General features: G+C 49.8%; 2 protein-coding genes across 8 annotated transcripts in view; both read left to right on the plus strand.

Moving 5' to 3' along the window:
* Positions 1-23,008, plus strand: part of chd6 (chromodomain helicase DNA binding protein 6) — a 43,856-nt gene extending 20,848 nt beyond the window's left edge. For 6 of the 7 annotated variants that reach the window (XM_007911794.2, XM_007911790.2, XM_007911793.2 and 3 more), the window contains 27 exons: positions 272-515; positions 2,580-2,756; positions 3,358-3,501; positions 3,862-4,117; positions 4,813-5,023; positions 5,528-5,723; positions 6,046-6,210; positions 7,680-7,859; positions 8,167-8,277; positions 8,969-9,171; positions 10,256-10,455; positions 11,080-11,239; positions 12,018-12,107; positions 12,602-12,705; positions 13,374-13,503; positions 13,927-13,996; positions 14,216-14,276; positions 14,551-14,767; positions 15,611-15,813; positions 16,122-17,441; positions 17,787-17,941; positions 18,220-18,441; positions 18,853-19,275; positions 19,889-20,065; positions 20,473-20,613; positions 20,901-21,005; positions 21,485-23,008. In XM_007911794.2, the coding sequence (XP_007909985.2) occupies positions 272-515; positions 2,580-2,756; positions 3,358-3,501; positions 3,862-4,117; positions 4,813-5,023; positions 5,528-5,723; positions 6,046-6,210; positions 7,680-7,859; positions 8,167-8,277; positions 8,969-9,171; positions 10,256-10,455; positions 11,080-11,239; positions 12,018-12,107; positions 12,602-12,705; positions 13,374-13,503; positions 13,927-13,996; positions 14,216-14,276; positions 14,551-14,767; positions 15,611-15,813; positions 16,122-17,441; positions 17,787-17,941; positions 18,220-18,441; positions 18,853-19,275; positions 19,889-20,065; positions 20,473-20,613; positions 20,901-21,005; positions 21,485-22,321 (6,502 nt within the window). In that variant the 3' untranslated portion in view covers positions 22,322-23,008. The remainder of the gene's footprint in view (positions 1-271; positions 516-2,579; positions 2,757-3,357; positions 3,502-3,861; positions 4,118-4,812; positions 5,024-5,527; positions 5,724-6,045; positions 6,211-7,679; positions 7,860-8,166; positions 8,278-8,968; positions 9,172-10,255; positions 10,456-11,079; positions 11,240-12,017; positions 12,108-12,601; positions 12,706-13,373; positions 13,504-13,926; positions 13,997-14,215; positions 14,277-14,550; positions 14,768-15,610; positions 15,814-16,121; positions 17,442-17,786; positions 17,942-18,219; positions 18,442-18,852; positions 19,276-19,888; positions 20,066-20,472; positions 20,614-20,900; positions 21,006-21,484) is intronic. The other variant, XM_007911792.2, reaches the window with a different exon arrangement.
* An 8,764-nt stretch (positions 23,009-31,772) lies between these two features.
* rbl1 (retinoblastoma-like 1 (p107)) lies at positions 31,773-60,399 on the plus strand. Its single transcript, XM_042341921.1, has 22 exons — positions 31,773-31,913; positions 35,587-35,720; positions 36,081-36,275; positions 37,012-37,076; positions 37,626-37,754; positions 38,491-38,651; positions 39,425-39,489; positions 44,745-44,931; positions 45,769-45,935; positions 46,579-46,691; positions 47,320-47,423; positions 47,856-47,993; positions 50,189-50,353; positions 51,465-51,597; positions 52,617-52,883; positions 54,555-54,754; positions 55,421-55,597; positions 56,458-56,529; positions 58,048-58,123; positions 58,447-58,649; positions 59,079-59,243; positions 59,946-60,399. The coding sequence occupies exons 1-22, from the start codon at positions 31,773-31,775 to the stop codon at positions 60,114-60,116; spliced, it is 3,228 nt and encodes a 1,075-aa protein (XP_042197855.1). The 3' UTR covers positions 60,117-60,399.
* Positions 60,400-70,520: the final 10,121 nt, after the last annotated feature.

A 70,520-nucleotide genomic window follows, 5' to 3' on the forward strand; every position in this document is an offset into this window, starting at 1 on the left:
GTTGCCTTGGTTACGTGATCTTTGACGCTGTCTCACGTAACCAAGGCAAACCCTGCAGTGCCATGTTAAATTCTCTCTGCTCATCTTATTAATGAGTTTTATTACATTGTTTTAACTTTAACTAACTCTTTTTTAATTTCTCTCTGTCTAGCTCTCTGTCTCTCTCTCACCTAGCCTGAGTGAAGAGGATAAATGTGTAAATGATGTGATTATTTTCTCTCCCTCTCCCCACGCTTGTGTTTAATGAGGTTTACAAATTTGTATTTTTCAGAAAAAACTGCATTCTGGCAGATGAAATGGGTCTGGGCAAGACAATCCAATCCATAACCTTTCTGTATGAGATATACCTGAAGGGAATGCGAGGGCCTTTCCTCATTATTGCCCCTCTCTCCACAATAGCCAACTGGGAGCGGGAGTTCCGCACCTGGACGGAGATCAACGTGATTGTGTACCACGGCAGCCAGATCAGCCGCCAGATGATCCATCAATATGAGATGCACTATAAGGACACTGAGGTGAGGCACACTGTGGCTCTGTCTCACACACACACACACACATATATATATATATATATATATATACATACCTGCATGGATCCTTACATATGCATATTCACACATACGCGCACAAACATAGACCTGCACATGCACATCCATATATTCACATACATAGACACACTCACACATGCACGGACACATACATAGACACACATGTACACATACGTACCCACATACATACATAGACCTGCACATACATACATGTACATACATGGACCCATACACATGCTTAGACACACATATACATCCTCTTTTAAATAGTTAAAATTAACCTCCCTCCACAAGCTGCAGGTCATTCAGAACTCTGCAGCTCGTGTACTGTCCCGCACCAGGCTTCGGGACCACATCACTCCCACCCTCGCTCGCCTCCACTGGCTCCCCATCCCCCAGAGAATTGATTCAAGATCCTCACCCTCACCTATAAGGCCATCCACGGCCTTGCTCCCTCCTACCTCTCCAACCTACTATCCCCCTACCTACCTGCCCGTACCCTCCGTTCCTCCGGCTCCGGTCTGCTCCACGTCCCCCGCCCCAATCGCCCTACCATCGGTGGTCGGGCCTTCAGCCTCTCAGCCCCGAGGCTCTGGAACTCCATCCCCAGTGCCTTCGCTGCCTCCTCCCTCTCCTCCTTCAAGGCCGGTCTCAAAACCTGTCTCTTTGACCGAGCCTTCAGCTCCGCTCTCGACTCTCTACCCCCTCCTCGCTCCCTCCCTTCCCTCCCCTCACCCTGACCATTTCCCCCCTCCTCGCTCCCTCCCTTCCCTCCCCTCACCCTGACCATTTCCCCCTGCTCGGGTCCTGACCCAACTGTGCAGCGCCTTGGGACGTCCTCCCGATGTGAAAGGCGCTTTATAAATGGAATCTTGTTGTTGTTGTTGTTGTCTTCTTTTAATATTTGTTCTAATTCCCTTTTAAAATATATTATGAATTCTCGTTCAACCAAGAATTTTAGTCTCGTATTTCATGTGCTAATAACCCTGCGCCTGTATGTGCACATGCAAGTGTTAAAAAATGTCTTAACATCTTTCTGTGATTTTGGTTTTGATCTTAAATCGCTGCAACTCACCATCCAAAGCGCTCTGGGAAGCTACCCTGCATGAGGGGCCCTTTATAAATGCAGCGCCTCTGCCCCTCAGGCTCTGGCAGCATCAACCTCCATGGTTGCACACTACAACTCACCAGCCAGTCAGGAACCTGGGTGACTTGTTCGACCCCCAACTGTCTTCTTCCCCACATCAAAGCCATGACCCACTCTGCCTTCCCTCACCTCCGTAACATCGGCCGACTCCGCCACTACCTCACCCCTCAGGCGCTGAAACTCTTATTCATGCCTTTCTCCACCTCTAGGCTCGACTATGCAAACGCCCCGCTTGTCGGCCTTCCCAACTCCTCCCCCCACACGCTGCAGATAATCCAGAACTCTGCAGCCCGTGTCCTCTCCGCACCAAACTCCGTGACCCCATCTCCCCCACTCTCGCCCGACTCCATTGGCTCCCTATCCTTCGGAGGATCCAGTTCAAGATCCTGGTCCTCACCTACAAAGCCCTCCATGGCCTCGCCCCACCCTATCTCTATGATCTCCTAACTCCCTACCAACCCGCCTGCTCCCTCCGCTCAGCCGGCTCTGGCTGCTCCATGTCCCCTGACCCATCCGCCCCACCATTGGCGGGAGAGCCTTCAGCCACTCTGCCCCCAACCTCTGGAATTCCATCCCCCAATTGCTCCGCCTCGCCCCTCCTTAGCTTCAAGTCCTACCTCAAGACCCTCCTCTTCAACCATGCCATCGGTCACCCCCCTTCCCCTCCCCTCCCTTCTCCCCCCGAACCCAGCTCGGGTCCGAAATGCTGTCGCTGTCCAGCGCATTGGACATCCTCGCGACGTGAAAGGCGCTATACCCATGTAATCTTGTTATTGTTCAGTGGAGCCAGTGTTTCCCTGTTTACTTGCTAAAGCCTTTTGTTTGAAAGGCTGAATGTCTCGTTCAGTGTTGGCTGATTGTGCTGGGATCTTGCTCTCTTGCAGGGGGCTCCTATTCAGGGCATTTTTAAGTTCAGTGCCATCATCACTACCTTTGAGATGATCCTGGCCGACTGCCCAGAGCTGCGTAAGATCCAGTGGCGCTGTGTGATCATCGACGAGGCACACCGGCTGAAGAACAAGAACTGCAAGCTGCTGGAGGGCCTGAAGCTGATGGGATTGGTGAGGAGACACCCTCCCTGCTCCCCCCTCCCTCCCCGCTCCCCCCTCCCTCCCCGCTCCCCCCTCTCAAAGCCTCTCCATGCAAACCTGAAACCTGTAGCCAAAACAGAGTTCGCCTCCTCTTTCAACACTGCTCATGTGTGGCTCAGCCAGCCTGTTGTGGGAATTGGCCTAAAGGCTCTGTGTATCCAGGTGTTGATCTGATCTGGTTTGAATGACTCCTGTGTCCTGTTTGGTTGACAGTAGCTGAAGACTCGAGAGAGAGATAGGGAGAGATGGGCATCAGATAGAGGTTCTTTCCCACCCCACAAAATCAATTTCAAGCAACGTGAGGCACCAAATTTCTCAGCCTTAAAGTTCCTCATCGCCTCCTCATAATTCACAGGCCAATGCCGGGTATTCCTTCAGTTGCACGTTGTTGTACAATGTCAGTTTGCTGTTTGTGCTACCAGGAAGGAACAGTCCTCGCACACTCGTGTTTTGCTCTCATTCTGTATCTCTCCGTCTCTCACTCTGTCTCTCTCTCTTCCTCGCTCAATCACTGACTCTCTCTCGCTTGCTGTCTCTGACTTTCACTCACCCTCTGTGTCTCTGCTCTCAGGAACACAAGGTGCTGCTGACTGGAACACCTCTGCAGAACACAGTGGAAGAGCTCTTTAGTTTGCTAAATTTCCTGGAGCCGACACATTTCCCATCCGAGAACACCTTCCTGGAGGAGTTCGGGGACCTGAAGACCGATGAGCAGGTACCAGAGTCGTTTGTCATTACTAGCCCTGCAATGATGGTTTCTGCTCCCTGCGACCTGCACCCACTGCAGGTTACACAGTGGAGCATCACCTGGTCAACATCAGTCAGGCCACAAAGACCAGTCTATCACTGGCTCCTGAGAGAAACTTGGTGTCCTCTCCCAAGACGTTCAGTCATTGCATTGCTCTGTGTCGGGTAAAAGATGTGCCCTCAGCTGTCATTGGCCCAATGACCCTGCTGGGCAGCTATGATTGGCTCAGTGACTGAAGCTGTGTGGCTGTGATTGGCTGAGTGACCCTAACTGACTTGCTGTGATTGGCTGACCATGTGATGCTGACCCTTGGCGTGTGATTGGCAGGTGAAGAAGCTGCAGGCGGTGCTGAAGCCAATGATGTTGCGGAGACTGAAGGACGACGTGGAGAAGAACCTGGCGCCCAAGGAGGAGACCATCATTGAGGTGGAACTGACCAACATCCAGAAGAAATACTACAGAGCCATTCTGGAGAGGAACTTCTCCTTCTTGGCAAAGGGAGCCAACCAGGCCAACATGCCCAACCTCCTGAACACCATGATGGAGCTGAGGAAGTGTTGTAATCACCCCTATCTGATCAATGGTGAGCTTGGCTCTCAAGACAACATGTGTACCTCATGATCTGTAAACTGGACTTCTGTCTCTGGGGGAAAGCTGGGAAGGTTTATTGGTAGGGGCAGTGGGGAGACAGTCATTGGATTTGTAGCAAAATGTAGTAAGACCTTTTTGTGTCCCGTCCCATTCCCCCACCCCCAAAAAAGAGAACAACTTGACTGGCTCTTCAGCCTTTGAAAGGGTACGGGCCAGGGCACGTCAGCTGCTAAACAGGACAGAGGTAAACAAAATAATAATAATCCTCACATTTGATATTAGCGCCTTATAATGTCTTCGAGAGTCTCAAAGCACTTTACAGGATATACTGTAAAGTGACTGTATATTTTGTGAGAGAAACAAGATACGCCAACACAGCACGACAAGAGGGCGCTGGATTGGTGGGTGAGCGTCAACTTTAGGACAGGTACCAAAAAGTATTCCTTTACATAGAAAAGTAATCAATAGCTGGAACGGGGAGGTTGAGGCCTGGACACTGGGTCTGCATTTTTGAGGGTGGGGGCACGGTTAAGGTGCAAGGGGTGGGGTTGGTAAGGTATGTGGGGGGGAGAATTTGGCTGGGATGGGGGAGGGTGGGGGTTTCTGGAAACATCAAATTAAATGTGCCAGAGGTCGGCCTGCCTCTCTCCAATCCCCTTGACCAGCTTTGTCTCTGGCTCCCGGCAGGTGCCGAGGAGAAGATTCTGGATGAATTCCGGGAAGTGCGCAGTCCCGAGGCTCCGGACTACCAGCTGCAGGCCATGATCCAGGCAGCGGGGAAACTCGTGCTCATCGACAAGCTTTTGCCCAAACTCATCGCCGGAGGCCACAAGGTCCTGATCTTTTCCCAGATGGTTCGTTGCCTGGATATCTTGGAGGATTACCTTATCCACAGACGGTAACATCACGCGCTGGGTGTGCTTTCGACACGTTGACTTGCTTGATGCCCAATCCCCCAGAAGATCGAGTTCAAAGATCCCCGTCCTCACCTCTGAAGCCCACCACGGTCTTGCTCCTCTACCTCTCCCTACTTCTGTGGTCAATAACACCTTACCAACCTGTCCGCTTGATGGGCACTGGCCTGCTCCATGTCCCCTGCCCTACTCACTCCACTAATGGCAGTCAGGCCTTTCTGTCCACATCTTCTGGAAGTCCAGCACAGAGCCCCTCTGCCTCGCCCCCTCTCTTGCCTCCTTCGAGGCCCATCTCAAGACCTTTCTCTTCGACCAACCTTGAATTTGGTCATCTTCCCATCTCCACACCCCTTGATTCCCAACCGCCAGCTCGGGTGCAAACCCTTCACTTTGCAGTACCTTGGATATCCTCCCGACGGGAAAGGCGCTGTATAAATGTAATTTGTTGTTATTGGCTTATGATGCGCTGTGTGCTTACGATATTTTAGGTATACATATGAGCGTATTGATGGCCGAGTGCGGGGGAATCTCAGACAGGCAGCGATTGACCGATTCTCCAAGCCGGACTCTGACCGCTTTGTGTTCCTGCTGTGTACGCGGGCAGGGGGTCTGGGGATCAACCTGACCGCAGCCGACACCTGCATCATCTTCGACTCTGATTGGAACCCACAGAATGACCTGCAGGTGAGACTCCGAGACGCCCACCTCATCCCCCGAGCATTCCATACCATGGTATACCATGTTATGCATTCGTGATCTCCTTCAAAGCACATCTTAAGACCCTCCTCTTAGACCGCGCTTTTGTCACCCTCCTACCCTCATCCTCACTGCCCGTCACCCCTCCTGATCCCAATTCCTGGCTCTGGTCCAAATCCCTGACTGTCCAGCACCTTGGGACGTCCTCCCAACGTTTAAGGCGCCGCGTAAATGCAATCTGTTGTTGTGGCCGAGGGTCTGTCGCTGTCGCCTGTAACCTCTCTCTCCCCCCTCCCGCCCCCCACCCCAGGCCCAGGCTCGGTGTCACCGGATCGGCCAGAGCAAGGCGGTGCAGGTTTACCGGCTGATCACCCGCAACTCGTACGAGCGAGAGATGTTCGACAAGGCCAGCCTGAAGCTGGGGCTGGACCGGGCCGTGCTGCAGGCCATGAACCGCAGAGGGAGCACCAATGGGGTGAGGCACGTCCACCGCACCAGCTCCGGCACTCATACACTCAGGGCACGTATAACACAAGGACATGAGAATTTGCTGGCGAAAGAAGGTCAAGGTCCACCCAGTTCGCCTTCCACCATTCTGGCAGTCACATAACACGTCGTGTCCCAAACTGTACACTGTATCCCCAGATATTATTTTCTGGTACGCACACCTCTGACTGACTGCGTGCCCCTCTCCGATCGGAAGGAAATAATTGAAACGCCAGAGACCACAAAATTCCCCTGAGTCTGTCAGACCATTTTCATGTATAGTTTAAAGATTGAGCAGAATTGTGAAAAAAAATTCTCAAATCCAGTCTTAAGGTGGAAACTATTTCTTTTGCTCTCACCTGATGTGGAAAAAATACCGTCCAAATTACAGGACCATCGAACTGAGGAGCACAGTTCTGGGCCATCTTTACATTTCAGAACAAAACGGTCTTAATTGGGAAAGACCTGGACTCTCTGATGGAAAGACAATAACACAAGAACAGGAGGAGGCTACTCAGCCCATCGAGCTTGCATCTGCTAGCCTACCAGATTCACAGGAGATAAATGATAGTAATAATAACCTTTATGTTTAATACACTGTCTTTCACGTCAGGAGGACATCTTGCTTCTAAGCCACGTATTATAAAGTGTAGTAACTGTATATTTTGTACAATACAATACAAATTTATATTTACATTTGTAGGCGAACAGGGTAGCCCACCTGGATGCAGGCATGAGCTACAAACAGCCAAACCTTTATCCAATTTCTCTGCCCTTTCTCCATATCTTTTAATGCGCTTCCTCACCAAACGTCCCCTATAAACAAAGGCTGGTATTAATAGAATTCTGAAAGTCAGACCAGAAGAAGCTGCCCACTGCCTGGTTTTCTGTTGTTGCTGTTCACACCCACTGGAATGGTGAGATCAAATGGGCCAAAGGTCCTTCTTCAATCAAACTTGATGTATAAACGTGGAGATCTGTAGCTCAGTGGTTAGAGCCTCTCAAGCGAGAGAACATGGGTTTGATTCCCAGTCAGGCGAAACGTTAGACAAGTTTCCTTACTCCACATGCCTCTGCTTGCCTAAATGTGAATAGGAACCTGGTTGTTAGTCGATTGGCGGATTGTTTTTCTGGGGGTAATAATCATTTCAACAAAAAAATCAAAAATAATAATAATTTGATCTTTCGGTCCATGACTGTTTGTGGGACACTGCAGTGCACAATTGGCTGCCGCGTTCTACCCACAAAATACACAGTCAATTTCACTTTACAGTTTCTGTGAAATGCTTTGAGACGTCTTGAAGACATAATAAGGCGCTACATCAAATGCAAGCATTATTATTATTGAAGAGTGACCACACATGTTGGGAAGCTTTCTGCTGGTGGAGGAGAGTTGGGTTGGGCAGCGGTTGTGGTGTGAAGCGTGAGCGTGACTTGTGTGGGGTGTGTCCCGCTCAGGTACAGCCGCTCTCCAAGATCGAGGTGGAAGATCTCCTTCGCAAGGGAGCATATGGGGCGCTGATGGACGAAGAGGACGAAGGGTCCAAGTTTTGCGAAGAGGATATTGACCAGATTCTCCTGAGGAGAACTCGCACCATCACCATCGAGTCGGAAGGGAAAGGCTCCACATTCGCCAAGGTTAACAGAACTGCTCTTGTGTCCTTGTTGCCCATGTCCCCCGTCCACTTTGCTCTAACATAACACGTGCATCTGATTCGCTCCAAAAATCTGGGACAGTTCACCCAATCCCTCCACTTTGCCCCCTCCTTCCCCATCTTCAGGTCGCGCCAGAAGACCTTTCTCTTTGACCGTGCTTACAGTCCCCTTCCCCCTGCTCCGCCACTGTCAAGCTCTCTGGGACACTACCCAGCGTGAGGGATGCTATATAACTGCAAGTTGTTAATGTTGATCATTTCACCGTGAAGCTTGTGTGTTTTATCTCCAGGCGAGCTTCGTGGCATCAGGCAACAGGACGGACATTTCGTTGGATGATCCCAACTTCTGGCAGAAATGGGCCAAAATTGCAGAACTGGAGATTGAATCTAAGAATGGGAAGGCAAGTCTGAACGAGCAGCGAGGGAACGAGCGGGGCAGCTCTGTAGTGTGGGGTCGGGGGGAAGAGTCTAATAATGATTGATCTTAGTGCCTGGTTTTGGAGTGACTGAGGCAGGTGGGTGCTGGCTCACAGTGTCTCTCGGGCCAGGCATGGCTCAGTGATTAGAGCATCTGGGTTTGGTTCCTGGGCAGAGCAAAACGTTAGGCAAGTTTCCTTACTCCACACGCGTCTGTTTACCTAGCAGTAAGTAGGAACCCAGTTGTTAATCGATTATTACCCCTTTCCAGGGGTAATAATCCCTTAAAAAAAATTAATAATTTGATCACTCAGTCCACAACTGGATTGAGTGGAGGTCCTGCAGCTCACTTTGTAAGCGAGAGACCTAGGTTCGATTCCTGGCAGGTCAGGGTGAAACCTTGGGCAAGTTTCCTTACTCCACACACCTGATAATAATCCCTCAAGAAAAGAACAATAATAAATTGGTCACTTCAATCCACAACTGTTTGTGGGAACACTGCTGTGCACAATTGGCTGCCGTGTTTTGACCACAAATATACAGTCAATTCACTTTACACCATTCTGTGAAGCATTTTGAGACGTGATAAGGCGCTATATCAAATGCAAGGATTATTATGGTGATGGTGATGATGATGGTGGTGCTGTGACCTGTGGTGAATGGCTCCTCCTGCAGGACAGCCTGGTGATTGACACGCCGCGGGTCCGGAAACAGACCAAACACTACAACTCATTTGAAGACGACGAGCTGATGGAGTTCTCAGAACTGGACAGCGACACCGAGGACAGGCCCTGCCGCTCGCGCCGGCTCCATGACAAGACTCGCCGCTACCTGCGGGCAGAGTGCTTCCGGGTGGAGAAGAATCTACTGATATTTGGGTGAGTTATAACCAGCGACAATGCGTGTGAGTTCACAGCCCAGGTTGGCACTCCAGCGCAGTGCTGGGGGAGCGAGCGCTGCATTGTCAGGGATGCTGGACTTCTGACAAGACTTTAACATGCAGTCCTGTAGCTTAGTGAGAGGACCTGGATTCAATTTGATTCCCGTGCAGGGGGAAACGTTGGGCAAGTTGGCGGATTGCTTTTCCGAGGGTAATAATCTCTTCAAAAAATAAATGAATAATTTGTTCACTAAATCAAGGATTATTATTGTTATTTTTATCTGTGCCTGGTCAGGTGGACGTTACAGATTCCGTGACACTATTGGGAGACAAAAGAAGGGAGTTCTCTCTCCCAGTGTCTTGGCCAACAATCCCCTTGAAAAATCAGTCATTCTCTTCATGGCAGGAATATGGGAACAGTAGTAGGCCATCAAGCCCCTCGAGCCTGTTACGCCATTTCTATAAAACCATGGCTGATCTATACCTCAAAGATATATCCTTTGATGTCCTTACCTAACAACAATCTATCCACTTCAGTCAGGATGTTGCTTTGTGTGAACAGCTGGACTGGACAGTGAGTTGCTGGGAGTTGTTGGACCTTAAAGACAATGATAATAACAATAATCCTTGCAAAACGCAAAATACTGCAGATGCTGGAAATCTGAAAACAAAAATGGAAGTCGCTGGGAACACTCAGAAGGGCAGGCAGCATCTATGGAGAAAGGAAAGTGAGAAGGGGTTCTGATGAAGGGTCATGGACCCAAACATTGATTCACTTTCCTTTCTCCATAGATGCTGCCTGACCTGCTGAGTGTTCACAGCGACTTCTGTTTTTGTTTTCACAATAATACTTGCATTTGATATAGCGCCTTATCACGTTTTTGAGGCGTCTCAAAGCGCTTCACAGACTATATTGTAAAGTGTATATGTTGCGGGTGAAACACGGTAGCCAATTACGAACAGCAGCGTCCCATAAACAGTCACGGATTGAGTGACCGATTTATTAATACAAATTATTAAAAACAAATTATTTATCTAAGACAAGGGATGAGGGACTGACTGACTGATGGTTTATCTCCCAGCTGGGGCCGGTGGAAAGACATCTTGTCACATGGGCGGTTTAAGTGGCATCTGAGTGAGAAGGACATGGAGACTATCTGCCGCACGCTGCTGGTTTACTGCCTCAAACACTACAAGGGTGATGAGAAGATCAAGAGCTTTATCTGGGACCTCATCACCCCCACCAAGGACGGGCAGAACCAGGCCCTGCACAACCACTCAGGTACTGTCTGTGTACGGGTCTGCGTCTGAGTGCGGGTCTGTGTCTGAATGTATGTGCGTGCATGTGTAGTTACATAGAAATCTACACACAATTTTACAGCACATTACGTTATGGAATTGGGCCTTTGGCCCAACTAGACTGTGGAAATGTTTATAGCCCATACAACCCTCTATTGGCCTCTCCTATTCCCCTCTGTTCTCTTGTCCCTTGAGTACTCACCAAGCTAAATATGTTCATGCTCTCTGCCTTCACCACGACTTTGGACAGTGAGTTCCATATTCTGTGAACGAGTTCCTCCTGGGCTCCCTTCACATTTGCTTCTGTTTGTCTTATATTAATGTCTCTCGTGATGGACTCACCAGCAAGTGGAAACTAGTGTGGGCAGGGTGGGTTCCGGCTCTAACTCCCCTCTACACTCACGCCCCCTCAACACACACAAAACAATTAAACAACAACAAATTACGTTTGTTTAGCGCCTTTCACACTGGGAGGATGCCCAAAGCGCTGATGATGGAGTCCTCGCACACACACACACACACACCCTGTCTGAGCTGTGAATAGCAAGCTCGTGGGGTGAGGTAGTGGAGGCAGCACTGACTGATGGCCTGGCCTCTCTCTCCCCAGGGCTTTCGGCTCCTGTGCCCAGGGGGAGGAAAGGAAAGAAAGTGAAGACTCCGCTCTCTCAGCCTGAGGTGAAGAACGCCGACTGGGTGGCCAGCTGTAACCCTGACGTATTGTTCCACGACGACGGCTACAAGAAACATCTCAAACAGCACTGCAACAAGTATGTGCGCAGGGCAGGGTAACCAGACTGACATTCACTTCATAGTCTAGGCCAAGGGGACCCATCTGGTGGCTCATGAGCAGATTTAACTTGCCCCACCCCACCCACCTCCCCCACTCAAAAAATAATGTGGTCACTCAATCCATGACTGTTTGTGGGACGCTGCTGTGTGCAATTGGCTGCCATGTTTCACCCACAAAATATACTGTCAAGTCACTTTACAGTATATTCTGTGAAGTGCTTTGAGACACATAGAAGACGTGATAAGGCGCTGTATCAAATGCAAGGAGTATTATTATTACAAAATTATTGCTTATGGGGCCGCCTGACGTTTCTCAAATAGACCGTCCGGCCCTCAGCAGCCAAAAGGTTGGACCGCCCTGGTCTAGGCTGACACTCCAGGGCTGAGCTGGTTCTCTGGATGAACAGCAACAAATGACATTTACACCGTGCCCTTCACATCGGGAGGACGTCCCAAGGCACTGGACAGTCAGGGATTTGGACCTGAGCTGGGATCAGGAGTGGTGGAGGGCAGGGAGGGTGGGGGTAGTAGCGTGGCCTAAGACACGATCGAAGAAGTGGGGCTTGAGATGTGCCTTGAAGGAGGCAAGGGAGGGGGCGAGACTGAGGGACAGTGGGATGGAGCTTCAAAGGGTAGTACCAGAGAGGTAGGCCCGATCGCCAATGGTGGTGATTGAGATGTTAAACTGTCTATGTTGGTTCAATGGTTGTCCCATCTCCCTTTCCCTGTAATAATCTGTGTGTGGTTTGCTCTCAGGGTGCTACTCAGAGTGCGGATGCTGTACTACCTCAAACAGGAAGTGTTGGGAGAAGCCGCGGACAAGGCTTTGGAGGGAACCGACGCCGGGTAAGAGTCCTGTAGATCAGTGGTTAGAGCACTCGCCTCACAAGCCAGAGGACCTGGGTTTGATTCCCTGCAGGGCAAAATGTTGGGCAAGTTTCCTTACTCCACACGTCTCTGTTTACCAGCAGTAAGTAGGAACCCGGTTGTTAGTCAATTGGCGGATCGCTTTCCAGGGTAATAATTCCTTCAAAAAAATAATTTGGTCACTCAATTCATGGCTGTTTGTGGGACGCTGCTCGGAAAATGTGATAAGACACTGTATCAAACACAAGGATTATTATAAGAGAACGGGAGCAAAATCCTCCCTCTCTGCCATTGGTGCTGACCCACAGAGGCCACGCTGAGATTCGGGGGCCGGATTGCTGGACACAGCCAACCAGATTCAGATCAAAATTTTAATTTTTAATTTGCCTAATTAACCGATTTTTCACAAGTTTGTAGTGTTTTTCTCACTCTCTCTTTGTCACTGATTGAGTCTGTCTGTCTGTCTCTCACAGGAAGCTGGATGTGTGGATTCCTGAAGCCGATTACACAGACATCCCAGTTGAGTGGTGGGATGGAGACGCTGACAAATCCTTGTTGATGGGAGTCTATAAACATGGTGAGCTCGGGACAGGGGGCTTTTATATTGACATTGCGTTTGGGGGTGAGAGAGAAGTTACAGCCAACTCAAGGTCAGTCTCCACGCTGCCCAGCCTTCAGATAGCAACTCACTCGCTCGCTGGTGGCGGTGTTAATTGATAAACCAACCCTGGTGATAGGCTGCTCAGGGGTTTGTGATTTCAGCAGAAGGGTAATGTCAATGCTGCTCCTGCCTGCAGTGTGCTCAGTGCAGGATGAGACAGAGATGATGTGGACAAGGGTTGAGGCTGGGGATGGCTGGCGGCTGGGCTGTAGATGGGGTGGGGGGAGAAACATTTTTTTTATTCAAGGAATGGGAGTGACAGGGTTCCATTACATATATTTTTCTATATTTTTATTTTTATTCTATTTTTCAAAAATGTGGTCATTTGAGGCACTGCTGTGCGCAGCACAATTAAGTACTCCTAAATAGGATTATCATCATTCTTCCACATGTTTCAGTCGTTGGTCCATGCACTGTAGAAAAAAATTGTCTGCCCTGTTTTACCCACAAAATACACAGTCAATCCACTTTATAACGTATGCTGTGAAGCGCTTTGAGATGTCTCAACGATGTGTTAAGGCGCTATATCAAATGCAGGGATTATTATTATTGAGGCTGACGCATTGCTATAATCTCCTCTCCAGGTTATGAGAGGTACAACGCCATGAGAGCAGACCCATCCCTGTGCTTCCTGGACCGGGTGGGCATGCCTGACGAGACGTCGCTGGCCGCAGAGCAAGGGGGCATCGACCTGACGGCAGACATGGCTGAGGGGTAAAAGGGGAACGGCTCTACCACGCGGATGGGTGGGGGGTTGGGGAGGGCTTAGTCAATGGGCTGTGAAATTACCCCCCGATGAGTCAGACAGTTGTGAGATTTAGACACAGACATTTCCGGCTCAGAAAGAGACCATCATGTCTGTGCCATCCCCATGTTCACATCACTCACTTCTCAACACCTAGTCAATGATTTGGGCTTCGGGAGCCAATTGTAAAGAATTCTAGCTCCTGAGGCAAGAAACTAGCCCCCTTCCCCCCCACCCTCCCTCCCATCACCCATTCCCTGACTCACTCTCTTCCACTCTCTCACTCACTCGCTCTTGCACTCTCACACATTCAACTCATTCTCTCTCTCACTCACACTGTTGATTTGGCTGCTGTGTGTGTGGTTAGCTGCTGACTTTGTCATGTGTTCCAGAGCTGATCTGTGCAAAGCCGACGAGTTGGAATTGAAGTCCGAGAGCAGAGTGTTCAAAGACCAGCCCGATGTGAGTTTGCTGAGTTTGCTTGCTGGGCTAATACAAATAGTTTGCTTTGTTTGTGCCCAGCGTGGGTGGGGGGCACTGCCACTCGATGCCAGGCGTTGCTAGGTGCTTTGGGGGACCGCTGTCCCTGGAGAAGGAGGAGATAATGGATAAGGAATAAATCTTGTCTTAATCCCCAAACTCTCTTCTCTGAAATTGCTGAGATTTACTGTTTCCCCACAGGAGGACACCAGCTCCTGCACAGAGTCTGGGACCATGGAGAAAGGAGACGACTCTGTTACAGGTGAGTACTGCTGGGGAGCAAAGTGGGGGGGAGGGTTGTGGGCATTGGGTGGGGGAGGGGTGGTGGGGGAGGTTGTTTGGGCAGTAGAATGGGAGGGGTGTGGGCAACGGTGGGAGTCGTGTGGGCAGTGGGTGGGAGGGGTGCGGACAGTAGGGTGGGGGAGGGAAATGGGCAGTGGGTGGGGGTGGAAGGGTGTGGGCAGTGGGGCGGGGGAGGATGTGGGCAGGGTCTTGTGCTAACCTGAGCTCCCAATCCTCTCGCTCTCTCCCTCCAGCCCAGGACGGGGCAGACACAGATAGACCACAGTGGCCAGTGGCCTCGGTGCTCACAGCCCGGCTCCGGCGGCTCATCACCACCTACCAACGCTGCAACCGCAAGGAGCTGGTGAGGATGGAGTCATTGGCTCGGAATAACCGGCGGCGCTGGTTCCCGCAGGAGGAGATCTGGGGCAGGATCCCCGAGATGGAAGCTGTTACCATGGACCCACAGCGGTAAGACATCTTCCCCCCACCCCCAGCTCTTTGGTGTTTCCTTTTGGGTGAAACTCAGTAAATTCTGAAGGAAGTTTGAGTGTGGACTTCAGCTCTTTGTCGGGACTCTGGTTTGCAGGTGATGGTTAATGTTTCTTGTGACCTTCTTTCCTCTGGCACACGGTCCTGTCCCGTTATTCAGTTAACCTCATCCCAAATTTCCCCACAGTTAGTTCTGGATGTTGCGAGTTGACATCTGGTCAGTTTGTAGCACTTCAGGCACTAGGAACCTGCAAGGTTAGTGATGAGTTCGGGACTTTGAGCTCACAGTCCCTGCAGCGCGGTGCTTGGGGAAGAGAGCGCTGCATTGTCGCAGACATCGTCCTTGGGATGAGACGTTAAATTAAACCGAGGTCTTGTCCGAGCCCTGTTATAAAGTTCCTGCGGCACTGTTGGAAAAGAGAAGGGAGTTTCTCTCTCCCCGAGCCCTGGCCAACATAAAATTGGTCATTCGCTTCATGGATGTTTGTGAGACATTGCTGTGTGTAACCTGGCTGTCACATCATCCACCTGCAAAATCCAGTAACTTTATAAACTTTGTGAAGGGCTTTGAGACATTGAGACATTGTGCCTCAATAAGGCACTGTATCAAATCATATTCCTATGATTTAAAAACAGAAGTGGCTGGGAACACTCAGCAGGTCATCTATGGAGAGAAGAAAGTGAGTTAAAGTTTTAGGTAGATGGCCTTTCATTAGAACTGTTAGTATCAGACTATACAGAGTTTCCAGCATCTGCATTATTTTGCCTTTTGATATTGCTATGACTGTGGTGTATGAGGACCAAGTTTCTCTCCCGCTGTAGGTGGACGAGGCGGGAGCAGACTGATTTCTATCGTGTTGTCTCCACCTTTGGCATCGTGTATGATCCCGACAAGAAGCTGTTTGACTGGAACCAATTCCGCAGCTTTGCCCGGCTGGAGCGCAAGACTGACCAGAGCCTGGAGCGTTACTTTCACGGTTTTGTGGCCATGTGCCGGGGTGTGTGCCGGCTGCCAGTCAGGAAAGGTTAGAATTCCGTTCTGTTGGCATTCCGTCTGAACTCCGACCTGTACCCGGCCTGTGCTCTGGAGTCCTGTAGCTCAGTGGTTAGAGCACTCGCCTTGCAAGTGAGGCGAGTGTTTGTGGGACACTGCTGTGCGCAATTAATTGGCTGCCGCGTTTCTTCCGCAAAAATATACAGTCAAGATCCTGTGAAGCGCTTTGAGACGTCTCAACGATGTGATAAGGGGCTATATCAAATGCCAGGGTTATTATTATTCTAATTATTATTGTATTCCTGGTGTGAGTTTTATATATTTCAATGTTATTTGCAGAGCCCTCAGATGCCGGCATCTTTGTTGAGCCTATCACCGAGGAGCGTGCCTCACGGACACTGTATCGTATCGAGCTGCTGCGTAAGTTGCGTGAGCAGGTCTTGCGTCATCCACACATGGAGGAAAGACTGAAGCTGTGTCGGCCCAGTCTGTACCTGCCGGTGTGGTGGGAGTGCAGCAAGCACGACCGGGACCTCCTGCTGGGGGCAGCCAAACACGGCCTGAGCCGAACTGACTACTACATCCTTAACGACAACCAGCTCTCTTTCCGCGAAGCTCACCGCAATTATGTGCAGAACGGCAACACCTACTACCATAGCGTGCCCGCCCCGTACAGCCAGTCCTCGCTCAACCCCAGCCAGTCAGCCTCGCCCGCCTCCACCGTGCCCACGCTGGGCGATAAGGACACCCAGGAGCAGACAGACGCCGAGCAGGAGAAGGCGGACGAGACGCTGGAAGACGGGTGTCCTGAGCCCGGCCTGGAAATCAAGAGCGAGGGGGAAGGGGCAGCTCAGATCTGTGAGAAGCCTCCGGAGTACGGTGTGGCCGGCTGTGACCTGGACTTCCACGGTCAGTGTGAGCCAGTCAGCGATGTGGCCAGCGACTCTGCCCCAAGCCCGCTAGCTGTGTCCTGTCCCGAATCACCGGGAAGCATGTCAGAGATACCAGCCGAGGGCGTGAGGCACTCGCAGATGGACCTGAACAACGGGGAGACGGCAATGGAGGCGGTGACCAGTGGCACGAGGGAGGTGCTGGACAGCGTGGAGCAGCTGGGGGCCAAGGTGGAAGCCGAGAACGGGCACAGAGAGAGTGACTGCTCTCGAGCGTCACCGCCACCGGCTACCAACACGGCACAGCCGGGTGAGGAAACCACTGCCGGCGGGGAGGAGGAAGGGAGCAAATCCCCAAACCTGGGGTGGCCTGCTGCTGGGAATTCCAATCCAGGAATTGTGCCGGGAGCAGCCAAGCCGGAGCTCGATTCCGATTCCTCACCGGCTGTTCTTGACGACACAGACCGTGAGCCATGCGGTGAGCCAGGCCAGCATAGCAGCCTGGAGGAGGAGGAGCAGAGTGTGGCTGGGCCAGGGTCGGAGTCCGGCAGTGATCGGCTGGAGCTGGACAATCCTGACCCGGCGTTGCCAGCCTTCCCGAGTAGCCACTCCCTGGGCAGTGAGGACCCAGTCTCCCCCGCTTCCACCCTCGCCATCACACACATCAAACAGGAACTGAAGCTCGGCCGCGGTCTGGGGGGCAACGTGAAGGAGGTCAGCAGCCCCCGCGACTCGGAGGAGAAGTCAGAGGACGGGTCACAGCCAGAAGGTCAGTCCCTCACCTCCCCCCCCACCCCCTCCACTCCCCACACCAACTAGCGTACAAACACCCAGGGTCATCCCCCCCACATGCAGGGTAGTGTCCCAGATTCAAGTTGTGTATTGCGTGCAGCGCTTTGAGACGTCTCAATGATGTGATAAGGCGCTAGATCAAGTACAAGGATTGTTGTTATTGTGTATTTACACTTTTATGTGAATTGCTCTAGGAAATGGGGTGGGGGGTCACTGTGTGAGAGTGAATGTCGGGTGGGAGGTGGGGGTGAGAGTGATGGGGATGGTGTGTGTTAGTGTTTTGTCTTTCACTCACATGACCACTCGCTGCTCCTTCCCACAGTGCTGCCGCTGAAGAGCTTTGACGAAGAGAGCAACACATCAGCCAGCCTTGCACAGGATGAGCTGCAGGACTGCCTGGTACAGGAGGCCCGAGAGCCCACCATTGCTCAGCTCCTACAGGAGAAGACACTGTACTCGTCCGCAGAGTGGCCGAAGGTCAGTGCTCACACCAGTGGGCTGTCTCTGTGGGGAGTGGGAATAGGTCCACATGGCAGTGGATTTGCTCCTTTGAACATGTTATGAGAGCACTCCTGTGCACAATTGGCTGCCGCATTTCGCCACAAAATGCAGTCAATTCACTTTACTGTATATTTTGTGAAGCGCTTTGAGATGTCTCAAATGACGTGATCAGAGAGTGTATCAAATGCCAGGATTATTATTATGATGTTATTCTGTGTGTGGAGGTGTGTAAATGCAAGTTGTTGTTGTTACAGGATCGGGTTATCATTAACCGCATCGACAATATTTGCCACGTGGTGCTGAAAGGCAAGTGGCCCTCGGCACAGCAGCAGAACCTGGAGCCTCAGGGAGTGGTGTACTCCGTGAGCTCCCCACCCGACAGCCTGAACCTCAGCAACTATCTGAGCATCCCAGTACAGGCCGCCTCGGGGCTGAGCTTCCCTGACACACACTCCAACCCTCACCCGCTCACCAAGGCAAGTAACACTGGCTCAGTGCCTCCTGCACGTCACCGTTTCGCACCAGTTCTTTCAAGACCATTAATCTCAGCGATCGCCAGCTTGATACTCCCCCCCCCCACCCTCAACATGCAAACATGCAAGCTTTCAGATATTCTGCCCGACTTTTGAAACTTCCTCCGACTGTGAAAGGTACTGCATAAACCTAAATATTAACATAATCATAAAAAATAATGATAATTTGGTCACTTCAATCCACGACTGTTTGTGGGACGCTGCTGTGGACAATTGGCTGCCGCGTTTCACCCACAAAATATACAGTCAATTCACTTTACAGTATATCCTGTGAAGCGCTTTGAGAAGACGTGATGAGGAGCTGTGTCAAATGCAGGATTATTATTATAAACTGTGATTGTGTTTGGGAAACAGGAGAGTTTGCTGAACATGGCATTCCCGAGGGACCAGCGGAGGCGGAGGAGGAAGTACGAGTTTGAGACGGAGCGAGGAGCGAAGAGGAAGAGCCTGGAGGAGGTGGGGCTGCTCGCTGGCCGCTCTCACCTGTCTCTGAACGGCTGGCAGGACACCGCCATGGACCTGTCCAAGGCCTCCGAGGAGGTACTGGGCTCCGTACCTGTCATCATCAGTGGCCCCAAACTGGCCCCGCTTGACCCGGCCGGCACCATCCGCACAGACATGGCCGGCATCTTGCAGGCCGGCCTCATCCACCCCGTCACCGGGCAGGTCATCAACGGGGCTCTGAGGGGCGAAGACGCTCGTAGGAGGAGGGGGCGAAGGAAGAACGTGGAGGGGCTGGACATCCTGTTCATGAAGGAGAAAAAACCTGAGGCTCTGGTACGTTGCTGAGGTGGGGAGGATGGGAGGAGTGTTGTGAATTTCTACAACTAATTCTCTCTCTTTCTCCTCTCTCTCCTTGTCCCTTTCTCTCTCTCCTCTCTCTGTCTGTTTGTTTCTTTCTCTTCACTCTTTCTATCCCCTCTCTGTCTCTCTCTTTCTCCTCTCTTTTTTCTCGCTGCTCTATTCGACCTGCCAGTCTGATAGTAAATTTCAGCTCAATTTATTGATTGCGACCGGAGCATTTATTAATTTGGCATCTAATCAGAATCTGAGTGTTTATTGATCCTATTACTGATCAGGACAGTTTATAAATTTTGCCACAAAATACAGTCAATACACTTTGCAGAATACAAAAGGGAAAATACTGCAGATGCTGGAAATCTGAAATAACAACAGAAGTTGCTGGGAACACACAGCAGGTCAAGCAGGAGTTAACTCACTTTTGTCTCTCTCCATAGATGCTGCCTGACCTGCTATGTGTTCCCAGCAACTACTGTTTTTATTTCACTTTATAGTATGTTCTGTGAAGCACTTTTGAGACATCTCAAAGACGTCATGAGGCACTGTATCAAATGCCAGGATTATTATTATTGTTGTGGTTTGTGTTAAGGAGGTGGAGGTTATGCGGCAGCCGTTCTCCACTGTGGGTCACGCCTCGGGGATGATGATCAAGCTGCCGGTGGAGAAGCAGCGAGCGCAGAGCGAGGAGGAGCAGAAAAACAAGAGTATGATCGAATGGCTCCGGCAGCATCCCACATACACTATGGACGTGTCCAGCTTCACCCCGGTAAGCCCCCGCACCCCCAATACTGAGGGGCTGAGAATGTTGAGGGCGGGGGGTGGGTGGTGAGGAGCGAGAAAGCTGGGTTTTCTTGTGCAGATTCTGGACCTTCATCTGGTCAATCAATTGCTGAGACACTGGAATAAAGTGATGAGGACTATGTGCAGGGGAGGGGGGGTGAAATGGTGCTGTGTATGTGTGTATCTGGGGGAATGGTACTGTGTGGGGTGGGGGGAGAGAGAATGGGGCTGTGTATGGGGTGGGGGGAGAGAATGGGGCTGTGTGTGGGGTTAGGGGGGGGAGAGAAAGATGGGGCTGTGTTGGAAGGGGAAGAGAGAATGGGACTATGTGTGTGTGAAGAGTTGTGTGGTGGGAGCTATAACGTTGTACTATGTTTGTTTGTTCCTGTTCAGAACTGTGCAGCCATTATCCACGGCATTTCAGACCGGCCCAAACAGCGAAGACATCGGTGCAAGGACCCCAGCAAATTGGACATCAACACACTGACCGGGGAGGAAAGGGTCCCAGTCATCCACAGGGGAAGCGGCAGGAAGGTGAGGCGGGGAGGAGGGGATGGTTTGGGGGTCTGGTGAGGGTCCAAAACAATGGTGTGCTCGCAAAGACTAATAAGTGATTGAAGAGTGAGGCTCCCGTGGATCTGTTTGGTGGGGGGGTTGCAGGTTGATTTCCATTGCCCACACACTCCCTTGCTGAATAATCTCACTTCAAGTGCTGGGTTTCTGCTCGGAGTCGGGGCTGTAAATCAGTGGAACATAAATACAGACTTGTGTTTTGAATGAGAGCAGGCTGTGTTCTAATGAGATGTGTGTGTGTGTTTCAGTTGGGTGGGGCCATGGCTCCGCTGATGAAGGAACTGGCCCGGTGGCTGGACGGCAACCCAGACTACGCGGTGGCACCGGAGTGGGCGGAGATCGTCAAGCACTCGGTGAGTGTGGCAGTGACGGGGGGGATGGGGGTGCCTGTGTGGTAATAATAATAATAATAATCCTTGTATTACGCCTGGAAAAACAATCTGCCAATCGGCAAACAACAACAACACACAGTGCCTTTCTGGTGGGGTAGCGTCCCGGAGAGCTTCACAGTGGTGGGAGTCTTGACAACAAACCAAGAGGGAGGGACTGTAATCGCGATCAAAAAGGAAGGTCTTCAGGCAGGATTTGAAGGCAGGGAGGGAGGGGCCAAGGCGGAGGGATTGAGGCAGAGAAGTAACAACTGGGTTCCTACTCACTGCTAGTAAACAGGCGTGTGAGTGGAGAAAGGAAATTTGCCTAAGGTTTCGCCCCGCCTGGGAATCGAACCCGGGTCCTCTCGCTTGCGAGGCGAGTGCTCTAACCCTGAGCTACAGGACTGTGGTGCGTGAACATTGTGGAATTTTTTTTGAACATGCATACATTTTGCTTCCAGGGATTTCTGCCAGAAACCAAGTTTAATCGTATCCTGACGGAGCCGGTGGTGAAAGAGGCTGGGAGCAGGAAGAGGGGTCGGCGTCCGCGGAGCGAGGTGGCCAGGGGTGGAGTGGGCCTGACAGAGACAGCCTCCGCCATGGGGCCAGTCTTCATGAACGGGCTGATCGCCGGAATGGACCTGGTGAACCTGCAGAGCCTGAGGAACGTTCACAACCTGCAGCTGGCCGGCCTCATGGGCTTCCCGGCCGGCTTTGCCGCCATCCCTGCTGGCGAGGAGACCAAGAACAGCCTGAGCATGCTGCCCATGATGGGGGTGGCCGGCATGTCCCACATGTTCGGGGTAGGGGGGCTGCTGAGCACCCACCCACCTGCTTCCAGCTCCTCCACCCTCAGCACCTTGCGGTCCGTCGCGGCGTCGAAGGAGCATTTGGGGGGTGAGGAACCAGCCAAGCATAAAGAGGGGTCTTCGGGGGACAAGCCTGGCCCCAGCTCGCACTTCCCTGACCCTAGCGAAGCCCGTGTGACCACCAGCAACCCCTTGTCCTTCAATCCCTTCCTGCTCCATGGCATGCCGGCCGGATTGATCTACCCCTCCATGTTCCTGCCTCACGGCATCGGCATGGCCATGACCAGCTTTCCGCAGCCCGCTGGCCGAGCCGAGGGCGACAGCGCAGAGAGCCCCAAGAAGAAGCGGAAAAAGGCCAGGGAGGAGCCGGTGGGGACTGAGGTGCAGGAGGCGAGCGCCCAGGACAGCACAGAGAAAGCCGTCACCTCTCCTGCGGTGCAGGGGACTGAGAGAGACTCGGCCCAGGGACTGGCCGACAACACTGAATAGAGTTTCAATTCTGTTTTCGGTCGATTTTAGGGTATTTCCTTTTTTTTCTTGATTTTTTTTGAAGTTGACCCCACATTTCTGACTCTTCTCTCCTCCGAACCCCTTTCTTCCCCCAGCTCACACACCCCCACCCACACCTCACTCACACCCCACCCACACTCACACCCCCCACCCACGCTGTGGCAATGCTGTGTGGGCTGGTCACTGGCTACCTTATGCAAAACTAAAGCCACTTCTGTTGTTTGCCTGGAAATTGAAGCGTGCTGATCGGCTTGAGAGAGGGGGTGAGTGACAGAGAGAGAGGATTATGCACATTTTACCCCAAAGCATCAGAAGTAAGGTCATTAGCGTTGTGTTCGAGGGCTGAGCTCTGAATGTAGATTGATGCCTTTTTGCTCTAGTTTTCCATCAGTATTTCCTACCCACAACCGGGTTCCCCCACCCTTGTTCAGCCTCTAACCATACGTGGGGTATCGAGGGCCTGTGCGCTCTTACCCCGTTGGTGGAATGTGACACACAGGTGCCCGGTGACCGAGCGAGGGTCCCAGCAAACACATGCTTGGTTTTATAAGTTTTATTTGAATTTTATGAGTATGGGCAGTCTGGGCGGTTGTGGTGAGCCGTGTGTTAATGGCACCGTTGCTCTCCTCAGGTCACAGCCTTTTCTAAACGGTCACAGGTGTGAACAGGAGTAGTTGAGGGTGGGTGGGTGGGTGGGGGATCAGATCAGGTCAGGAGTTCTGTCAGTCAGCGCGTTGTGTATCCACAAGCAAGGGCAGAGCCCTGGGTTTGCTTAATCAGTGATGTGGAAAAGCAAAACGTGTTTGTGGTGACAAATGGATCTCGGTGTCGATGCGAAAGAGAAGGAGAGGTTTAACATTCCAGCTGCGAGTTTCTAGAGGCAAAATTTTCAGCTTTTTAAAAAATAAATTATTAACAAAAACAATAAACCCAGTTGTGAGGCTGTTGGTGCCAGGTCTGACATGGGAAATAACAGTTGATGAGCCAACACTCTCTCCTCCTCTCTTAGTGGCTCAGTCCTGCACCATAGTGGCTGTGCCCTCACCCAGCAGACCGTCAGGGAGAGAGGGAGAGTTCAGCCTGGCTTTGACCAGCTCATGCCCCAAAGCCTAACCTGCCATTCTGCTCCCTGGTCTGATCCTCAGTGGGTCAGTCACTGGGTGAGCCTGAGAGCCAACTCCCACCTTTTCCAAACAAAATCCCAGCAGATTCCATTCAGAGCCTCAGTTCCAGCTCTGTCTATTCCCGTATTCCCAACAACATGTCATCCCAAACATAGTGCCACCCAGCAGTCTGTACTGGTCATTGGGCACCCTCCTCCCCAGTGTACCAGTCCTCAACCCCACTCCATTACATACCCCAACACATTACTAAGCCATCACATTCCCTCCAAAATCTATAATGGAAACTTCCAAAATTCTTGTCTGAGCTTCCTGCAATTTCCCTCTTCAAATAGTGAGGCAGAGACGGGCGAGAAACGTGTGTGTGTGTGTGTGTGAGGGGGAGAGGGAAGGGTGATGAAGGTGGGGGGGGGATTCTGAATTGTATGTGAGTAATCTGTGAGTGCAAAAGTGGATAGCAGGTATCTGAATGGAATGTCAGCTACTTCCAACTGTAAGCTTGGTATTTTTGGAGGGGTGTGGGGGGGGGGTAATTCTGACCATTTTATGGGCACTGGGGAAAAGAGAACACGCACAAAACTAGAATTCCCAGAAACCCATTTCTGCCACTTGTTTTTTTTTAGAATTTCCTCTAATTGCGTTGTGTAGATAAATCGTTTTATATATAAACGAGATTGCCAAGGATGACTTTATTAAGTGAGTCTGAAATGAGTGAAGTTGAGGTGTGCTCCTGCCTTGGTGGAGATTCCCCCTTTTCCAGAGTTGGAGGGGTGGGTTTGTGGGGGGGGGGGGTGCGGGGGTTGTTGCTGTAACTGTAAGCACATCACCCACGCTCTTGTGATTACCTGACGACTGAGATAATGTGATATATAAGCTATCAAAATTCCCTTCCCTCTCCCAGCCTTTTATAAGCTGTTGAAATCCTCCCTCCTCTGCTTTCCTCCTCTCCAAACCCAGACTGCGTTAACTCCCATCCGTTAGCATTTCAGCCCCCAAAAGGAGGGGGAAGGGGGGGGCAAGAGGGGGGCTAACGGGCCTGTTACCCAGGGGCTTACTTATTACTCTAATTCCAGAGCAAGCTTGACCAGCGCTCCCTGGTTCCCGTTAGTCTCATGTCCATAGGGGACCTACACTGAATTCACAATGAAATGAATTTAATTCACCTTCACTGTTACACAACAGACTTAAGTTCTGAGTATTGTACTCGGGTCCAAATGTCAGTCCTGTTTCGTTCTGCATTATTTATTCATGTTGATGTGTGTTTTTTTTATTATTATATATTATTCCGAATCACTAACTATAAAGATCTGACAGTCCCTTGTCCTGCTATTTTTATTTGAAATAATGCTGTTGAAGGCAGGGGGTTTGGGGGGCAGGGAGGGTGGGGCCACAGCACTCTGTAGAGAAGTACATGGAGAGTTGTGCTTTTTTTTGTAAAAAAAACAAATCCCCCAAAAATTATTATTGTATTAAACGTTATGTCAAAGAGGCTACTTATTTTTCAAAGATTAATCAAGTAATCGATTGGTGCTCTAACCGCTGAGCTATAGGATTGGAGTCCTGTAGTGTAGTGGTTAGAGCACTCGCCTCGCAAGTGAGAGGACCTGGGTTCGATTCCCGGGCCGGGTGAAACGTTGGACAAGTTTCTTTACTCCACAGGCACAGTAAGACTTGGTAAGGCGCTATATCAAATGCAAGAATTATTTTTATTATTTAAAGAGGGCTGTACCCTTCTGCCTCCAGTACGGAATTGTGTTCAGTGAACTCACAGATCATGGAATATCCCCCTAGACTGACTGAGCCAGCGAGATAGGTTATCACTAAACAACAGTACTCCTAGTATTTGATTACAGTGCCTTTCATGTTGGGAGGGCGTCTTCACAGGATTCCCTGTAAAGTATAGTGGAGGGATTGTCGGCCAGTTTCCAGTTTGAAGTCAGGGCAGAATTATAGAAAATATTTTAAGTAAATTCTGTCTTCATTTGGAAGCTTTTTTTTAAAAAAACAAAGAGATGTGGATTCCAAACTGAGATAATTTCCCACAGTTTTGTGTGACGTTATAAGTCGTAAATGGTCTCGTAGGTTAAGAGTAGGTGGAATTTGGAGCCCTTGATCTCTAGGTGACCATGTTGTCCTCGCTGACATTAACCCTTGAACAGTGTGTGAGGCACTGATTGTTGCTGACACCAAGCCCTGCTCTGGTGGCCTTTACCTGCCAGTGAGATGCTGTGTGTGAGTGCTGGGCATGGGGAGGGAGAGGGGGGTTGGATCATATTTAATGCCTTCCACAGATTGGAGTAAAGCTGTTACACAATGTACTTTGAGGGGTAGAGGGAGGAGTTGAAGGGTTTGGCTGGTGTGCATGAAACGCTGGAAGTTTACCATCTCTCTAGTCCCTTAGGGGCTGGTGTCCCTTCCCGCTGTTTGTTGCTGTGTTTTTAGACACTATCGTATGGAAAATGTGAACATAAAATTACCTGAAGCTCCTCATTTTAACAGCGATGTAATAGAGGAGCGGGGTCCATAGCTGGTGACTCTCAGAGGAGGGGGATGAGGGGAGATTCATCTTATGTTTCTTTTTTTAAAAAAATTGAGAGTGGGGAAGGGGGCAGAGAAATCTGGGAACATATCAGGAGAGTAGTGCTGTTTGGGCCTCAAAGGGGAAACACAAAGTGTACACCTGGTGTCCACCTCAATTGAGCTGGCTCATGGCTCAAGCTGCGGGTCTGCATGTTCACTGTGTGTGTTGGTGGCTGAGCAACGGGGAAAAACATTCTGCACAAGGACGTCAGTGGAGAACGTCTCCTCAGCATCAGCAGTGAGAGGGGAAGTGAGGGGCGTCATTGGTGACAGAACCACCTCGAGTTCCCGGCAAATCTCAAAAATAAAATACTGTGAATGAATTATCCTGTTGCCGTGGTACTGGCCTGGTCACTGCTGGCAGATATTTCCGATTACCCTCCTCCCCAACTCCCCACCCTGTGGCCAGATCTGTCTGTTCTCCGTCTGTGTGTGCCGATAGCCTCCAATTGACCAGGATCAGCAGTATAGCTCCCTGTTCACAGAGAGCCGAGCGGCCGGGAGCCTATGTAACTATTCTATGTTGCAGTCTGAGCATCGTCCTGTGGGAGCTCCTGTTTGTGTGTGTGTCTCGGGGGTGAGGTGGGGTACGGGAGGGGGAGATGCGTATGACGGCTGTGACTGACCTGATGGCTGGGCAGAGTTTTGTGATTTTAAATGTGTAAATGAAGGTGAGTATCAGTTTTATATTTGTTACTGTTATTGTGAAGAGCCACAAAGACTTGTAGCTTCCACAGAAACCCTCTGGGCTCCACTTCCACGGGCCAGCTATTGATCAGCAGAGGCCTCGGGTGCTTACCCCTGGCAGGGAAATGGGGTAAGCAAGGGCGGAGAAAATATTTGGAGCACTGGCCCCTGTTGGCTGGGTGAGGGTGGCTTGGAGACTGAGTGGGGGAGTGGGGATTTGTTTAGAGGCTGGGTGGAATCTGGGATTGCTGGGGTGGGCTTGGGGCTGAGTGGATCGACTGAGGGTAGCTCGATAGACCATCAAATGGCATTGATGTGGATCATGTCTGTGCACTCTTGAATCTCCTGCTCCTCGCTTGAGGCAAAGAAGCTTCACAGGCCATTCTGCCTGCAGATCAGTACAGTCAGCTGGACACTGTGACATCCCTTGTTGTGTTTAATTCCTGGTCTGGTCAGAATTGTGGGAGTTGGGGCATGGATGCGGATACTGTGTGTGGAGGTGGGGCTCTTTGATGAGTTGTCAATATTGCAGGGCAGGAAAAGTCTTTCCACTTGAACCCAACAAAGTTCCCTTCACTTCATTTGTACAACAACAGACTTACTAAAGTTTTCACAACTCTTGTTTATAAAACATTTTCTTTCCATCTTTAATTAAATTCCATGGTGGGACTCTTTCCACCCCCCCCCCACATTCTTCTCTTTAGCTGCAAACCAATATTTCTTTCCAGCTTTTGGAACCCAAAGCATATGGTTTGAAGTAACAAAAGGCAAAATACTCCAAATGCAGGAAATCTGAAATAAACACAGATGTCGCTGGGAATCCTCAGCAGGTCAGGCAGCATCTATGGAGAGAGGAAAGTGAGTTTACATTTCAGGTCGATGACCTTTCATCGTGGTTTGATTTAACTATTAGCTTCCCACCCCACACACAGTCCTCTCCCCCGCGGTCCCCCACCCCCTCCCCACCCAGCCCATCCGTGGTAACAGAGCCTGGAGAAAGATGCACTCAGTAAATTACATGAAAATGAGCACAAATGGAGAAAGCGTTTGGGCAAAGTGTTGCAACAAGGTCAAACCTTTTTTTGTAAATATTAAAAATAAAAATGTACTTGACACTATTTAAAAACCGAGGGACTCTTTAGAGAAATATAGCAATAAATTAGAGCGCTGTTTCCGTGTTGTACAAAGAACGTGTGAAGTACGTCCCCGTTCATTTCAGTGAAGCTTAGTTTTATATTGAGGTCACTGTAGAATAACATTTTAAAGATGAATAGATATCGCAACACCATGGCAGTGGAGAGTGAAATTAGTGTGTTTCCTCTATTTATCTTTTAATTTTTTTTAGTTTGCCTTTTTTATATATATATATATAGATAAACTTTTTGTGTAATTTATATATAGGTGTACAGACTATACAGGTCACTGGTTCACACAGAGCAGTTTTTCCAAGTAAGAAGCCATTTATTCCCGATTCTAACCAGTTTTATTTGGGATCAATTAGGAACCATTTTAAAATGAAACGGTAAAATTCTCATGTTGAAAGGGATCGATTTCAATCAAGACATTTGTTTTCTATGCGTGCGTGTGTGCTGTTTGTGTTACAAAATGACCTGGAAACATCTGGGGAGCTGGGAGCTGCTTTTTACCTGCAGATGTTGAGCACATTTCAGCTGTGTTGACACGTTCCATTTATTAAGTGTTGTTGGGGGTGGGGGGGTTGGAGATTTTCCGGACAGATGTGAGGCAATAAGCGGTGTTTACACACTTGGCTTATTCAACGTGTGGTCAAGTACAGGACAGTTTTAATAACTTTTTCTTGGGCGGGGGGGGGGGAGAATATATTGTCTAATGTTGAGGGCGGACATGGGGGCGGAGGGGAGAATCTATGATGGTTTTACCTTTTCTCGTCTCACTGTGTGGGTCTGAGGTGTTTACGCTTTACAGCCAGACCAACTTTCTCACACTCCATGTCTGTTATTCCCATCACTGCCGATGGAATCTCCCCTCCCGCCAACCTGATACAATAGTTTGGTTTCCATCAACCAAGTTCTCTCTGATAAAGGTGCCCTCTTTCTCCCCCCTCCCCCTGGCACCCACCACACAACCAAACCAAACTGAGCCTGACATTCAAGCCTCAGCAATTCCTGTGTTAGTTGGTGTCTTGTTGGCTCATGAGCCCCACAATGGCCAGGGAGGAGCTGTGGAGGCCGAGTGGAAGGATGGTGTGGACGAGACCCAATTGGCAGGAGATCCACAACTCTTAATTTTCCTGAGCTTCTCGTGCCAGCTCTATGGTTTACACGTGACTTATTCAGCGGGTGGGTGCTCGAGAAGTAGGAGAGTTTTAAGTACTCGCTTGCACTGGCGGGTGTGTGTAGGGGTTCCAGGTACTGAGTGTTCAGCAAAGACTTGTGCACTGTGTTTTACTACATTTGTTTTCACTGTACTCCATTGTGTCGGGAACAGAAATAAAAAATGTAATTATCAATAAAGTGCTAAATGGAAGTTGGTAACTTTTTTTTTAGATGTATTTTAGATGTCTTAATTCCTGACGGAGCTCTTGGGAGGTTTAAATGTTCCCAGCTGCAAGAGCGATAAGCAAACATACCCGAGTGATGTGGATGCCATGTTCTTTTCCAATCAAATGATCCCAGAGTCAAGTTCCGGCTGACATTTACTAGCACTGCCAGCCCTGTCCTGGTCACTTCTTTATTACTGACCGGGTCAATTGGCGAGAGCAGCAGTTGTGTCCTGGAAGAGGACACAGACAATGCCCACTGCGCTGCCTTGGGACTCGGCTGGGCAGGGTAACCCCCTTACCCTTGCGGGCTGCACTACCCAGCCCTGTCTTCATAGCTGTGTGTCTCAAGACTCCTACTCTTCCTCCCAGGATGAATTCAGCACCCCCCCCCCCCCCCCAAATTATGTTACGAAGAGAACTAACTGCTTATTAACTGAATGTTCAGACGCTTGCTATCCACCTGCTAGGCAGCTAATCCTGTCACTGGATGAATTCAGGTATGTGCGTGTGTGTATTTCCCCACTTTCAATCAGGGGTCTCCTCTCGTCTTTGGAGCTTGTGACACAGCCCCTTCCTTTGCCCTATGGCTTGCATCATGTGTGTCTCTGCCTGAGTGACGCTGAGCCAGTGGTGTCCTGGCATGACTTCTCTGCTCTTTGGTTACCTCCATTCCATTGTCTTTCCTTATCTCAAAACTAAGCCTTAGAAAACATTGTCCTTTTCGACTTTAGTTGCAATACTATGCTGTGTACTAAATACCTCATCTATTTTGTATCAATATCCCCAAATCTACTGATACGATTGCTCTTGTATCTAAATATTGTACCTGACTTGTGGAAAGCCTCAATAAAATGTTATTAACAACTGAGCGTAGAGCGGCATTGATGTGTATAATGGATGGGAGTGGAGGGATAGCATAAGGTACATTTCCTGGTTCTCGCTTGAAAAGGCATCCCTGGAACCGAGAGCCATTGAGTTGAGAAATAGATTTTCTCTTATTTTCTGGTCTCCAAACCACTTTATTCTTAGTGAATTGCTGGCTTGTGTCTCACCCTCACAGCAGTGTTGGTAAGCAGCGACGATTGCTGTGGACCATCACCAGAAATGGTAAATATGTGGATTCTGTGTTTGGTGTGATTTAATCCTAATTTTGATTCTGTGAACTGTATTTTTATGTTTCTGTAAGGTGCTGAACATATGTGGTGTTCCCTGACTGCGCGATTATCCCAGCTCAGCCTTACTTGTTATTTTTTAAGTTTAAGTAAGAAAAAGGAATTTCCCGTTAAATGTAGTTGTAGTAAAAAAAATCCTTGCATTTGATACATTTGCCTATAAATCAGTCTTGTTCAGGTGGACGTTAAAGGTGCTGTGACATTTGGAAAAAGAAGAGAATTCTGGTGGTGTAGTGGCCAATAGTCATCTGCATAAATGGCCACTAACTTCATGGCTGTTTGTGGGATTTTATCTACAAATAGTTAGTACACTTAATGTGGTCACTCAATCCATGACTGTCTGTGGGACAAGGCTGTGCGCAATTGTTTGCTGCATTGCCCCTACAAAACATTAGTCAATTCACTTTACAATATATTCCATGAAGCGCTTTGAGATGTCTCAACAAATGGGAATAAGGCGCTATATGAAATGCCAGGATTCTTATTATTATTACTGGTTACAGCAATGACATTGAAATGCACTGAGAAGGATTTAAGGTTATAAATGCTATAACAGCTGCAAGGAATAGTATGCATTTACCCCCTCACCCCACAAGGTGCATGGATTTGCCCTCAGTGTGAATGACTGTCATGAGAAGGCACAGTGTTGAAGCGGCTGCGCTGAGCGAGGCCACACCTGTGGGGATAGGTGGGGCCGCGGGGCGTTGTGGGAATTGTAGTTCCCCCTCGTGTCTGAGCGCGAGACAACTACAGCTCCCGACGTGCAACGCAACGGCGCCGCCCTTTCACCCGCCGCCACCCTCTGTATCCATCCGATCAACAACCCATCCACAACGAGAGCTCCTGGGATCCGAGCCCGGCGGGTTTACAGGAGGGGGAGGGGGAGGGGCATCCCACTCAAAAGCATAGGGAAGGGGCGAGGAGCGAGTGAGGGTGTTATTTGTCGGGCGCGGAGGGACGCGGGCCGGGGGGACGGTGCTGCGGCCCAGGTTTTGGCGCCAGTGGCAGGGCGCGCGGTGCATTGTGGGGCCGCCGCTGAGGGGGTTTAAACCAGTGCGAGAGTCCCGGAGAGACGAACCCCCTCACACACTCCCCCCACCCCCTCGGGCACTGCCCCCACCCCCTCGGGCACTGCCCCCACCCCCTCGGGCACTGCCCCCACCCCCTCGGGCACTGCCCCCCACCCCCTCGGGCACTGCCCCCCACCCCCTCACACCCCTCCCTCCACGCAACTACAACTTGCATTTATATAGTACCCTTCATGCGGGGCAGAGTCTGGGAGTGCAGCCCCGACACACACCGTCCCCACCCTCCCCCGCGCCACCCCCCCAGTGCCCCCCGCCCCCGCCATGCCGAGCAGCCAGCGGGATGGTGTGGAGCGCCGGCGGGAGAGCTTTGACAAGCTGTGCCAGGACCTGAACATGGACGAGGAGGCAAGTGCGGAGGCTTGGGGCAACCTGTGCCGCATCGGGGCTACCTACACCTTGGAGGTGAGCAGCAGCTGCCGCCGGCAATACTCTAGTAACTGGTAACTCGCCGGCCTGGCAACGGTAAACTAGGCAGATGATAGCTAAACCAGCGGGCTAGTACTGGTAACTGACAACATTTCACCCATGAAATATCCAGTTACTCCATTTTATAGTGTATCCTGTGAAGCGCTTTGTGACGTCTCGAAGACGTGAAAGGCGCTGTGTCAAATGCAAGGATTTATTATAACTATTACTATAACTAGGCGGCCAGTTAAATAACCAGTAACAAGCTGGCCTGCTAGTAACTATTAACTAACATATTAATAGTCCTTGCATTTGATACAGCGCCTTATCAAATCGTTGAGATGTCTCAAAGCGCTTCACAGGATACAATGTAAAGTGGATCAGCTGTGTAATTTGTGGTCGAAACGTGTAGACAAGTTAATGTAACGGGTCATCGTAACTGCTAACTAGGCAGCTGGCAATAGTAACTGGTGACTTGACAGCATAGGCATGGTTACTATGCAGTTGGTAATAGTAACTGGTAACGAGGCAACTGGCAATAATAATCGGTAGCTGACCAACCAGGTAATAACATACAATAACTACATAGCCTGGTAACAATAATAATAATCCTAGCATTTGATATAGTGCCTTATCGTGCTCCACCACTGTCGAGCACTCTGGGATGCTACCCTGCGTGAGCGGCACTAAATAAATGCAAGTGGTTGTTGGTATCATGTCTTCTAGGCGTCTCAAAGATGCTTCACAGAATATACTGTAAAATGAATTGACTATATTTGTGGGCAAAAAATGGCAGCCAATTGCACCCAGCAGTGTCCCACAAACAGTAGTGGATTGAGTGACCAAATCTTTTTTTGAGGGATTATTATTCCCGGAAAAGCGATCCTCCAATCAACTAACAACCGGGTTCCTACTTACTGCTCGGTAAACAGAGACGTGTGGAGTACGGAAACCTGCCCAACGTTTCGCCCTGCCAGGAATCAAACCCAGGTGCTCTCGCTTGCGAGGTGAGTGCTTTCCACCGCTTGTCCTCCCACCTAAACCTTCAAGGCCCTGTCCTTGAGTGGTTTAGGTCGTACCTCTCCCACCGTCTTCACTTTGTCTCCACAGATGTTTTTTCCTCCACCCCCCGCACTGTCTCGTGTGGAGTCCCTCAGGGCTCTGTCCTCGGTCCCCTCCTCTTCACCCTCTATATGCTCCCCCTGTGGTGACATCATCCGCAGACATGGGGTTAACTTCCACATGTATGCGGATGACACCCAACTCTACCTTTCCTCCTCTACCCTCAACTCCACGACCACCGATGTCCTGACAGCTGCCTGTCCGACATCGAGTCCTGGACGAGAGATAACTTTCTTCAGCTCAACGTGCGAAAAACCGAGGCCCTCCTGATTGGCTCACGTCAGCGCCTCCGCACCTCAGGCACTGACACCATCAGCATCCAAGGCCGCACTCTCCACCTCTCAAAGCCATCAGGAACCTCGGTGTTCTGTTCGACCCTGAGCTGTCCTTTCTCCCTCATATCCGCACCACAACTGGCACCGCCTTCCATCACCTCCGGAACATCGCCAGACTACGGCACTACCTCAGCCCTCACGCGGCTGAAACTCTGGTCCACGTCATTATCACCTCAAGGCTGGACTATGGGAACTCTCTCCTCGCCGGCCTTCCCGGCCCTCCCTCCACACTGCAGGTCATTCAGAACTCTGCAGCTCGTGTACTGTCCCGCACCAGGCTTCGGGACCACATCACTCCCACCCTCACCCTCGCCCTCGCCCTCGCTCGCCTCCACTGGCTCCCCATCCCCCAGAGGATCGAATTCAAGATCCTCATCCTCACCTACAAGGCCATTCACGGCCTCGCTCCCTCCTACCTCTCTGACCTACTATCCCCCTACCTACCTGCCCGTACCCTCCGTTCCTCTGGCTCCGGTCTGCTCCACATCCCCCGCCCCAATCGCCCTACCATCGGTGGCCTTCAGCCTCTCAGCCCCGAGGCTCTGGAACTCTATCCCCAGTGCCTTCGCCGCTTCCTCCCTTTCCTCCTTCAAGGCCGGTCTCAAGACCTTTCTCTTTGACCATACCTTCAGCTCCCCTCTCAACTCTCTACCCCCTCCTCGCTCCCTCCCTTCCCTCCCCTCATCCTGACCATTTCCCCCAATGCTCGGGTCCTGACCCAACTGTACAGCGCCTTGGGACGTCCTCCCGACGTGAAAGGCGCTCAATAAATGGAATCTTGTTGTTGTTGTTGTTTCGCTTGTTGTCCCAGTTGTTAGGAACTAACAACTGAACAACCTAAACTCAATGATTTACTCTATAACTTGGAGAATGTAAACAAGCTGACTAATTCCAACCATTTGTAGAGTGTCCTTCACGTGGAGTAACGTCTCAGAGTGCTTAAACAATTGAATAATTGTGAACAAAATAGCTTATCAGAAAGAATACCTGATCTATTGTATTACAAATTGATTTTACTGTAGGTGGAAGTGAGAGTGTTTTTCTCAATCTCTAAATGTGAAGTGTCGTTTACAAACTATTAGAGAAAGTAGCTGTTGTGTGAAATGAGAACAAATGATTGATGCATCGTGGAGTTGCTCTTGTGAGAAAGGATCTATTTAGAAATATAAAAATCTGTGGTGCGCGAGTGATGATTGTTGAATAATTCTCTGTAACGTGACTTCCCTTTGACAGAACGTGGAAGGGAGCAGTATTTGTTTCTGTCAAATGTGATGCAGTGAAGCCCATCCATTGTGTCACTAAACTCCCTCCTCTGTTTCCCTCTTTTTTGTTTGTTGGTTCCTCTGGTCTCTTATTATGATAATCCTTGCATCTGATACAGCGCCTTATCAAGTTGTTGAGATGTCTCAAAATGCTTCACAGGATTTTAATGGAATGTGTGGTGACTGCATTTGTTGGCAAACATAGCACACAGTGGTGTCCCACGAACAGCCATGAAGTGAGTGATCAATTTTATTTGTGGGATTGTCGTCCAGGCCAGCAGGATAAACTCCATTCTCTTTTCCCATAGTCATGGGATTTTTAACGTGCATCTGAACAGGGACAGACAGGACCTCAGAAGGGACCTCAGTCTCATCTGAAGGACAGCATCTCCAACAATGCAGTACTCCTCCAGGGCTGCATTACAGCCCAGACTGGGAGTTAAAAGTTCTGATGTGGACCGTAACCCGCAATATTTTGATTCAGAGGCGAGAGTGCCATCACCTGAGTCAGGATGATTTGTTTTCAAGACATCAGAGGTATCAATCACTACTATCCACGCTGCCACTCAAAACTTAATCTTTGGAAGTCAGAGCAAATATTTCAGTTTTCTATAACTCAATTGTCAACATGCACATCAGGTGTCCAAGGCTGATTTGACTAGAAATTAAGGTTGCATTGATCTAATACCGTTAGCATTTATATTATGGCATTTGTGTTATTGGTTGCCACATTTCACCCACAAAATATACAGTCAATTCACTTTATAGTATATTCTATGAAGCTCTTTGAGACTCTCAAAGATGTGATAAAGCGCAATATCAAATGCCAGGATTATTATTATAATTAAGGTGCTATATTGAAGGCAAGAATTATTATTATTGAGGTGCTATAGTTGAGTTTTACATTAAAGAATTTGGTTATTGTTAAAGTGTGTGTTTGTATGGTTTCAGGGAGAGAGCCTGCACTGGCTGGCCTGTGCCTTGTATGTGGCCTGTCGCAAAAGTGTCACACCGACAGTCGGGAGGGGAATGATGGAAGGAAACGGCGTCTCGCTGACCAGGATTTTGCGGTCATCCAAATTAAGGTAACTCGCTCATGTTGAGGCAGAATATATTTTGAGGCAGAATGGTACTGCAGGCTATAAACAACAACAAATGACATTTGTACAGCGCCTTTCACGTGAGGAGGATGTCCCAAGGCGCTGGACAGTCAGGGATCCACACCTGAGCTGCTGTTTGAGATCAGGAGGTGGGAGGGTAGGGATAGGAGGGTGACCAAAGGCACGGTCAAAGAGGAGGGTCTTGAAACGGGTCTTGAAGGAGGCAAGGGAGGGCGAGGTGGAGGGACTGTAGAATAGAGTTCGAGAGGGTGGTGACAGACAGGTGAATTTTGGGGTTTCTAGGGATCTAAATCTCTCTTTTCCCCATGATTCCTCCACCTATAGCCTCATTCAGTTCTTCAGCAAGATGAAGAAATGGGCGGACATGGTCAATCTGTCCCTAGAATTCCGTGAGCGCGTGGAGCAACTGGAGAGGAACTTCGAGGTTTCCACAGTCATCTTCAAAAAATTTGAACCTATATTTCTGGACATGTTTCAAAACCTTCACGAGGACCAGCCACGGAGAGGCAGGAAACAGAGGTACACTTTCTCTCTCTCTCTCTTCCTGAACCAGTTAACCTTGAGATCCATCATAACATTCAAACTGTGCTCGGTGTGCATTGATTGGTTGGTGCTGATGTGGTCTACATTGAGGGTGTGGTGTGGGGAAGGGTCTCTAGAAGTTAAATTGCTTGTCGGCCTTCCCAACTCTGCCCTCCACAAGCTGCAGATCATTCAGAACTCTGCAGCTTGTGTCCTCTCCTGCACCAGACCATATCACCCCCATCAATGCCCGGCTCCACTGGCTCCCCATCCTCCAGAGGATAGAGTTCAAAATCCTCATCCTCGCCTTCAAAACCCTCCATGGCCTTTCTCCTTCCTACCTCTGTGACCTGCTAATGACATATCAACCTGTCCGCTCCCTCCACTCAGCAGGCTCCAGCCTGCTCTGTCCCCCACCCGGTCCATCTCACCATCAGCGGTAGGGCCTTCAGCCTCTCTGCCCCTACCCTCTGCAACTCCATCTCACAGACCCTTCACCAAGGCACATCTCCAGTCCCTCCGCTTCAACTGCACCTTCAGTCACCCTTCTATCCCTACCCTCCCTGCCCTCTACTGCTCCTGATTCCACCCTCCAGCTCGGGTCCAAATCCTTGACTGTCCAGCGCTTTGGGACGTCCTCCCAATGTGAAAAGCTGTGTGTAAATGTTGTTGTTTGTATTATTTTGTATAATGTAAAAGGATTGTTCGTTAATTGTCACTGCTTCTGACGCAGGCGCCTCCCGTGCAGTGTAACTGATGCCTTCAGCTTCTGCTGGACTCTCTTTGTTTACACTAAAGGTAAGAAAGACTTTTTACATTGGCTGTCTTATAGTTATGTGTCAGGATACCCTCAAGCAGGAGTCCAGGTTTATACTGTGTGAACGAATGAGCGATTCTTCTCTGACTGTCCATTAACAGTGCAGGTAGGCAGGGCTTTCACTCATCCCAGATTGAGATTGGCGCCAAATGGTTCTGGAGGGTCATCCATGACAAATTCCAGATTCACTGTTTACAAATCTCGCAGTTTAAGGCTCATTCACCCTTTCATCATCTGCTTAGCTTCAGGTGTCTCTTACGTACGTAGGAGAGGACAAGATGGTTTAATTCCACGTTAATGTTTCCTGAAAGAATCTTTATCACATTTGCATCAACTGGTGCTGTTGACATAATTTTGTGGTGTCCTTTGACATTGAATGTCTCTATTGAGCCTGTTAGTGTGAAGCTCTGGCTGACTCAGAAAAGCGGGAATTTTCAACGTAGGAAATGCTTAATTAAATAACGTTTGAGTTGTGTCTCTAAATGGAAAGTGAGTCCGTACATACTGTAAAGCAGTGTTGCATGTTGCAGGCAATTTCCGCATGATCGGCGATGACCTTGTGAATTCTTACCACCTCTTGCTGTGCTGCCTTGACCTCGTGTTTGGGAATGCATTTCTGTGCCCTCACAGAAAAGATCTACTTAACCCAGCCTTCGAAGGTAAGAGCTGGTGCTATGGCCCAAGGAAAGGCTACCTGGACAGAACACAAGGCAGTAATCTAATCAACAACAACAACTTGAATCATATATTGCCCCTCACACAAGGTAGTGTCCCAGGGCGCTTGACAATGGCAGAGCACAACGCCAAGCCGGGGAGAGGTGAACAAAGAGCTTCAGGCACTTGCTGAAGACGGGGAAGGAAGAGGCAAAGCAGAGGGATAGAGGAAGAGTTTTCTAGAATGGAGGGGTTGAGTTAACATGAACTACAGATGTGATATTGAGACAAGACTTTGGTTAGACCACAGCTGGAGTACTGTCTGTGTTTCCAGGCTCCTTGGTGTAGAAAGGGAGCTATGGAAGAAGGTACCGTGAAGATTTGCAAGGATTCTATCAGGAATCAGGGGTTAGAGATAGGAGGGTTGATTGATTGGCCGGCTTCTTTCGTGTAACTCCTGATTTGTGATGAATGAGGAGTTGATACCCCATAAACCTATTCCATGTTAGACAGCCCCAGCCTGCAGAGAGCGGAGACTGCACCCAGCAGTCAGAGGTGGATTCAGAGCTGAAGGCAGAGTTCCAGACCACTGTATCATCCAATTCATCCCAATTGGCTCTATTCATTATTCTGATGGCATCTCAGTTTTAATGTCTAATTTAACTTGCTGTGTGAAGCACAGAGGATGACGGAATAATTACCCTTGGGCAGATAAACCTCTCACATTCATGTGTTACACAGGTCTGCCAGATGGTTTCAGCAGCACAAACTTTAAACCCCCAGAGCAGCCGCCCTGTATCATCAAAAAGCTGTGTGATCTGCACGATGGGCTGGTGGTGGAGGCAAAAGGCATCAAGGAGCACTACTGGAAACCCTACATTAAGAGGTTGTTTGAGAGAAAGGTAAGTAAAGACAGGAATAAGCAAATTAAGATCATCACTGAAAGAGTTGAGAGTGACAGGAAATGTCTCAAATAGAGGGTTATTGGAACTTGGAATATTCCTCCATATCTCCTCAAGTGACCATTGAAGCTTAGACCATGAGATTCAAAAGGCTGTTGGATGAATATTTGAAGAGGAGGAATGTAAAAATGTCTGACATTCTCCATTACTGATGTTCATTTCTATTGGCAACCAAAATGATTGAGGGGAAGGAGGGACTGGACTAGAGGAGCGATTAGGTAAACTAGGCATGTTCACACGGGAGAAGAGAAGGTTGAGGGGCGATATGATTGTGGTCTTTAAGATTGTGAAGGACTAGATAATATAGACCATGATAAGCTGTTCTATCTTGTAGAACCAGAGGGCACAGCCTGTAATTGAAGGGGCCAATCTGCAGAGACAATCTTCAGTGAGCAAGTAGTAAACTTATGGGAGACGTAGAAGCAGAAAGTTGTTTGTTTCAAGAACAAATTAGAAGATTTCTGCTAGAAAATAATATCTCTGGAGACAATCTATAGTTTGAGACCGACATGTCAAGCAACTGCGAGGATGGTGGAGGTGAACAAGATGGACCTTGGTCTTCTTTCACCAGCAAATTCTTGTGATTTTAAATTCAAGTCCCGTATCACAGTTGAACTCGATCACAATTTTTCCTCTCCGTGTCTGACAGTGAATTATCGCATTTTATAGTCTTGTGTTGAATCCCCTTGCTGACCTTCACATTATGATTGCAGATTTTAAAAGGAAATAGTGAGTACCTCGTAGGCCTTCTGGATGTTGCCAACTTTACAGACAACAAGTGAGTTCTGGATCTTATTGTGAGAATATTAGTGTCTTTCAATGTTAAAAATATTAGATTATTAGAAATATTGCCTGTACTTCATATAGCAACATATCATAGAATCATAGAATGTTACGGCACAGAAGGAGGCCATTCGGCCCATCGAGTCTGTGCGGCTCTTTGACAGAGCAACTGACTTTTATTAACCCCACTCACCAGCTTTCTCCCCATAACCCTGCAAACCTGTGAAGACAGATACCTATCCAGTTCTCTCTTAAAAGCTGTTATCGAATCGGACTTCACTGCCCTTTCGGGCAGATCATTCCAAATTCTAACAACTCGCTGAGTGAAAACATTTCTTCTAACCTCCTCTCTGCTTCTTTTGGTAGATATCTTAAGACTGTGACCACGAGTCACAGACACACCTACCAGCGGAAACAGCTTTTCCCTATCTCGCCTGTCGAAACCTTTCATGATCTTGAAGACCTCTATCAGGTCCCCGCGTAACCTTCTCTGCTCTAATGGGAAAAGTCCTAACTTTTCCAGCCTGTCCTCATAGCTAAGGTTCCCCATTCCTGGTATCATTCTCGTGAATCTCCTCTGCACTCTTTCCAGTGCCTTAATGTCCTTCCTGACGTAAGGTGCCCAGAACTGGACGCAGTACTCCAGCTGAGGCCTAACCAGTGTTTTGTACAGATTAAGCATAACTTCCCTACTCTTATACTCTATGCCCTACTAATGAAGCTCAGTACACCAAATGCCCTTTTTACTGCCCTATCTACCTGCTCTGCCACCTTCAATGACTCGCTTACTTGAACGCCCAGATCTCTCTGTACGTTCACCCCCTTAAGATTGAGCTCCCAAGTCTATATTGCCTCCTATCATTTTTCCTACCTAAGTGTATCACCTCACACTTATCTACATTGAAATCCATCTGCCACATGTCAGCCCATTCCCCCATTCTGTGTATGTCTGCCTGCAGTCGTCACAATCTTCTTCACTATTTACTACCCAACCTAACTTGGTATCATCTGCAAACTTGGAAATAGTGCTCTCAATGCCCAAGTCCAGATCATTAATATATATTAGAAAGAGCAGTGGTCCCAATACCGATCCCTGGGGGACCTCGCTGCACACCTCCTTCCATTGCGAGGAACACCCATTAACCACTCTCTGCATTCTGTCACTCAGTCAGTTCCTAATCCAAACGGCTACTGTCCCCTTAATATCGTGGGCCTCCAGTTTTTTTATTAACCTCTTATGCGGTACTGTGTCAAAAGCCTTTTTAAAATCCATGTAAATAATGTCCACCGCATTTCCCTCATCAACCCTCGCAGTCACCTCTTCAAAAAATTCTATTAGATTTGTTAGGCAAGATTTGCCTTTAACAAATCCATGTTGGCTGTCTCTAATTACCTCGTGTTCCTCTAAGTAGAGATTTATTTTGTCCCGGATTACGGTCTCCAGTAGCTTTCCTATTACCAAAGTTAGGCTGACTGGCCTGTAATTTCCGGGCTTGTCTTTCTGCCCCTTTTTGTAGAGTGGGGTAACATTAGCCACTCTCCAGTCTCTTGGCACCACTCCTGTGTCCAATGACGATTGAAATATAATGGCCAAAGCCTCCGCTATTTGAACCCGTATCTCCCACAGCAACCTTGGGTGAAACCCATCTGGTCCTGGTGACTTATCAATTTTGAGCCCAGTCAATCTTTTCAGAACTTCCTCTCTGTCTATAGTAATCTGATCTGTGTCCTCTGCCCTGTCATCCAATACTGTGGCATTTGGGGCATCCGTTTCCGTTGTGAAGACAGATGCAAAGTACTCGTTCAGTACATCAGCCACGGCCTCTGCCTCCACAACAAGATTGCCGTCATTGTCTTTGGTTGGCCCCACCCTACCTTTAACTAACCTTTTTTCCTTTATGTGCTTATAAAATATTTTAGGATTCCCCTTTATGTTACCCGCTAACCTCTTCTCATGCGATCTTTTAGTCTGTCTTATCGCTCTTTTAAGATCACTCCTGCATTCTCTATAATGCGCTTTGCTATCCTCAGTGTCTTGCATCTGCCAATTGTCGTACGCCATCTTCTTCTTTTCATCCTAGACAGAATATCCCTGGTCATCCAAGCTGGTCTGGTTCTCGCACATTTCCCTTTTGTGGGAATATATCTATTTAGACCCTGAGCTATCGTATCTTTGAAGATTTCCCATTGCTCATGAGTCATTTTACCTGCCATTCTTACTTGCCAGTCCACCAACTCTGGGTCCCTCTTTAGCCCATCAAAATTAGCTCTTTTCCAGTCAAGCATGTTCACCCTTGACTGTACTTTGTCCTTGTTCATGAGTAATCTAATAATATTATGGTCACTGTTACCTAGATGCTCCCCTACCGAAACTTGTTCAACCTGACCTACTTCATTCCCTAGGACAAGGTCCAGCAATGCTTCCTTCCTTGTAGGACTGGAGACATACTGCTCAAGAAAATTTTCCTGTACACAGTTGATGGATCTTTCTCCGGCCTTGCCCTTAACACTGCTATTTTGCCAATCTGTATTGGGATAATTGAAATCCCCCATTATGACAACTCTGTTCGCCCTACATCTGTCCATGATCTGGTTGCAGATCTGCTCTTCTATCTCCTTTCCGCTCTCTGGTGGTCTATAGTAAACCCCTATCAGTGTAACCACTCCTTTCCTATTTCTGACCTCTAACCAGATCGATTCTGTTGTCGGGCCCTCTAGAGTCTCGTCCCTTTCTACAGCTACAATTGTATCCTTAACTAATATTGCCACCATTCCACCCTTTCTTCCTTCTCTATCCTTCCTGAACACATTATACCCTGGAATATTTATCTCCCATTCCTGTCCTGGCTTGAGCCATGTCTCAGTTACTGCTACCACATCGTAACCCCCTATGGCCAGTTGAACCTGCAGCTCATCAACCTTATTCCCTAAGCGACGTGCATTTAGGTACATGCATTTGAGGAAATTGTCCACATGTGGAGTCCTGTAGCTCAATGGTTAGAGCACTCGCTTTGCAAGCGAGAGACCTGAGTTCAATTCCAGGCAGAGGGCGAAACCTTGGGCAAGTTTCCTTACTCCACACAGAGCCTAATAATAATCCCTCCAAAACAAAAATCAATAATAAATTGGTCATTTTCAATCTACGACTGTTTGTGGGACATTGCTGTGCGCAATTGGCTGCCGCGTTCGCCCACAAATATACAGTCAATTCACTTTACAGTGTGTTCTGTGAAGCGCTTTGGGACGTCCTCCCAACGTGAAAAGCGCTATATCAAATGCAAGGATTATTATTATTATTATTATTATTATTATGTACCTGCTCTATATTTCGCACTTGTCTTTTTCCTCTATTCCCTAATCTATTGTTTATCCTGGGATACCCATCCCCCCTCGCCACTAGTTTAAATTAGCCCCCCCAGCATTCGATAATCTCTTGGCCAGGAAGCTAACCCCTGCCTTGCTTAAGTGCCGCCCATCCGCAAGTTAATGATCCCACCTCCCCCTGTAGTGGTCCCAATTGTCCACAAAACGGAAACCTTTTCTGGACCATTTTTCCAGCCAGTGGTTCATACGCCTGATCCTTTCATTATGGTGCCCCGTTGCCTGAGGCACCGGGAGTAACCCAGAGATCACCACCTTGGATGTTCTGGCCTTGAGTTTGTTCCCCAAAACTTTTGATACTCGCCCTGGAGTATCTCAGCCCTCTTCTTCCCAATATCGTGGGTCCCCACATGGACCACGACTTCTGGACATTCTCCTTCCCCCTGAAAAATCTTGTCCACACATCCACTACCCTCGCACCAGGAAGGAGCAGCAAACCATCCTAGCCTCACAATTCTTATGACAGAAGATCCTGTCAGTGCCTCGCACTGTTGAATCCCCTATGAGAACAGTGTTGCCCATGTGATCCATGCCTCTGTCCTGTTGGACAGAATGTTCACTGCTGTCCTCACGGGAGGTTTCCACGCTCTCAATTGCTAATGCTGAGTACTGATTTGAGACCGGTACTCTGTTGGGGGTGCTCTGCCTTGCACAAGCCCTCTTCTTTCCCCGTCACACTGTCACCCAATCACTTTTAGCATGTGGCTGTGTGTTGGGCTCCTCTGGGAGTGGTCCTGTTCCTGAACTCTGACCTCCCGATGGTTCCAGTACCCCTCTCTCATGGTTCCTATACAGTGATGGGTTGCTATCACTGAGTCCTAGGGGAGTGAGGGTCTCCTCCACCATACTGTCCAGGAACCTCTCACTGTCCCTGATGGAGCACAGTGTTTGCACCTGGGCTTCCAGCTCAGCTACTCTCAGCTGAAGCTCCCTGATTTCCAGAAACTTGCAGCAGATGAAGTCGCCTGGGCTTGAGGCGCCCTCCATCGACTCCCACATGTGATAGACCTCGCAGTTTACCTGCCACACCATCTTCACAGTCTTTATATAGATACAAAGATATATAGCCTGCCCCCTCTGCACCTAATTCCCACTCTCACCAAATTCCCTCACACTCTCGCCTCACTCCGGACATAGCTCACTCTCAGCTCGAGTGAGGCTCTCGCAGCTATCTCCTATTTCTACTTTCTGGCTGCAACCCGTTTCTGATTTGCTCAGCAGTAATTTGAAATTAACACCTTATCAAGTGATTAATCAATAAGTTAAGTTAATCAATAAGTTACTTGTTATTGGCTAGGCCTAATTGGCTACAGCTGCTCCCTGTAAAGTTACTCCACAAGACCAATGTACCAATGGTATCAGTAATTTTAACTAACACAAGACTTAAAACAACTACAACAGCTACTACAAGACTTGAATAATAACAACAACAACAAATTGGGTTATGTACTCACGATAGCAGTTCTCACAAAACTCACAGCAGCAATTCCCACTCTCACCAAATTCCCTCACACTCTGGCCTCGCCTCACTCCGGACGTAGCTCACTCTGGGCTCTCGGCTCAGAGTATCCGAAAGTTCCTGATGTAACATGTTACTTGTGAAGCGTAGTGACTATTGGGCAGGAAACTGAAAGCTGTTGTAAATCGACACCGTCCTAAAGTAATTATTATTAATAATAATCCTTGCATTTGATATAGCGCCTTATAACTAAGACATCTCAAAGCGCTTCAGAGGATATACTATAAAGTGGATTGACTGTTTAGTGGGTAAATTAAACCTGAACCTTGTGCACCTCTCTTCAACTGAGCTTATATTCACCCACACACTTGTCGTTCACTCCTTTCTTTACGTCCTTGTCCTTTGTGCAGCAAAGCGATAAACAGGGAGTACGAGGAGTATGTGTTGACGGTCGGAGATTTTGATGAACGGATATTTCTTGGAGAAGATGCAGATGAGGAAATCGGGATGCCTCGTAAGTCTGTGTCAGAAATTCCAGCCGGAAAACTGTCAGCAAGGATGCAGGTTGAATGTAACCTGCAGCAGCACTTTGAGAAGGTAACTCAGAGCTCAGCCATCGTCGGGTGATTGTTCTTCAGGTGCTGTCTGTGTGCTTTGCCGTGCTTCTGAATATTTAATAATAATAATCCTTGCATTTGATGTGGTGCCCTATCACGTCTTCGAGATGTCTCAAAAGCTTCACAGAATATACTGTAAAGTGTAGTGACTGTATATTTTGTGGGTGAAATGCAGCAGCCAGTTGCGCACAGCAGTGTCCCACAAACAGTCGTGGATTGTGGCCAAATTATTTTTTGAAGGGATTATTTCCCCCAGAAAAGCGATCCGCCAATTGAATAACAATTGGGTCCTTACTTATTGTAAAGTAAACAGAGGAGTGTGGAGTAAGGAAACTTACCCAAGGTTTTGCCCTTCCCAGGAATCAAAGCCAGGTCCTTTCTCTTGTGAGGCAAGTGCTCTAACCATTGAGCTACAGGACTCCATTTTGATTCTATTTGGCTAAAACCATATTGCTTTAAGCATGCTTTTCGTTACCGCTCTTAAACTCTCCTTCCTCTCCTCCCTTCTTGTTGCTCTCTTGTCAACTCTGAGATGTTTATCCAGTGCCCAGGTAGCCATGGGTATCGATATTGGTCTTTATCTCTTTAAGTTAAAGTTGGCAGCAGCTCTGAGAGGAGGTTAACCTCAGACAATCGGGTTAAGATGGATTGAAGCCAGATTCCAATTCACATTTGGATGTTGTCAAGCTGGCGCCAGAGTTCAAATCCAAACAATCATTTGAGAGTTTCTGACTTGACTCTTGACAATTGGATGTAGATTTGGATATTTTCAGTGAGTATGATTGTAGTGAATCATGTTGTTTGCAATCTGTAACAGACAAAGTCTTTGGCGCCCTCAACCCCGCTGACAGGCAGACGGTACCTGAAGGATAAGGAGCCGATGGTGACCCCCGTGTCCTCGGCTACGCAGAGTGTCAGCCGCCTGCAGACCATGCTCATGGGGCTCAAGAATGCTCCCAGCGAACACCTGCTGCAAATATTTGGGTAAGCAGAGCCGAGCGATTCATTGGTGCTATGGGAAAAGAACATGGCACCAATGCGGCGTTGAGTGTTAGTGTCAGGGTCAGATTTCTCTACACAGAGCTGAGATGCCGGGCTTGGTTCCAGTGCTACACAAATGTCAGAGGCAGAGAGGTGGCGTCTGGGTTAGTGAGTCACTGAACTGAATATAACATTTAGCATGGTTTAAAATTCATTGTGGTTTTATATTGTCGGCCTTTATAATAATAATCCTTGCATTTGATATCGCACCTTATCATGTCTTCAAGACATCTCAAAGCGCTTCACAGAAAATACTACAAAGTGTATTTTGTGGGCGAAATGCGGCAGCCAATTGCACACAGTAGCGTCCCACAAACAGTCGTGGATTGAATGACCAAATTATTATTTTTATTTATTATTGACGGGTTTATTACCCCCGGAAAAGTGATCCGCGAATTGACTAACAACCGGGTTCCTACTTGCTATTGATAAACAGCAGCGTGTGGAGTAAGAAAACTTGTTCAACTTTTGCCCTGTCCGGGAATCGAACCTAGGTCCTCTTGCTTGCAGGGCAAGTGCTCTAACCATTGAGCTACAGAAATCAGCTCCATGTGTTGATTGTGCTGCTTTCTCCCCCTGGTGTCAGCTCATGTTTGAGGAACCCCACACAAGGCATTGCTGCTCGGGTGAAGGAGATGGGCGAGACCTTCTGCCAGAACTATACCCAGCCCATGGAACGTCAGGCCGGCTCTCATATAGGTGAGGAGATGAGCCAAGTGCAACCCGTTGCCTGAGCACAATGCCAGTGCCAATATATCGTAAAACATTTCAATAGCTTCTCAGCCAACTAATCAATGTGTGTTGGCGCCTTGGGAAGTCCTCCCAACATGAAAGGCGCTGTACAAATACAAGTTGTTGTTGTTGTTGTATGAACCATGCAGAATGGATAGACCCCAGGTTTGATCCCCAGATTCTGTTGAGGAATAATCTGTTTAGTATAGCGGCTTGAAGCGGCCTTCATGGCAACACCTCTTTTTCTCTCCTCTTCCCCACATTCCCTTGCTGGAAGTGAACAAGTGAGGACAATATTGGGGTCGCTAAATTTTTTCATTGCCTTCCTTTCTTTAGTTTTGGGATTTTCATTGATATCATCCTTGCTTTTTTTAATATATTCCTTGCATTTGATACAGGGCCGTATCACGTCTTCGAGACATCTCAAAGAGCTTCACAGGATACACTGTAAAGTGAATTGACTTTAATCATGAATAGTGCCCCTACCCAGCAAGTGGTGCTGAACATGTTCAGTAACCAGTTTGTGGCTATGTTTTGACCAACATTGAAATAGTTTTATGGACAGTATATTTTGTGGTTGATTTGTTGGCGACAGATTTTGCCATTAAAAGGCTGCGACTGGCTGAAATCCTGTATTACAAGATCCTGGAGACTGTGATGACACAAGAAAGCTGGAGAAACCCGGGGAAAGACGTGACTGTAAGTAGCTGGCGTGAGTGGAGTTTACATATTGCAATCTTGTGAATATTCTGTTCTGTAATGTGCTACATGAACTGAATGTGGAGTCCTGTAGCTCAGTGGTTAGAGCACTCGCAAGCAATGACTTGATTCCCGGGCAGGGCGAAACGTTGGGCAAATTTCCTTACACCACATGTCTCTGTTTACCTAGCAGTAAGTAGAAACCTGGTTGTTAGTCGATTGGCAGATTGCTTTTCCGGGGGTAATAATCCTTTCAAAAAATAACCAATAATACTTTGGTCACTCAATCTACGACTGTTTGTGGGACACAAATTGGCTGCCGCGTTTCACCAACAAAATCTAATTAATTCACTTTGAGACATCTCGAAAGCATAATAAGGTGCTGTATCAAATGCAAAGATTATTATTATAACAAGCGCGTTAATGCTCCAGGTGTTGCTGGAACAGGATATTTTCCACCGCTCCCTGATGGCTTGTTGCCTGGAGATTATCCTCTCCTCCTACAGCTCCCAGCGCACCTTCCCTTGGATTATTGAAGTTCTGAACATCCGACCCTTTCACTTCTACAAGGTGAGTCAACAACTTATTACGTTGGATACAACAACAACAACAACCAGATTCCATTTATAGAGAGCTTTTCACGTAGGGAGGACGTCCCAAGGCGCTGGGAGTTGGGTCACGACCCGAGCATTGGGGGGAAATGGTCAGGGTGAGGGGAAGGGAGGGAGCGAGGAGGGGGGAAATGATCAGGGTGAGGGGAAGGGAAGGAGCGAGGAGGGGGTAGAGAGTCGAGAGGGGAGCTGAAGGCACGGTCAAAGAGAAAGGTCTTGAGACCGGCCTTGAAGGAGGAAAGGGAGGAAGCGGCGAAGGCACTGGGGGATGGAGTTCCAGAGCCTCGGGGCTGAGAGGCTGAAGGCCCGGCCACCGATGGTAGGGCGGTTGGGGCGGGGGATGAGGAGCAGACCGGAGCCAGAGGAACGGAGGGTACGGGCAGGTAGGTAGGGGGATAGTAGGTCAGAGAGGTAGGAGGGAGCGAGGCCGTGAATGGCCTTGTAGGTGAGGATGAGGATCTTGAATTCGATCCTCTGGGGGATGGGGAGCCAGTGGAGGCGAGCGAGGGTGAGGGTGAGTGTGGGAGTGATGTGGTCCCGGAGCCTAGTGCGGGACAGTACACGAGCTGCAGAGTTCTGAATGACCTGCAGCTTGTGGAGGGAGGGCCGGGAAGGCCGGCGAGGAGAGAGTTCCCATAGTCCAGCCTTGAGGTAATAAAGGCGTGGACCAGAGTTTCAGCCGCGTGAGGGGTGAGGTAGTGCCGTAGTCTGGCGATGTTCCGGAGGTGATGGAAGGCGGTGCCAGTTGTGGTGCGGATATGAGGGAGAAAGGACAGCTCAGGGTCGAACAGAACGCCGAGGTTCCTGATGGCTTTGAGAGGTGGAGAGTGCGGCCTTGGATGCTGATGGTGTCAGTGCCTGAGGTGCGGAGGCGCTGACGTGAGCCAATCAGGAGGGCCTCGGTTTTGCGCACGTTGAGCTGAAGAAAGTTGTCTCTCGTCCAGGACTCGATGTCGGACAGTCAGCTGTCAGGACATCGGGGGTCGTGGAGTTGAGGGTAGAGGAGGAAAGGTAGAGTTGGGTGTCATCCGCATACATGTGGAAGTGAACCCCATGTCTGCGGATGATGTCACCACAGGGGGAGCATATAGAGGTTGAAGGGGAGGGGATCGAGGACAGACCCCTGAGGGACACCGCACGAGACAGTGCGGGGGCCGGAGGAAAAGCCGTTAGTGGAAATAAAATGAAGACGGTGGGCAGCACGGAAACCCGACTGAAGCGGTTCGAATAATGCACCGGTGGAGAGGAAAGAGCGCAGTTGGGAGACGACAACTCGTTCCAGGACCTTGGACAGGAAGGGGAGGTTGGAGGTGGGCCGGTAGCTTGATAACTGCGACGCATCAAGGGAGGGTTTTTTCAAAGTGGGAGTGATGATGGCAGTTTTTAGGGGAATGGGAACAGAGCCAGAGGAGAGGGACAGGTTGATGGTGTCTGTGATAAGTGGGGCAAGGAGGTGGAGCTGAGAGATAAGGAGTGGAGTGGGGATGGGGTCAAGGGAGCAGGTGGTGGGTTTCAGGGACAGGATGAGTTTGGTGACAGAGGGTGGGGAAACGGGTTCGAAGGTGTGTAGGGGAGGATGGGTAGGAGTCAGAGTGTGGGAGGGAAGGGGTGGGGGGGGTGGGTGGAAATTGGAGGGGGAGTGACCGCAGAGCGGATTCCCTTGATTTTGGATTCAAGGATAGCTACTTAAAAAGGAAATTTGCAGAGCTATGGGTAAGAGCGGGGGAATGGGACTAGTTGGTAGCTCTTTCAAAGAGCTGGCACAGGCACGATGGGCTGAATGGCCTCCTTCTGTGCTGTAAAGTTCTATGATTTTCTTTTCCCACCCCTGTACACAACACAAACTCATCTCATTCCTCAATACCGAGTGTTGTTCCTGTCACTGAGGATAACCAATGCTCCTAATGTTTTTAGATTGAAGTTTGTGTAAATACCAATGTGACATTGCTGCCCCAACAAATACTGTCTTAACGATCACCGTCTTAAGTCGATTGGAGTCTATTGGAAATAAATTGTGTACAGTTATGATGTTTTGACTGAGAATTGGGTTTAATTGTGTTCATCTTTTTCACCTTGCTTTGGGCTGTTATATTGGGTGTTTTACCAGAACCGCCATTGAAAATATTTCAGAAGCCATTTCTGTTGGTAAATCAGGTGATCGAGGTGCTGATTCGGGCTGAGGACGGGCTGTCTCGGGACCTGGTGAAACACCTCAACAATATTGAGGAGCAGATTTTGGAGAGTCGCGCCTGGAGCCATGGCTCGGCACTTTGGGATAGTTTGCAGGGAGTGGACAACCAGGTGCCGACATGTGAAGAGGTGACCATTCACCGTATAATATAATAATTCTTGCATTTGATATAGTGTCCCTTTGCCTTGCTCCCTTGTGTTGACGGAGGCAATGGCGGGAATAAGCCGAAGGGACTGTAGGATGGAGTTCCAAAGGGTGGGGGCAGAGAGGTTGAAGGCCCGACCTCCGATGGTGGGGTGGACCAGGCAGGAGACATGGAGCAGGCCAGAGCTTGCTGAGCAGAGGGAGTGGACAGGTTAATATGGTGTTAATAGGTTACAGAGGTAGGAAGGAGCAACTCCGTAGAGGGCTTGCGTCTTATCACATTGTTGAAACGTCTCAAAGTGCTTCACAGAATATACTGTAAACTGGATTGGTTGTATTTTGTGGATGTAACGCAGCAGCCAATTGTGCACAACAGTCGTGCATTGAGTGACCCACTGATTTTACCCACGGAAAGCAATCCGCCAATCAATTGATAACCGGGTTCCTACTTAGTGCTAGGTAAACAGTGGTGTGTGGAGTAAGGAAACTTGCCCAATATTTTGCCCTGCCCGGGAATTGAACCCTGGTCCTCTTGCTTGTGAGGCGAGTGCTCTAACCACTGAGCTACAGGACTTCACAATACTGTTGGGTTGCCGCGCTTTCCCCACACGAGCCTAAACCTCAGTTTGCCTGGCCATTCTGCTGTCTTATGTTTTCACATTGTTTTTGTTTTCATAAGAACCTCTGAGGCCACACACATCTTTCACACATTGATTCTCACCACAAAGATGTTGTGCCAGAGGCTTTATATTAAGTTCTATATTAAATATAAGTTTATTTCCTGGTCAGCCTTTTTATGATCAATATATGTGTATGTCTTGGCCGAAAAATTTCCCTATATAAATTGATCGCTCACTTCATGGCTGTTTGTGGGACATTTGCGTGAGCAATGTGGCTGCTATGTGCCCTCAAAACACACAGTCACTAAACTTTACAATAAATCCTTTGAAGCACTTTGGGATGTCCTCCCGATGTGAAAGTTCCTGTATCAAATGTAAGGATTATTTATTATTAAATGGGGGGAGGGGAGAGCGAGAAAAAGGCAGTTTATATTTGTTTAGTAGCAGGACATCAAACTGCCAATGTGTTCCTCAGGTAACCTTTCCGTCTAACTTCGAGACCGGGAATGGAGCTCCCAGCCAACATCCTTCAATGCCGATGTCTCCCATCATGCACCCTCGAGTCAAGGAAGTTCGGACTGACATTGCCGGAAGCTTCAGCAAGCGCGGTGAGACCCCTCATGTGAACGTAACTTTGTGTGAAAGGCTGTTAACAGGAGCTAAATGTCTTGGTCTTGACAGCAAGGATGTGTAAGGTTTGAACCTGGCTGGTAACTGGTGTGTGTCCTGCTGACCCGTGGGAACTCTGCTCTGAGAGGTGTGAATGTGAGGTTCCTTACCTCCTACGCGATTCAGTGAGTGAACATCACACAACGTGACAATCAATTCAGCTGTGAGCAGGAAGGAGAATAAATGGGACTGTAATTGGGACACTCTGTACCTGTGCTGGGTTTTACTCTGGAGGAGGGTGACTGGACCGAGATTCAGAGTTCAACCTTAAATACGTTACGCAGAGCGATTAACACGTGGAATATTTTGTGTTGGGTCAACGGAGAGATTGGGGACAGGGGTGTATGTGAGATTGGGACAGGTGGGAATTAATACTGAACTGGCTGGAGTGTGGTGCAGTGGGGGGTTCCACAGTTCTGCACATTCCTTTGTTTCCAGGACTCGTGTCTGAGGAAGATGTTAATAGATTTTTCTCACAAAAAGCTTAAGTTCTGAATGTTAAATACCACGTACATGTGCTAGGAAGGTGGCAGCTGGAGAGACATGAGTGGGGGCTGTGTGTAACCTGAGACTGGCCTTACACTTGTGGGAAATGCAATGGAAAACTATAATCAGTAACTATTTGACCTGCAGAATGGTTACTCGGTGGATCTTTGTAAAGAACAGTATGTGGTGAGCAGGAAGGTAGGGGGAAGAAAGAGAGTTGTTATTGCAAAGTTCATTCCTTGTAATAATAATAAAAATGCTTGCATTTGATATAGCGCTTTATCACACGCTATAAGCGCTCTGGGACGCTACCCTGCGTGAGGGGCGCTATATAAATGCATATACAAGTTGTTATTGTCATTGAGACATCTCAAAGTGCTTTACAGAATATTATTGTAAAGTGGATTCACTGTGTATTTTGTGGGCGAATTAAGATGGGGAATGATTGCTGTATTGATCCCTTTCCCCACAGATGTTCCCCCTCCAGCGTCACCGCTCTCTGTACACGATCGCTTCACCTCCCCGACCGCCGGCAGTGCCAAGAGACGTCTCTTCGGTGAAGACAGTTCAGTGGAGACTCTGGACAAGATCAGCTCAGCTCCCACCACGCTGCGTATCATCCAGACACAGACACTGGTCAGCGACACTGTCTCCCTCTCCCCAGGCCGCATGGTTATACCCATGGCCACGGCCACTGTCACCGCCACTAATGGCCAGACGCTGGCCATACCAGTTCAGGGTGAGTTCATGCCTCTCAATTTGTCCTGAAATGGTGTTTGTTTGGATCTCAGCCTGCTGTGGTGTTTGGGTGACTTGTTGGCCATATGTCGCCTCTCCGCTTTACTCAATCTTCACGGACCTGCCCTTGCCTGGTTCGATTCCTATCCCTCTCACCGTCTCCACTTCGTTGCCTTTAACGGTTTCTCCTCCAACCCCCGCACTGTCACGTCTGGCGTCCCCCAGGGCTCTGTCCTTGTCTCCTCTTTAATATCTACCTGCTCCCCCTTGGTGACATCATCCGCAGACATGGGGTCAACTTCCACATGTATACGGATGACACCCAACTCTATCTTTCTGCCCCCACCCTCAACTCCAGGGCCACTGCTGTCCTGACAGACTGCCTGTCGGACATCAAGTCCTGGATGAGGGCAAATTTCCTACAGTTGAAGTGAACAAGACTGAGGCCCTCCTGATTGACTCGCGCCAGTGCCTCAGCACCTCAGGCTCTGGCAACATCAACCTCCATGGTTGCACACTACAACTCACCAGCCAGTCAGGAACCTGGGTGTCTTGTTCGACCCTCAACTGTCTTTTCTCCCCCACATTCAAGCCATGACCCGCTCTGCCTTCCCTCACCTCCGTAACATCGCCCGACTCCGCCACTACCTCACCCCTCAGGCCGCTGAAACTCCTGTTCATGCCTTCATCACCTCCAGGTTCGACTATGCAAACTCCGTGCTTGTCAGCCTTCCCAACTCCTCCCTCCACACACTGCAGATAATCCAGAACTCTGCAGCCCGTGTCCTCTCCCGCACCAAACTCCGTGACCCCATCTCCCCCACTCTCGCCCGACTCCATTGGCTCCCTATCCTTCAGAGGATCCAGTTCAAGATCCTGGTCCTCACCTACAAAGCCCTCTATGGCTTCGCCCCACCCTACCTCTGCCACCTCCTAACCCCCTACCAACCCAATGTTCCCTCCGCTCAGCCGCTCTGGCTGCTCCACGTCCCCCGACCCACCCGCCCCACCATTGGCGGGAGAGCCTTCAGCCACTCTGCCCCCAACCTCTGGAATTCCATCCCCAATCGCTCCGTCTCGGCCCCTCCTCAGCCTCCTTCAAGTACCGCCTCAAGACTTGCCTCTTCGACCATGCCATCAGCCGTCCCCCCTTCCCCTCCCCTCCCTTAACCCCCGACCCCAGCTCGGGTCTGAAATACTGTACTCTGTCCAGCGCCTTGGTTCGTCCTCCCGACGTGAAAGGCTCTATTCAAATGTAATCTTGTTGTTGTTGAAGTAGGCTTATTGCTTTGTGGTTTGCAGTGGATGTTTAACAGGCACAGATATTAGCAACATAGGAAAAGGAGTAGGCCACTCAGCCCCTCGAACCTGTTCCACCATTCTATAAGATCACGGCTGATCTGTACCTCAACTCCAATTACCCACCCTTGCCAAGTATCCCTTATTACCCTGACCTAACAAGCCTATACCTACCTCAGTCTCGAAAATGTGAATGGATCCAGCCATAATCCACGGCCTTTTGGGGGAGAGAGTTCCAGATAATGGGAATATTAGAGACTGTAGCCGTTGTCGATGTTTAGGTTGAAGTCCTCCACTTTACTAGTGAGCGGTGAGGGATCTTGGCTCTGCGGGTGCTGTGCTCACTGAGAGGGATTTCCGGTTGTGTTTTCAGGGATTACCAACGAGAACGGAGGGATCACCTTCATCCCGGTGCAGGTGAATGTGACCCAACCAGCTGTGGGCACGGAGGAAGCAGCCCCCCTCTCAGCACAGGCTCTGATCGGGGCCTCGCCTAGTCGCATGGCACCAGAGCCCCAGGCCTCGGCTGGCAAGCCAAAGAAGACCGGCTCCCTGGCACTGTTTTTCCGCAAGGCAAGTGTTGAGGCTGCTATATTTGTGTTTTATACAACAACCGGACTGTAGAGTCCTGTAGCTCAGTGGTTACAGCACTCGCCTCGCAAGTGAGAGGACCTGGGTTTGATTCCCGGGCAGGGAAAAACTTTGGGCAAGTTTCCTCACTCCACACACCTCTGTCTACCGGTTGTTAGTCGATTGGCGGATCGCTTTTCCGGGGGTAATAATTCCTTCAAAAGATACATAAATAACAAATTGGTCACTCAATTCCACGATTGTTTGTGGGACACTGCTGTGTGCAATTGGCTGCCACGTTTCGCCCACAAAATGACCAGTCAATTCACTTACAGTACATTCTGTGAAAAGCTTTGATAAAGTGCTATATCAAATGCAAGGATTATTATAACAACAACAACAACAAATTACATTTACACAGCAACTTTCACGTCAGGAGGATCCCAAGGTGCTGAACAATCCCAAGGGTTTGTACCCGAGCTGGCGATTTGGGATCAGGAGGGTTGGCGGAAGGCGCAGTTGAAGAGGATGGTCTTTAGACAGGATTTGAATGAGACAATGGGACTGTGGGTTGGTTCCAAAGTTTGCGGTAGAGAGGCCGAAGGCCCGAGCTTGTGTTCTTCTGTCTACTGTCCTTGCTAACACCCAGAATGTTACTGATCACTATAGGTGTATCATTTAGCCAGTGTGCGATTGCGGGACTTGTGCCTGAAGCTGGAGGTGTCCCCGGAGCTTCGCAGGAAGATCTGGACATGCTTTGAGCACTCTCTGGTGCACTGCACTGATCTGATGGTGGGAAGACACCTGGACCAACTGCTGCTGTGTGCTGTTTACATCATGGCAAAGGTACACATGCACTTCACCTCCAGCCATACCTACTCGGACATTCCCAGCCACAATCTGTCGAAACAGAGTCCATCATTGTTTATGGGGGGAATTTGACATACGCTTAAAAAGATAGGAATATGAAAGGTGTCCTGTAGTGTATTGATTAGAGCGCTCGTCTTGCAAGTAAGAGGACCCGCAATTGATTCCCAGGCAGGGTGAAATGTTTGGCAAGTTTCCTTACTCCACACGCAGCTGTTTACCTAGCAGTAAGGAGGAACCCGTTTGTTTGCCGATTGGCGGATCGCTTTTCCCGGTGTAATAATCCCTTCAAAAATAAATAAAAAATAATAATTTGGTCACTCAATCTACGACTGTATGTGGGACACTACTGTGTGCAATTGGTTGAAACATTTCACCCACAAAATACACAGTCAAGCTATTTTACAGTATATTCTGTGCGGAGCTTTGAGATGTCTGAACGACGTGATAAGATGCTGTAACAAATGCAAGTGTTAATTATTATTGAGGCTAATTGACAGGGAAGGTGCAATGAGGTAGGGCAGAGAGAGAGAACGTAAGGTGGATTTGCCTTTGACAGTGAGCTGTGATATTTAAAATAAAAACGGAAGTCGCTGAGAACACGCAGCAGCAACAACAACAAGATTACATTTGTATAGAGCCTTTCACGTCGGGAGGACGTCCCAAGGCGCTGGACAGAGTACAGTAGTCAGGTATCATGAGGTTTCCTCTCTTCATAAATGCTGCCTGACCTGCCAGTTCCCAGCTACTTCTGTTCTTATTTCAGATTTCCAGCTTCTGCAGTATTTTGCCTTTTTGTGATATTTATGTTTGACGAGTCTGGGATTTTGCCTTCACAGATCACGAAGGAGGACAAGTCTTTCACAGATATCATGAAGTGCTACAGAAGCCAACCACAAGCCAGTAGCCACGTAAGTCTGGGACTCACCCTCCTCACCCCCGTACTTCCTTCATGACTTGACTTGCTTCGCTCTTTCCTCTTCTCTCACTCCCTCTATGAACCCCTCCAATCGGGATTCCGTGCTGCCCACAGCACGGAAACTGCTCTGGTCAAGGTCACAAACGACATCCTGACCATGTGTGACCAGGGCTCCCTCTGCCTCCTTCTCCTTCTGGACCCCTCCGCTGCCTTTGACACCATGGACTACTCAATCCTCCGCCACCACCTCTCCTCCCACCTCAACCTTCAAGGTTCTGTCCTTGACTGGCTCAGGTCCTACCTTTCACACCACCTCCACTTAGTCGCGGTAAATGGCTTCTCCTCCAGCCCCCGCACCGTCTTGTGCGGTGTTCCTCAGGGCTCTGTCCTCAGTCCCCTCCTCTTCACCCTCTACATGCTCCCCCTTGGTGACATCATCTGCAGACATGGGGTAAATTTCCACATGGATGCGGATGACACTCAACTCTACCTCTCTGCCTCCACCCTGAACTCCAGGACTGCTGGTGTCCTGACCGACTGCCTGTCCGACATCAAGTCCTGGACGAGGGCCAACTTTCTCCAACTCAACGTCAGCAAGACCGAGGCCCTCCTGATTGGCTCACGCCAGCGCCTCCCCACCTCAGGCGTTGGCAGCATCAGCCTCCATGGCTGCACACTCAACCTCACTGAGCCAGTCAGGAACCTGGGGGTCTTGTTGACCCTGAACTGTCCTTTCTCCCCCACATTCGCACCATAACCGGCACTGCCTACCACCACCTCTGCAACATTGCCAGACTCCGCCTCTGCCTCACCCCTCAGGCCCCCAAACCCTCACCCACGCAATCGTCACCTCAAGGCTCGATTACGGGAACTCCCTCCTCATCGGCCTTCCCAACTCTTCCCTTCACAACCTGCAGATCATCCAAAACTCTGCAGCTCGTGTACTCTCACGCACCAGAATCCGTGACCCCATCACTCCCACCCTCACCCGATCCCATCACTCCCACCCTCACCCGACTCCACTGGCTCCCCATCCCCCAGAGGATCGAGTTCAAGATCCTCATCCTCACCTTTAAGGCCACCCATGGCCTCGCCCCCTCCTACCTCTCTGACCTGCTGACTCCCAACCAACCTGCCCACTCCCTCTGTTCATCAGGCTTCGGCTGCTCCATGTCTCCCGCCAGACCCACCTTACTATCTGTGGCCTCTCTGCCCCCACACTCTGGAATTCCATCCCACGGTCCCTTCACCTCGCTTCCTCCCTCGCCTCCTTCAAGGCCGGTCTCAAGACCCTTCTGTTCGACCGTGCCTTTGGTCTCCGTCCCACCTCTCTGCCTTCCTCACCCCTACGCCATCCCTACCCCAGGCTCGGGCCCCGACACCTGACTGTTCAGCGCTTTGGACGTCCTCCCGACGTGAATGGGGCTCTATAAATGTCATCTTGTTGTTGTTGATACTGTGCTGTACAGAAGCTATCAGTTTGGAGTGTGATGAATCTTGTTTCACTCAGGTGTACAGAAGCGTTCTGCTGAAAGGAGGGAGGAGGCCAGATGCGGAGGCACTGGGAGATGAACAAATGCAAGAAGGTGAGCGAGTCACAACAACAATTTGCATTTATGTCGCGCCTTTCACACAGGTTAGCTTCTCAAGAGCGCTATGTGGCAAGTCTCTTTGGGGGGGAGGGGAGGAGGGACGATTTCCTTGGATGCAGAATTCTGCCAGTAATGCGGAGTGGGAATTGTGGGGATTGAAGGAGATAATCGAGTCTGGGTCACACACAGGAATGACATTTTAGTTACAGGTGCCAGCGGAGTACGTTTGAAATGAGATCATTGTAAACAGGGCTGTGGGTAGGACGGGGACTCAGGGTAGTGAATAATGCTTTAACTCTCTCTCTCTATTTATATAGAGCCAGGCTGTGGCGATGCTGCTGTGCAGAATGGTTCTCGTTTGTGTGCAGAGGCCGGGAGCTGCACAGGTGCCAGGCTCCCCACATTGGCTGGAGAGGTGGAGGTGGAGCGAGGAGATCTCATCAAGTTCTACAACACCATCTATGTCAACAGGATCAAGTGTTTTGCGCTGAAATATTCCACCTTGAACCTGGAGTGTGGGGTACGTCTACAGATAACTTGTTGTATTCGGAAGAAATTTGTAAACAACAATAACATTACATTTACACAGTGCCTTTCACATCGGGAGGACGTCCCAAGTTGCTGGATAGTAGGGGTGGAGGGTGGGAATAGGAGGGTGACCGAAGGTCGAAGAGGAGGGTCTTGAGGTGGGGCCTTCAAGGAGACAAGAGGGAGCGAGGCGAAGGGAGTTCCAGAGGGTGAGGCAGAGAGGTTGAGGGCCTGACTGCTGATGGTGGGTCGGGCCAGGCCAGGCTCGGGACATGGAGCAGGCCAGAGCCCGTTGAGTGGAGGGTGCGAACAGATTGATGTGGGGTTAGCGGGTCACAGTGGGAGGGAGGTATCACTCTCGAGCTGGGGGTTGTGACCCAGGAGACTGACATTACAGCTTTTCTGATCTTTGTTTTGACAGGTGGATGCCCCTCCTCTCTCCCCCTTCCCCAACCTGAGACCCCACCCTGCTTCCCCCCGCCGGATATCGCAGCAGCACGAGGTCTACATCTCGCCTCACAAGAACGGATCGGCCCTGACGCCACGTTCCGCCATGTTCTACAGGTTTCACCGCAGCCCGGCCAAGGTAAGCAGAGAGCCTCGAGTGAGCCTCACTGTTTGGGATTAGCTGTCACTCTGGCCTGGCTGGCAGTATTCTGGGTGTATAGTGAAGGTCTCAGTGTTGAGCTGAGATGTTTCATTAAATGTCTCAGTGCTGTGATGAGAAGGTTGTTTATTGCAAAGAGAAAGCCTCTGTTGTGAACTCGGTTTGGTTTGAGCCCTGGGCCCACAGCTCCCTGACACTGAACACGAATGGCTTTCAAAGCCGGGTCCATAATAGCATCTAAAAGAGAATTCGGTAGATATTTAATAATAATAATCCTTGCATTTGATATAGCACCTTATCACGTCTTCGAGACGTCTCAAAGTGCTTCACAGAATATACTGTACAGTGGAGTGATTGTATTTTGTGGGCAAAATGTGGCAACCAGTTACTTGAAGAAAGAGTTCAGGAGAATGGTGGGAGTGAGCAGTGGTGCAGACATGTGAATGGCTGTGAACATCAATCCAGGCCATGGTTTGAATGTGATTCATACAGTATATAGTTTGGGACACGACATGTTAAGCGATTGCCAGGATGGTGGAAGGTGAACTAGATGGACCTTGGTCTTCCTTCGCCAGCAAATTCTCATGTTCTTATGTTGTTAACATCACACAGTTCTCTAGTTTGGATTTTGATGTTATCGCTCCTCAGACTGTTCATCTCTTCTCGTGGTTTTCCCTGCAGAATCTACGGGATATTAACACCATGATCAGGCAGGGTGAGAGGCTCGGCAGGAAGCGTGGCTTCAGCGTGGAGGGCGAGACAGTCTCCCCAGCCAAGCGACTGTGTCAGGACAGCGATGACGTCCTCCTCAAGCGGCTGCAGAACGTTGTGAGTGAGCGAGCAAATCACTGAGTTACGCGGGGCCCGACCACCCAGCCCCATTCTAGCCCAAGATGGTGGAAAGTGCATCAATTCCCTCTCGTCTTCGCCCTAGGACCACTGAGTGAGTGGTCACCGGACCTTCCCCCCTCCCCCTGCAGTTCTTAAACTAACTGACCAGCAGCAGCCAACGTTGGCAAAAGAGACTATAAAAACACAGGGAATTAATGGAATAAGCTAGACTGATTCCTGATCAGCCGTGAGGTGCTGTACACTTTTTTTTTAAAATCTCTCTCCTTGTGTGTGTGTGTGTATACACTTCCTCTTTCTTTCTCTCCACACACATACCCCCCCACCCCGCCCGCCCCAGTGAGAGACAAACGTTTTATATTAATGCCAGATTTGCAATGCCTGTTTGGCTCCATGTTTTTGTTGATGTCCAACTTGTAACTGCAGGACCTTGGCAATCTCCCAGCCAACCTGACCCTGTCCCACTGAGATTTTATACGTGAATCTACGCGCTCTCCCCCATCCCCTTTCTCCCTCCCCCACCCTGTTACTTCTATGTGTTACGCAAGTGTTTTGTTAATTATCATGTATATTTGTACAGAGCCATGGTTTGATTATCCTGTGCCTTGTAGATTTGTACTTTTAATGCTTTATGTATCTTGTATTTAGAGAGGTTCCCAGCTCGGGTGTGAATGAAATGAAGTGCTTTTTAAAAACGGTTATTATTCCCTTTAATTTTTCCTGTTTAAATGAGCCATTCAATTTTTAAGTCCCGTTAAAATGTTTTAAAGTTTTGGGAGTTCAGGGGGAGGCCATTCAGCTAATGGTGCCTTTGCCGGCCGGCTGTCTGAGAGAGCTTCTGTCTCTCCTCTCAAAGCTCTGGTCAGTTCCACTCCTCAGCCCTCTTCCACCATCTTTCTCCTCCAGCCCCCCACCCACTTTCACTTTCTCTTAAAATCTCCCAAACTAGATGGTGATGCTGGAATTTCCGTACTCACTGCGAATCCCAGCTCCTCGCACAGAGGAAAAAATCCCGTCAAATGTCTCTCACTGGTAAAGAAAGATGTTTCGTGATTGAAGTGGAGCAGTTTGTGCTGACGAGTGCAGCCAAGGTGGATAGTGTGAAGCCATTGTCAGTCATGCACACAGCTGTGTGAGAGAATCCTCGGGGAGATGAGGAGATGCTGTTCTGGGCTCAGTTTCTATCGGAGAGATCACTGAACACCATGTGGAGTGAAGCTGGTCACGTGGTTACAGTAGATGGTTCAGACAGAGCTTTTACTCCCAATCTACCCTGTGTAGGGCTCCTAGAAATACCTGTATTTTGCATCACACAGAGCCAGAGCGTTAGTTTGATTTGGTGGGGGTGGGGTTGTATGTAAAGACTTCATACAGGAAAGTAAGAAGAGGCTGTGATGCACTCGGACTTGCTGAGATAACGGTGATTTGATGGATTCGCTTTGACCTGTTAAAGCTATAGCCTGATCAGCCTGACTGACACCTTTTTATTTCCTGTTCGCTGTGATTTACAGTTTGTTTTTATGCCCTGGTATCATGGATCTGATCACTCGATCAGGTTTCTCTGCTCACCCTCCCACCCCCATCTCCTGTTTTCAAGGTTAAATCGTGTTGAATAAGTCACCATTGGCCTTACTGTAAATTTGTATTTTACATTAAACAAAGACTGAGGTCAAAAATTGTTTAAATTGTCTTTTTCGTTTTGGTGCTTGTTACTCTGTCACCAAACAGGTGCTAAAGAGTCTGAAGCATTGAAACCTCCCCCAACATCAGTGTATAAACCCAGGTGTTGTGACACTGAACCACATTAGTCCAGAAGATTGATCTAATTCTAATGCATGTGTGAAATTGAGTTCAAGCGTTTGTCAGAAACCACACCAAGAATATTATTAAAACGTTTTATTAGCAATTATAAAACCACACAAGTCTAAGCATCACATTACACCCGACGCATTATCATTACTCGTCGCGCTTAAATGATTACTAAAGCACTATCTTAACAAGAGACGTTACTAAAGCTGTATCTTAACAAGATACACTCAATACTAAAATTCTAAACATATATAAAAAATACATTATGTGATATACGAAATGTGCCTAAATAATCTCTAACTGTTTTGTATGTATGTGGGTGTGTGTGAATAAGTAGGAGATACTACCGAGCACGCAGGAAATCGTGACGAAGTTCTAAGACTGGCACAGAAGTTGAACACTGTCTCTGGCTTCTAGCTGCAAACATCTCTTGGTAGTTCACTCCGGCGAGAGCTGGACTTGTCCTCTATCCCTCAAAGGTGCTCTTCATCCTCTCCATAGAGGTTTGTTCCCTTCCTCTTCTCAGACGCTCTTCAGAGACTCCTCTAAAAAACTAGTTTTGGCTATCAATTTTTATACCCTTTTTCACCAGCCATCTGTGTTCTAACTCTTTTTCATGACTTCTTTCCCGCTCTCTGCACTTTTTCCAGGCATTTTTTCCCTATCTTCAAGTTATTTCTCCTTGTACCAGGTAGCGTATCTTCTGCAAAAAAAAATACTCCTATTCCACCTTATCCAGTCCGACCAAACCACCTGACTCCATGTCCCTGAAGTTTCAGTCCTCCTTTCTAACTCTGTCCATGTGACCTGTTCACTTTAAGTTTCTTCTCAGTTTTAATTACTGGTTTGTCTCTCATCCATTCTCCTGATCCAGTTATCCCGGGTTCCTATCTCTCCGGCCTGTAGGTCACATGTCCTTGTAAGCGCAGATGGCCTACCATCCATCCTCCAGATCCAGCTATCCTGATCTTCCCTGGCCATGGGTCGCATTCCACTGACCTCCTCCAAGCTCGGTGTCTCTTTACTAGGACTGTGGGTGGGTGTGTGCGTGTCACATGGCAGTTTTTATTTCTTTAATTCATTCTACTTAATTCATCTATTCACTACATGATCAATACTAATGATTCTTATACTATAATCCCAACTATTTACACATGCTGTCGCTGACCTGGAAGTGTTGGACACACGGTACAGAGGGAGCTTTCTCAACTCTTCCCTCCACAAGCTCACTGGCTCCACATCCCCCAGTGGATCGAGTTCCAAGATCCTCGTCCTCACCTTCAAACCACTCCATGGTCTTGCTCCTCCCTATCTCTGCGACTTTTTAAAATGTTACCAACGTGTCTGCTCAGTGGGCACTGGCCTGCTCCATGTCCCCCACCCTGCCCACTACACCATGTTGTTAATCAACAACAGTTTTCGCTGGATAAGATGTGACTTCATTACAAGTTCATTGACTAACAGAAATTAACCACTTGACCCACAAGGTGGTGCTGTTTGATCAGAGATTCCATAAAAACCTCAGGAGTCGGAATCCTGTGAGCCAGCGGTCAAAGTCTGACCAATGCTCACCTCACTGATCTGTCGGAGAAAGGAGAAACTTGGGTATTTCTGGGATTTAGACTCTGAATCATGAGGAAGGGCCACAGAACTGATCTTATTTGAGGGNAAAAAGGAGACATGATCCAGGTCATGATCCAAACTGGTTAAGAGCCATTGATGTGTTTGCGAGGAGGACATTTGATTTGAACCGTGATCATAAACCTGGAGATTAGAAGATGTGTTTTCTTCGTGTCACTGATGTGGAACAGTCAACATAAGCAGCGGATGTTGCCTGAGATACCTGAGTACCTGAGTAAGGAGAGTGGTCGGTGGAAATCGGGATGATTATAGACTAAGTGGACAAGTATCCACAGGACAGGACCCACTGTGCGGAGTAGGAAGTGGGGAATGTTGCTAAGAGAAGGGAGGGGTTGAATTAACAGAGACTTGGAATATCCAATACTTTCTCCAGCAGATAGTGAGCAGGATGGGGGGGTGGGGGGAATATAAGAATAGGAGTAGGCCATTCAGGCCCCTGAGCCTGTTTCACCATTCTATAAGATAATGACTGATCTGTACCTCAACTCCAAGTACTGGCCTTTCCCGTATCCCTTGATACCCTGACCTAACACAAATGGGGTGGGTTTTTTTTAGCTCTGGAGGTAATGAGATGCTCCGAGATGCTGCCCCGAGTGAAGGACACTATATAAATGCAAATTGTTGTTGTGGGCTTCATGCATTGGGAAAACAAAAGGCAAAGAAAGTACTGCAGATGCTGGAAATCTGGAATAAGCTCAGAAGTCGCACAGCAGGTCAGGCGCTGTCCATGGAGAGAGGAAAATGAATTAACGTTTCAGGTCTATGACCTTTCGTCAAACCAGTTTAGACCATTTCTGACGAAAGGTCATAGACCTGACCCATTAACTCATTAACCCCTGCAGCGTGTCCGCAGGGACTTGGGTGTTTATACCATAAGGTTAGATGGCTGCAGTGCCCAATGGCAGCCACAGGGTGGCGATAGATACCTATCCCCAAGACAAAGGTCATTTAGGAACTAACTCAAATCCTCTACACCACCAGTGGAGTTTGTCAGGTTATAATAATGATAATAATAACATTAATAATCCTGACATTTGATACAGTGCCTTATCACATCATTGAGACATCTCAAAGCGCTTCACAGGACACACTATAAAATGTAATGACTCTGTGTTTGTGGGCGAAACGCAGCAGCCAATTGCACACAACAGTGTCCCACACACAGTCGTGGATTGAGTGACCAAATTATTATTATTTTCAACCAACTAATAAATGAAGTAAAATTCATAAAAGAGGGTCACTCGCTGTGACATTCTCCACGTTCTGTGGGATTCTCCATGTTGCATATTCTTGATTGTGCAGTGCTTTGGGACGTCCTCCCGACGTAAAAGGCGAGAAACATTTGTAATGTGTTGTTGTTGAGCAAGAAGGCCTCAGGTTTGCTCAACCCTGTTCTGTTTCCCAGCGCTGACATCCCTGTACGAGACAGGAATAATCTGGAAATATCTGCATTCTGTGCAGAGCAGCACTGTGTCAGCATGACATCTCGTAGCGCTTCACAGGATTTTGCTGTAAAGTGTTGAATTGCGATTGGTTTGCTAGAAAGTCATTACTGTGTCAGGCGAGGACACAGTCAGGGCTGTGTGATATTCGGTGCCAACAAAGGTCCACCGGCTTCTCACCGACTGGAGGAGAGGGTCCTGGTGGAGAAGGTCCGGGTGGAGAGGGTCTTAGTGGAGTGAATGTCTATCTCTCGGAGAGCAGATGAAAATGGTGAAGGGAAAAACAAATGCAGCACTTTTCAGCAACTCTAAGCTCACTTCCACTTTCACTCACTTGATCTCACCTCGTGCTCGGGAGGAAACTGAATTTGACCTCAACAAATTCTTAGAAGCTGCAAAAGTATTCTGATCAAACCACAAGTCTGAAGGGCTCACTGAGGCCAGGAGAGCAGCAGCTACAGCGGAGCCGGGAGAGCAGACCCATGTTCACCGAGATTGGCTGCCTCTCCAACAGCTCAGTACAACTCACACGTCTTCCTCTTCCACTGTGCTTTATGGTCACTTACTCCCGGTCCCCGACTCTGTGTCAGGCTCTGCCACTGTTAAGCGCTCCGAGATGCTTCCCCACGTGAAGGGCACTGGGTATATACAAGTTGTTCTTATTGCTGTCCACAGTCCACAGTCACCTCCACCCCTCAACCTTCAATCCTGTCGCTCTGGGTGTCCACATCTCACAGCTCCTAACTGGACAACCTTGGGATTCCAGGAATCACTAGTTACTGACCCACATCCCAGGCTCAAACACTCTCCCCCTGCAAACACTCTCCCCCTGGCAAACACTCTCCCCCTGGCAAACACTCTCCCCCTGGCAAACACTCTCCCCCTGGCAAACACTCTGCCCCCTGGCAAACACTCCTCCCCTGGCAAACACTCTCCCCCTGGCAAACACTCTCCCCTGGCAAACACTCTCCCCCTGGCAAACACTCCCCCCCTGGCAAACACTCTCCCCTGGCAAACACTCTCCCCCCTGGCAAACACTCCCCCCTGGCAAACACTCCCCCCCTGGCAAACACTCTCCCCCTGGCAAACACTCCCCCCTGGCAAACACTCTCCCCCTGGCAAACACTCTCCGCCCCCTGGCAAACACTCTCCCCCTGCAAACACCTCCCCCCCCTGGCAAACACTCCCCCCCTGGCAAACACTCTCCCCCTGGCAACACTCCCCCCCTGGCAAACACTCTCCCCCTGGCAAACACTCTCCCCCTGGCCCCCCCCCCCCCCCCCCCCCTGGCAAACACTCTCCCCTGGCAAACACTCCCCCCTGGCAAACACTCTCCCCTGGCAAACACTCTCCCCCTGGCAAACACTCCCCCCTGGCAAACACTCTCCCTCTGGCAAACACTCTCCCCCTGGCAAACACCCTGCCCCTGGCAAACACTCCTCCCCTGGCAAACACTCCCCCCTGGCAAACACTCTCCCCCTGGCAACACTCCCCCCCCCCTGGCAAACACTCTCCCCCTGGCAAACACTCTCCCCCTGGCAAACACTCTCCCCCTGGCAAACACTCTCCCCCTGGCAAACACTCTCCCCCTGGCAAACACTCTCCCCCCTGGCAAACACTCTCCCCCTGGCAAACACTCCCCCCTGGCAAACACTCTCCCCCTGGCAAACACTCTCCCCCTGGCAAACACTCCCCCTGGCAAACACTCTCCCCCCCTGGCAAACACTCCCCCCTGGCAAACACTCTCCCCCTGGCAAAACACTCCCCCTGGCAAACACTCCCCCTGGCAAACACTCCCCCCTGGCAAACACCTCCTCCCCCCTGGCAAACACTCCCCCCTGGCAAACACTCCCCCCCTGGCAAACACTCCCCCCTGGCAAACACTCTCCCCCCTGGCAAACACTCCCCCCCTGGCAAACACTCCCCCCCTGGCAAACACTCTCCCTCTGGCAAACACTCCCCCCCCTGGCAAACACTCCCCCCCTGGCAAACACTCCCCCCTGGCAAAACCTCTCCCCTGGCAAACACTCCCCCCTGGCAAACACTCTGCTCCCCTGGCAAACACTCCCCCCTGGCAAACACTCTCCCTCTGGCAAACACTCTCCCCCTGGCAAACACTCTCCCCCTGGCAACACTCCCCCCCCTGGCAAACACTCTCCCTCCTGGCAAACACTCCCCCTGGCAAACACTCCCCCTGGCAAACTCTCCCCCCTGGCAAACACTCTCCCCCTGGCAAACACTCTCCCCCTGGCAAACACTCCCCCCTGGCAAACACTCCCCCTGGCAAACACTCTCCCCCTGGCAAACACTCCCCCCTGGCAAACACTCTCCCCCCTGGCAAACACTCCCCCCTGGCAAACACTCTCCCCCTGGCAAACACTCTCCCCCTGGCAAACACTCCCCCCCCTGGCAAACACTCTCCCCCTGGCAAACACTCCCCCCTGGCAAACACTCTCCCCCTGGCAAACACTCCCCCCTGGCAAACACTCTCCCCCCTGGCAAACACTCTCCCCTGGCAAACACTCTCCCTCTGGCAAACACTCTCCCCCTGGCAAACACTCCCTGCCCCCCTGGCAAACACTCTCCCCCTGGCAAACACTCCTCCCCTCTGGCAAACACTCTCCCCCTGGCAAACACTCCCCCCTGGCAAACACTCCCCCCCTGGCAAACACTCCCCCCTGGCAAACACTCCCCCCTGGCAAACACTCTCCCCCTGGCAAACACTCCCCCCCTGGCAAACACTCTCCCCCCTGGCAAACACTCCCCCCCTGGCAAACACTCCCCCCCTGGCAAACACTCCCCCCCTGGCAAACACTCTCCCTCTGGCAAACACTCCCCCCCTGGCAAACACTCCCTCCCCCTGGCAAACACTCTCCCCCTGGCAAACACTCTCCCTCTGGCAAACACTCCCCCCCTGGCAAACACTCTCCCCCTGGCAAACACTCTCCCCCTGGCAAACACTCCCCCCTGGCAAACACTCTCCCCCTGGCAAACACTCTCCCCCTGGCAAACACTCCGCCCCTGGCAAACACTCCCCCCCTGGCAAACACTCCCCCCCTGGCAAACACTCCCCCCCTGGCAAACACTCTCCCCCTGGCAAACACTCCCCCCCTGGCAAACACTCTCCCCCCTGGCAAACACTCTCCCCCCTGGCAAACACTCTCCCCCCTGGCAAACACTCTCCCCCTGGCAAACACTCCCCCCCTGGCAAACACTCTCCCCCCCCCTGGCAAACACTCCCCCCCTGGCAAACACTCCCCCCTGGCAAACACTCCCCCCTGGCAAACACTCTCCCCCTGGCAAACACTCCCCCCTCTGGCAAACACTCTCCCCCTGGCAAACACTCCGCCCCTGGCAAACACTCCCCCCCTGGCAAACACTCCCCCCCTGGCAAACACTCTCCCCCTGGCAAACACTCTCCCCCTGGCAAACACTCCCCCCTGGCAAACACTCTCCCCCTGGCAAACACTCCCCCCTGGCAAACACTCTCCCCCTGGCAAACACTCCCCCCCTGGCAAACACTCCCCCCCTGGCAAACACTCCCCCCTGGCAAACACTCTCCCCTGGCAAACACTCTCCCCTGGCAAACACTCTCCCCCTGGCAAACACTCCCCCCCTGGCAAACACTCCCCCCTGGCAAACACTCCCCCCTGGCAAACACTCCCCCTGGCAAACACTCTCCCCTGGCAAACACTCCCCCCCTGGCAAACACTCTCCCTCTGGCAAACCAGAGGCAGTACAGGTGAGTTGTTCTGCACTGCCCCTCCGAGGTCAGGAAGGGGAACTGCAGCCAGAAGGTCCTTTCCTGATCTCTATCTGGGTGGGGGGGGACCAAAAGAGACACAGTCTTGGAAGGGATTGATTCTTCACAGTAGCAGAGAACTCCCCCCCACCCCCCAACTGTTTTTTGTGCGCAAAACGTAGCCAATTGCGCACATCAGTATTATACAAGCAGTCGTGGATTGAGTGACCAAATTATTATTTTTTTGAGGGATTATTCCCTCCGGAAAAGTGATCTGCCAATCGACTATCAACCGGGTCCCTACTTAATGCTGGTAAACAGAGGGGTGTGGAGTAAGGAAACTTGTCCAACGTTTCGTCCTGACCCGGGTATCAAACCCAGGTCCTCGCGCTTGTGAGGTGAGTGCCGGAACCACTGAGCTACAGGACTCCAGGAATTGGTGCCAGTGACTGGATATAAACAGGAAATTGTGTGGAGCGGCGCTGGTTATCCATTTCCTTGGCGTGGCTTAAGCAGCGTAACGCTGCCCTCTGAGCAGACACAGCAAAGCTATATCCTGAACTGAGTTCCATCCCCCCTCAAAACAGTCATTATCACCCCCACCTTGAAGAAACCTTCTCTTGACCCATCACAGCTATCAGCTCCCGGCCCATCTCAACCCTCCCTTTCCTATCCAAACTCCTTGAGAGAGCCGTTGCCTCCCTGCTTCGCTCTTTCCTCTTCTCCCACTCCCTCCATGAAACCCTCCACCGAAACTGCTCCGGTCAAGGTCACAAACAACATCCTGACCATGTGTGACCAGGGCTCCCTCTGCCTCCTCGTCCTCCTGGACCTCTCCGCTGCCTTTGACACCATAGACTACTCAATCCTCCTCCACCGCCTTTCCTCCCACCTCAACCTTCAAGGTTCTCTCCTTGACCTGTTCAGGTTCTACCTTTCACACCACCTCCACTTGGTCGCAGCAAGTGGCTTCTCCTCCAGCCCCCGCACGTGTTCTTCAGGGCTCTGTCCTCAGTCCCCTCCTCTTCACCCTCTACATGCTCCCCCTTGGTGACATCATCCGCAGATATGGGGTAAATTTCCACAAGGATGCAGATGACACCCAACTCTACCTCTCTGCCTCCACCCTGAACTCCAGGACTGCTGGTGTCCTGACCGACTGCCTGTCTGACATCAAGTCCTGGACGAGGGCCAACTTTGTCCAACTCAACTTCAGCAAGACCGAGGCCCTCCTGATTAGCTCACGCCAGCGCCTCCCCACCTCAGGCGTTGGCAGCATCAGCCTCCACGGCTGCACACTCAACCTCACTAAGCCAGTCAGGAACCTGGGGGTCTTGTTGACCCTGAACTGTCCTTTCTCCCCCACATTCACACCATAACCGGCACTGCCTACCACCACCTCCCCAACATTGCCAGACTCCGCCTCTGCCTCACCCCTCAGGCCCCAAACCCTCACCCACGCAATCGTCACCTCAAGGCTCGATTACGGGAACTCCCTCCTCATCGGCCTTCCCAACTCTTCCCTTCACAACCTGCAGATCATCCAAAACTCTGCAGCTCGTGTACTCTCACGCACCAGAATCCGTGACCCCATCACTCCCACCCTCACCCGACTCCACCGGCTCCCCATCCCCCAGAGGATCGAGTTCAAGATCCTCGTCCTCACCTTTAAGGCCACCCATGGCCTCGCCCCCTCCAACCTCTCTGACCCACTGACTCCCAACCAACCTGCCCACTCCTCTGTTCATCGGGCTTCGGCTGCTCCATGTCTCC

This window comes from Callorhinchus milii, unplaced genomic scaffold (assembly GCF_018977255.1).
Source record: "Callorhinchus milii isolate IMCB2004 unplaced genomic scaffold, IMCB_Cmil_1.0 Scaffold18, whole genome shotgun sequence".
NCBI lineage: Eukaryota > Metazoa > Chordata > Chondrichthyes > Chimaeriformes > Callorhinchidae > Callorhinchus > Callorhinchus milii.

Bases quoted from the DNA above. Each gene is read 5' to 3' on its own strand.
- rbl1 (XM_042341921.1), top strand. From the start codon at position 31,773: ATGCCGAGCAGCCAGCGGGATGGTGTGGAGCGCCGGCGGGAGAGCTTT. The intron at 47,424-47,855 runs GTAAGTAGCTGG...TTAATGCTCCAG, and splicing joins ACCCGGGGAAAGACGTGACT to GTGTTGCTGGAACAGGATAT. The intron at 54,755-55,420 runs GCAAGTGTTGAG...TGATCACTATAG, and splicing joins TGGCACTGTTTTTCCGCAAG to GTGTATCATTTAGCCAGTGT.